The sequence below is a fragment of the Ranitomeya variabilis genome, chromosome 3, assembly GCF_051348905.1.
Source record: "Ranitomeya variabilis isolate aRanVar5 chromosome 3, aRanVar5.hap1, whole genome shotgun sequence".
Lineage (NCBI taxonomy): Eukaryota > Metazoa > Chordata > Amphibia > Anura > Dendrobatidae > Ranitomeya > Ranitomeya variabilis.
The window spans coordinates 228,913,734-228,968,782 of record NC_135234.1 but is presented as its reverse complement, the minus strand read 5'-3'; the positions used below and the strand labels follow the sequence as shown (position 1 = coordinate 228,968,782).

At 44.1% G+C, this 55,049-nt stretch overlaps 2 protein-coding genes across 2 annotated transcripts; one reads left to right on the top strand and one right to left on the bottom strand.

The window, feature by feature from the left end:
• The first annotated feature begins 2,327 nt into the window (after nucleotides 1-2,327).
• GPR37L1 (G protein-coupled receptor 37 like 1) lies at nucleotides 2,328-8,391 on the top strand. The gene is made up of 2 exons (XM_077295211.1): nucleotides 2,328-3,037; nucleotides 5,884-8,391. The coding sequence occupies exons 1-2, from the start codon at nucleotides 2,474-2,476 to the stop codon at nucleotides 6,655-6,657; spliced, it is 1,338 nt and encodes a 445-aa protein (XP_077151326.1). The 5' UTR covers nucleotides 2,328-2,473; the 3' UTR covers nucleotides 6,658-8,391.
• A 6,471-nt stretch (nucleotides 8,392-14,862) lies between these two features.
• Nucleotides 14,863-41,574, bottom strand: LOC143815693 (ADP-ribosylation factor-like protein 8A). The gene is made up of 7 exons (XM_077295210.1): nucleotides 41,260-41,574; nucleotides 37,911-37,991; nucleotides 35,647-35,720; nucleotides 29,096-29,189; nucleotides 19,126-19,193; nucleotides 18,466-18,536; nucleotides 14,863-15,964 (listed from the first exon to the last, which is right to left on the bottom strand). The coding sequence occupies exons 1-7, from the start codon at nucleotides 41,512-41,514 to the stop codon at nucleotides 15,915-15,917; spliced, it is 693 nt and encodes a 230-aa protein (XP_077151325.1). The 5' UTR covers nucleotides 41,515-41,574; the 3' UTR covers nucleotides 14,863-15,914.
• Between the last annotated feature and the right edge of the window lie 13,475 nt (nucleotides 41,575-55,049).

Below are 55,049 nucleotides of genomic sequence, written 5' to 3'. Positions count from 1 at the left end.
ATAGGGACACATACGGCAGCAGCCGCTCAGTATTGGGGTATCAGGTGCAGTAATAGGGACACATACGGTAGCGGCTCAGTATTGGGGTATCAGGTGCAGTAATAGGGACACATACGGCAGCAGCGGCTCAGTATTGGGGTATCAAGTGCAGTAATAAGGACACATACGGCAGCAGCCGCTCAGTATTGGGGTATCAGGTGCAGTAATAGGGACACATATGGCAGCAGCCGCTCAGTATTAGGGTATCAGGTGCAGTAATAGGGACACATATGGCAGAAGCAGCTCAGCATTGGGGTATCAGGTGCAGTAATAGGGACACATACAGCAGCGGCTCAGTATTGGGGTATCAGGTGCAGTAATAGGGACACATACAGCAGAAGCAGCTCAGTATTGGGGTATCAGGTGCAGTAATAGGGACACATACGGCAGCAGCGGCTCAGTATTGGGGTATCAGGGGCAGTAATAGGGACACATATGGCAGCAGCGGCTCTATATTGGGGTATCAGCAGGATGAGGAGTTTGTGCAGGTTGGGAATAGATGGTGATGGGGCTGGAATGTGAGAAGTGAAACGTGTCTTTGTTGTATTCTCTGCAGGTGAGTCGTTGCTGGAAGAACTGGTCATGTCGGTCTGGGCCAGATGGAAAAGACGGGAAAAGTGACGACTCCATCAGAGAACATCAGTGGTAAGACATTATCTGTAACTGTGCAGTGATCTCTTATATGTTCTGTAGGACTGGTATCTACCTCTGACCATACGGCAGTAATATCCATGTTGGTCTTTATATAGAGATTATCTTGAGTAATAGTGCGGTCATCTGCTGAGGTTCTCCTCCACTATTAGGGTGCGTCATCGAGTTGTAATCAAGGCTACCTGGTTAGGGGCCCACTCAGACGCTTCGCCCCCCTGAGCCAAAACCCTAGCTACGCCTCTGAGCAGAGTGTATCTTCATTTTGTTTCTATTTAAGTTTTTGTCTATATATAGAGTATAATAGAATAAAGGAAAAAAGTCGTATCTCTGTTTCTTATCTAAAATGCTCTATTTTTCCATTACTCCCACAACCCCTTCTCAATACTCATGTTTCTCCCCAGTAAAATAACAACACAATATTCTCCTCTGGTGCCGGCGCCGTCCCAATGGTGTCAGCACTGGCTCTCCCAGGGCTCGCGTGACATCAGGGGTGTAACTACTGCGGTTGCAGCAGTTGCCTCTATGACCAGGCCCAGCGGATGAGGGTCCCACCGATGCCAGCCAATACTTCAGCTGGATGTGTCCGTCGGGTCTGTTCTCAGCAATACATGCTGCCGACCAGTCAGAGGCCAGCAGCTAATGTTGTTGTGCATGTGACTGGATGCTCACCTGCATGCTGAAGTCAGCTGTCAGCTTCAGAAAAGAACACCGCTTGGAGGAGGAGCGGGGAGAACGTGAGTATAATAGTTTCTTCTTTTTTTTTAATCAGTGAGTACACAGTGCCAGTAGCCATACTACTACATGGATGACTGTGCATTATACTATATGAAGGACTATGGACTGTGCATTATATATAGGGGTGCATTATACTATATGGAGGATGCATTATATTATATGGAGGATTATGTGGTACATTTTACTATGTGGAGGACTATGGGCTGTCCATTATACAGCTCTGGCAAAAATTAAGAGACCACTGCAAAATGTTCAGATTGTCTGATTTTTCTTTTTATAGGTATATTTTTGAGTAAAATGTAATTTTTTTCCATTTATTCTATAAACTTCTGACAACATGTCTCCAAATTTTCAAGCAATAATTTTGTATTTTTTTTTCTGAAAAGGAGAAATGGTAAAAATAAAAAAACAGTGCTTTCAGACCTCAAATAATGCAAAGAAAACAAGTTCATAATCATTTAGAAACAACAATACTAATGTTTTAGCTCAGGAAGAGTTCAGAAATCAATATTTTGTGGAATAACCATGATTTTTAATGACAGCTTTCATGCGTCTTGGCATACTTTCCACCAGTCTTTCACACTGCAGTTTAAGCAGTTCTTCTTTGTTTGATGGCTTGTGACTATCCATCATCCTCTTGATTACATTCCAGAGGTTTTCAATGGGGTTCAGGCCTGGAGATTGGGCTGCTCATGACAGGGTTTTGATATGGTGGTCTCTTAATTTTTGCCAGAGCTGTATAACTATGATGTCAAGCTTTTCCGCATTAGTAGCTGAAATGCACGGCACTATAGACCTCTAAGTTGCACCACTAGGAGGCGTCAGAGAGCAGAAAGCAGAGGCTGGTACACAATGTATGTAAATGGCGAGTGAGCAAAGTGTCTGGCACAGTATCAGGTCATGTGGGAAAGACATTGTGCAGCATTCACAGAGGGATAAGTGCTCCTTTGTGTTACTCTATAGAGTATCTCGCCACAGTATCACTGCTTGATCTCCGCACTCTCCTCTCTGCTGTAAAGACGGATAGTTTTGTTGTCTTTTTGAAAGTATGAAACTTTCAGGGGTTTTATTGGACTCTCTTCTGTTCCTCCTGTTTCTACATTTGACTAACACCAGGAGCAGCTCTTGTAATGAAGGATCCAGACACACAGGAGCAGTACATGCGGCTGCCAAAACTAGAGTCAGGAGAGGGTCACAGGGAGAAGGATCCAAAAAAGATGCTGGGAATGTAGGCTACCCGAGGCTCATCTATTCCCCAACTACTGGAATACCAGACGTGAATCGGATGCAAAATGGCTCGTCACAGTCACCGACCTGGGGACCAAAGCTGAAAAACGCACTGTATCCCCTGAGCGAGAACTCGCTGAGTGCGTACGGAGTGCTCCTGCTGTCACTGGTGGTGTTTGCTGTGGGCATCGTTGGCAACCTGTCCATCATGTGCATCGTGTGGCACAGCCTGTCTATGAAGAGCGCCTGGGACTCCATTCTGGCCGGTGTCGCCCTCTGGGACTTTCTGCTTCTCTTCTTCTGTTTGCCCGTGGTTGTTTTCCAAGAGATCACACATCGCAGACTTCTGGGGGTCCTGTCCTGCCGCATCGTACCCTTTATGGAGGTAAGATTATTCTTCATTTATGTATTACGCAAACAGAAAAAATGCAAACAAATGAATGTGAAATTCTCAAGAGAAGGGAATATAATTTATTTTACTAGACATAATCAAGTGAAGTAATATTTGCATCACTATTTAATAGATATTCTTATCAATTTTTATATTAAATACAATGATCAGAATAATAACAAGGATAAGGCTGAGTGCCCACGTTGCATTTTTTATGCGTTTCTGTCGTGTATTTTGCCGCATCGGAAACACTTAAAAAACTAATTCCCCTGCAATCCTATGGGATTCCGCAGTTGCTGTGCCCATGCTGCAGATTTTACAGCTGCGGAATTGCATAGCGGTAAAATCTGCAGCATGTTATTTCTGCGGAATCGTGGCGATTCCGCCGCCATAAGATTGCATTGAAATGCTCACTTTACGCATGTGGCTATGCCCACCATGCGTAAAGTGAGCGCTTCATGTGCGGATGGTACCCGGGTCTCGAGGAGAGGAGACTCTCCTCCAGGCTCTGGGTACAATATTTCTGTTAAAAAAAAGAATTAAAATAAAAAATATTGATATACTTACCTTCTGATGACCCCGGAGTCCTCCTGCCTCTCAGCGGTGCATGCGGCGTCTTCCGTTCCCAGGGATGCATTGCACGAATCACCTGAGATGATGTCACGGTCATGCGACCGTGACGTCACAAAGGTCCTTCGCGCAAAGCATCTCTGGGAACGGAATGTACCGGGAGCCCCGCTGAGGAGATCGGGGGCCGTCGGAAGGTGAGAATAACCATATATTTTTTTTTTTTATTATTCTTAACATTCTATCTTTTACTATTGATGCTTCAAATCGCTTGTAAAGCACAAGCATTTTGCAAGCTAAAAACACTTGCAAAACGCTTATGTTTTGCGGGAAAACGCATGCAAATTCCGCATGCATTTTACCCGCGGCAGGGAGTTGCAGAAATGCTGCGGACATTTCCGCAGCATTTCTGCAACGTGGGCACATAGCCTAACACATCCAAATCTAGATTTGTACTGACTGAAAGATATTTGTGCCCACTGGTACTGCTTCTTCTCAGACCAGTTGTATTATTTGTGGTCTCCTTAGGAATTACTATCAAGTCATTTAAAGGGAATCTGTTACCAAGTTTTTGCCACCTAATCTGAGTTCAGCATTATGTAGGGGCAGATACCCTGATTCCAGTGATGTGTCATTTACTGGGCTGCTTCATATAAGTTTGATAAAATAACTATTAATTAAGACCAGTGGACTAGTAGACCTGCTACCATGTAGTCCTCCATATTCATATTCATGTATAACCCTGCCCCCACCACTAATTGGCAGCTTTCTGCCTATGCAGAGGGTACACTCAGTGTCAATCAGTGGTGTGGGCGGGGTTATACAGAGCGCAGCATTCAGAGAACTGCTAGATCTGCATCAGATAATACAATGATTTTATCAAAACTGCAGCAAACAGTCCAGTAAGTGATACAGCGCTGGAATCAGGGTCTCTGCCCCCACATCATGCTGCTTTGAGATGGGGAACTGGGTAACACATTACATTTAAAGGACTGTTTGGTAAAAACAAGGCCTTGTCAGTGATAAGTTTTTGAGCTATGTGTGTTCTTGCCAGAATTAGATAAATAAAGCTTTACCATTGAATAATATGCATTTGCAAATACAATAGAGAAGTACGCCCAGAGGATTAACTCAAAGCTCCTAGGCCCCTATGTAGACTGGACACAAGGCTCCCCAACCCCCACCTTACTATGTGCCATTTAGACAGCATTTGGGGCTGCTCAGACCCATGGCCTGGCTCCGACTGCTACCCCTGCACCCCTAATAGTTATTAAGGCTGTTCCCATTCAAAAATCCCTGTCCCACAGGCTCAGCTACATTTACAGCTTTAGTTCCCCTCCCTGGGTCCTGTGAAGTGTCTCCACCACCGCCATGGTCTATGTTATTTGGTAGCAGCTGTGATATCATGTCGAGAGAGTTACAGTAGGTCACTAAGCTCAATGTAGAACCATTCAGTGTAGTGACTGGCCACAGCGCTGTCGTTGTTATGTCACCGCTGCAGCCGAACAACAGAGGCCGGGTACAGAAGCTGGAGACGCGATGCTGGGCCAGGGAGACGAAATGCAGCTCAGTTTGTGTTTTTTACAGGTAAATGAAATGGGGCGATCATTTTAGGTTCTTCACAAACATAATCAGTGTTTCCATCTTCACACAAATATAGGTTATACTTGTAGAAAATGCTACCAAGGCCACCTTAAAGGGAACCTGTCAGTAGGGTTTTTATGTATTGACCAATACCACCACCAATGTCCTGACCCACCATATATTGTCCCCCAGGAGTAAATCAAACATGTTCTTGGGCCCATACAAGGAAGGAGGGCAGGACATCATATACAACTTTCTGGAATGAAGCACCGGCGCTGAGGAAGGTGGTGATATTGGTTCATACACAAAAAACTGGTGACTGCCACACAACATGCAGGCATTGCCTGACAAACAGTGGCAACCCCCACGTCTTGTGGCTGGCTAACAGCTGGGACACATGGGGCCGCGGGGCTTCTGTGTTATCAGCTCTGCATAGAAGTATTACCTGGAGTTGTAATGCTGCCCTTGATGATAATGAACCTGCTGTAAACGCTTCATGAAAAAAACAGGAAGTGTGAGTCTACAATAGCCCCAGTGGCCAACTTGTGAATTGTCAGATTACTAATTTTAGTTACTAATTACATTTCTATAGCAGCAATTTTGAATCTACTAATGTCTAATCTTATGTCAGTATCGGCATAATTGAATCAAGGCTCGAAAATGTATTTATTTTATTTTTTCTGGTATAGGTTTCTTCCCTTGGAGTTACAACATTCTCCCTATGTGCTCTGGGCATAGATCGCTTTCAGTCAATAACTTCATCCCAGCTCCCTCCACGGCCAGTGGAGCAATGCCAATCCATCCTGGGAAAGGTGGCGGTTATCTGGATTGGTTCCTTAACTCTTGCGCTCCCTGAAATCCTACTGTGGCAGCTGAACCAGGAGCGTTCGCCAGTGTCAGGGTTAATCAGTGATTCCTGTGTGATGCATCCCTCTCCGGATCAGCTACCGATTCTGCACTCCCTAGTGCTGACATACAAGCATGCCCGCATGTGGTGGTTCCTTGGATGCTACTTCTGTCTACCTCTCCTTTTTACAATGACATCACTACTGGTGACTTTGCGAATTGTTGGAAACACAAAGAATATGAAAAATAGCCAGTGTCAGCGTCAGCTGAGCTGGATTGTGGCAGGGTTAGCTATTGTATATGGAGTGTGCATCCTTCCTGAAAACATCACCAATATCTTGGTGGCCTACACCAATCTGGACCTCCCTGAGAACCTCTTGACACTTATCACTCAGTTTTTCTTATTCCTGAAGTCTGCAGTGACACCCGTCCTCCTCTTATGCGTCTCTAAACCACTAGGACAGGCTTTCCTGGACTGTTGCTGCTGTTGCTGCGATGATGAGGAGGCTAAACCAGGAGCAGAACATAATGCTGAGGAGAACAGTGCAAAAATGGAGCCTCTCAATCCTCCGTGCAGTGCAAACGACTCGGCACAACAGCTGGGCACCCCCTGCTAATAGGGCATGAATGCAAACCTTGTAGAAACTGGTAGTGACCCCATCCTCATCACCTAACAAGAGGACAAGGCAAACAGAAGACAACTGGAATAACACAGTCAGGGGATGTCTGAGGTGGACAGGATGGAGAAAAGAGTGATGTGCAATGTTACTGCTGGACAGACTGGACTAAACAACACAAGACAACCCAGTTGACTAGAAAAAACCCCATTAAAAGGATATCCTGGTCTAAACAAGTCTTCATCTATCCACTGATATTGTTAGATTGGTGTCAGTTCCACCACTGTCTCCTCCGTGCTTTCCTGGCTGCAAAAATGAAGTCAGGAAGGGCCTGGTAGCACCATAGGTCATGGGGCTCCATTTAAAGAGGACCTGTCATCAGGTAAAAAGAGCCCAGTTTTTACTCTTAATTTATTCCCTCTGTTCCGATGAGAATTCCATTTTTTTAATCCACCATACTGTCCCAGAGATAGGGCCCTTTTCATTTAGTGCTAATTTTTAGGGTTATTACACAATGTCATGGCTTACGGGGTAATAATGCAGAGCAGCCAAAGACCCGTTAAGGAGAATCTAGTGACCACGTCCCACTTCAAAAGACCACAAAAATTAGCACTAAATAAAAAGTCCGTATCTCTGGGACCATATGGCAAATTTAAAAAAAGAATATTCAGGGGAGCAGCAGTAATAAAGAGCACAAACGGGTCACTTCTGACCTGGTGACAGGTCCCCATAGCACTGAAGAAAGGAAGGGAGAGCAACGCAGCGACATAGGCTTGAATTGAGCAGCATTGTGCATGCACCCAGTCTGGGCATACGTGTGTGTGGGGTACACAAGTTCTGGCATATGGTGGAGGTCCGGTGGTTAGACCCTCACCAGTCTAACAAATGTCACCAATGAATAACCCTTTAAGCTGAATTTTTACAGAAACATCCATGCCTTAAAGGAAACCTGGCAGTAGATTCATGCTGCCCAAACCAGAGATGGCATGAACCAGAGCTTGGCTACCAGGTTCTGGAAGGGGCAGCATGAATCTAATGACAGGTTCCAGGTAAAATCTGCATTATACCTCTGAATGAGTACATAGATTTCTGCAATCCCCTTTTAGATAAATATGAGATAGGCAGAAAGTTCTGCAATAAATTTGCTGCATGTGACTCTATCCTTATAGGAAACTATTTTCACCATTGTACATTTAGCTCTGCCCTGTTGGCCAAAGTTTTTAAATAGCTCTATGGTAAGTGGTAAAACTCTATTCCATTGTATTATACATGTAGATCTTCATAAGAAAAGTGTCCTCCCTGTGTACGGTGGCCAGGCTGCTCCGCGGGATAGTACTGAGATGGCGATAAAGACTAAAGTGTTTAGTAAGAGATATAATATGCAAATTGCCTCTTCTGAGAAAAACAGGACTTAACTCTATAGTGCCACCTGTTGAGCGATCCTACAAGTAACAATCAACCCTTTAACGAGTTGTACAATATGACTTAGGATAAAAGCCAAATCAGTATCTCAATTCGCAGACACGGTGTTTCGGGCTGTTGGCCCTCGTCAGTGCGAAGCATGAGAACTGATTTGGCTAGGTGAGAGGCTCTGGACTGGGGTCTAAGGGGTAACGTTTCTCCTTATGGAGAGTGACATACCAGCTGGCTTGTCAAGGTAAGGAGGCTTATTCGCCGTGCAATGCTCCTCTGGGAAATATAATATGCAAATTGCCTCTTCTGAGAAAAAGAGGACTTAACTCTATAGCGCCACCTGTTGGAAGTAGCGATCCTAGAAAATGTGCATAATTCAGCTCAAGCCAAATCTGGGTATTTTCTACGAGTATTTGTTGTAGAAACTCTAAAAGAAGGCGTCTCCCCAAAAATGAATACAAAACTATAAGAAACGAAGGTTCCCGGGACGCCTGCCTTCATCCCAGGAACAGCTACTAGTTCGGCGGGATCCAGCACACTGACAATATAAAGGCAAGCTCCGCATTTGAGAAGGTCACCAGATGAGATCGATGAGTCTATGACCTGGGAACATTGTAGCCATGGTCCATTTTCAATTATCTGACTGAATGCTGTGACTTATTTTCTTTAAGGTCCGAAATGTTTTCATTATATGTTGCCCCCTAAAAAGCCCCCAAATAATGCCTAACCTATCAAGTCCCTAAAATGTGCATTCCATATAGGAAAGAAAATTGGATTAGCAAACTGAATTTCAATAAAAAAAAATCTTCTTTATTTCATTCTTTTAAAAAAATTATTCCAGACAGATGATAAAGTCATGTAGCATTCTTACGCGTTTCCCTTCGTAGCCCTTAGATATTCTACGACTAAGAAACGCGTAAGAATGCTACATGATTTTATCATCTATCTGGACTAATTTTTTTTTTTTTAAAGAATGAAATGAAGAATTTTTTTATTGAAATTCAGTTTGCTGATCCAATTTTCTTTCCTAACTTATCCAATGGTCAAACGGAATCTGGATCCTGACTGCAGTATCAGAGGCTAGCTACCATATGATACACGTGAGGCACCATTCCCTGTTTTTGGTTTGCTTTTTCTTTTTTGTACATTCCATACAGTCATCATGAATGGTCTGCATCACTGACGTTGTGCTCTGTACTCACTTAAAGGGGCTGTCCAATATTTGGACAAGCCACTCTTAAATGCGGTAGTCCCCCGAGTTAAAACAACCTTATACTCGCCTGCTACTTCCTACTTTACTCACATTTCCCTTGGACTGTGACAAGCGGTGAAGATGGATGTGCTGCAGCCCATCAGTGGCCACTGATGGGCTGCAGCTCTCGCATGACATAATAATGTTGTGTGAGCGTTTGGAGGCGTAGTGCTGACATCGCTGGAACAGCACCGGTGCAGGACGTGACTATAAGTCTATTTTACTCTGGGGCCTACAGCATTGAAGGAGGGGTTTACCATGTTCTGAACAAACCCAACAAAGGGGACCCACCAGCTGTTTATCTCCCATGATATACCAAGGCTGGATACTCTTTACTAAGAACTCTGCATTGTGTTGGCATCTGCTATTCCTCCTGGAATATATGTGAATATATCGATAACTGGATGTTATCATGCCCCTTGTCAAAGGAGCGCGTCCCAACAGAAAGACGCTGATTGGACAGTTTCACATTGCATTGGGACACATAGTTTTATCAAGAAAAATATACTAGAGGGCCCTATTTAATCCCCTCCGTTGTTCTGTACACAAAGCAGTGGGAGGGGAGTGAATTAAGGCAAATGCACAAGGCCATATTTAGGATCGGTGACATACAGACGCCATATAGAGGTAGTGCACTTCAGGCAGACATATATATATACTGTATAATGCATGTGCATATGGACCTGGGTGTCGGGTGGATGTGCAATGCAGGAGAGTTTTACTTCAATATGTTGTGCAATGTATCATGTACATGGCCGTGCTCCTAAACATTGCTTTCAGATGTGGTTGTTTTTCCAGACACAGCAAAATCCACAAATGGTGAAATCCTCAGTCATCATTCCAAACGATTTATTGCTGCCGAATTTACAGTCCTCAGTGAACCAACAATTTGCGGAAATGTTTTCATTGCATGTGGAGGAGTTTTGGAAAACTATCAAAATTAAAAGGCTTATTTCCATCTTGAAAAATTGGTATTGTCAGATTGCGCTTGTAAATACACAGTTTTGAAATGAACTATTTATTCAATTTTTCAGCCGTTCTTGATATATGGTATATAGTTTACAAGCTAAGCAGCTGAGGGGGATGGTGTCCTTGGCAATGAGCTGGAAACAAAAGAGAAGGGTTAATACCTCAAGAATGGCTGCAAATTTTAATAAGCGGTAAATAGCAAAAATGCTTGTCTAATGACAAAAGATAAGGAAAGGGAAAAAGGACACCTGTCAAGACAAGTGAAGGCACAAGCGTAGTTATATGCTAACTTATAAGTATTGTTCATACTATTTGTTATATTAGTTACCTGTTTCTGAACTGATTTTCATCAGTTTGTAGTCTGTGATTTTCAAGGATCCACAGACGTGTATGATTTTCATCCATTACATCGATAGAAAAACGGGCATGTCTCTGTGAATTATTTTGCAGATACACGGCCTGGAAAAAAAACCTGGACGTGGATTTTAAAATGGAATCTGCATCCAAAATTGTACAACTCATCTGCCACGTCTGAACGTCACCAGATTGACCCCACTCATTTAGCTGTAAGATTTCCGGTTAAAAAAAAAAATCCATGAACGATTCTGAATAGAACAAATTTTACTAACGATAGTGTTATATCTGTGGCTGTTTCCTCATTTTGATTTATGTTGTTTTCATAATGTGTAATTATATTTATTTAAGTCCGTCCGACCACTCTACGACCAGAGTTTCTTCTCCCGAGTTCTTGCCTCCTTTCTGAAAAGGCTAAGCTGTGGACCCCAAAAATAAATGAAGAATGAACTTGTATTGTATCTGCCATGTATGTGGGAACAGTTTTGTCCTAATCCTTTCTTCACATCTAATAAAACAAATAATTGATTAGTAACTGAAAGGTTTCCATTTCCTCTCACAGACCCAAGTGTCTTCCTGATATAATGGAGTATGTCTACTAGTGATGCGCGAGTGTACTCGTTGCTCGGGTGACTGTTCGGAGATTTAGTTTTCATCACCTCAGCAGCATGATTTACAGCTATTAGTTATGCTGAGTACATGTGGGGGTTGCCTGGTTGCTAGGGAATCCCCACATGTAACAGTCGCAAATCATCCAGCTTCTGCGAGGAAAACTAAATCTCTGAGCAGTCATAAATACTCGGAGGTCACCCGAGCAACGAGTACACTCGCTCATCACTAATGTCTGCCCTTCAGATTACGCCGATTCCCAGCATGAAGTTTTCTCTTTCCAGCCTTTCTCTCTGCTCACGGATCGTTTGTCTACTTCAGATCGCAGTCCGATTTCCTTGTATTAGCGTTAGATAAAAGGTTATTCTGGAGAATGAAGTCGTCCTGCTGGTCAGAGGCGGCCTCATCTTTTCTTCTTCATTGTGGCTGAGAAAGGTCTCTTTGTTTTCTCCGGCTGTGTGGGAGTGGGGAACAGCTACTGTGGTGAGGAGAGAAAAGCATGGGGACGCTGACGTCTCTATGGAAACCAAACTCGTAACGGCTACAAACAACCATTTACATGTCCTGACTGAGCAGAAAAGAACCAAAACTAATCCAGGACAGTACTAGGACACAGTTGGGGATTCTTTAGGAAAGCAGTTTGGATATGCGTATTGGCCAAAGATGCCCACTTAGGGCCCAAGTGAAGAGGAAAAATGTGCCGCCCATAAAAGCCAATGGGATTGCACCTCTCAAAATTTAGAGGTCAATTAGTAAACAAAAGCTGCAACCTAATTGGTTGTTAAGGCACACTTTGACTATGTAATAATCTTGATAAATCTCTCAAATTTATCCTATATTAACCCCTTCATGACCATGCGATTTTCTATTGTTGCATTTGCGTTTTTTGCTCCCCTGCTTCCCAGAGCCACAACTCTTATTTTTCTGTCAATATGGCTGTGTGGGGGCTTTTTTTTGCAGGACGAGTTGTACTCTTGGACGACAGTATTGATTTTACCATGTAATGTACTGGAAAATGGAAAAAAAATCCAGCCCTGCTATGTGTAGCAGAAATCGTAACCTCCTATGAACGCCGGCCAGGGGCCAGCATTCATAGATCTGCGATGACAAGCATGGGGGTCTTCTGCAGACATCCGGCTTTCATGACAACCCATCGGCGCCCGTGATCATATCACAGGGGAGCCCAGGACGTGTCTTATGATGCGCATCTGGATATCGCGAGTTAAATGCCACTGTCAGAGATCGAAAGTGGCATTTAACATGTTAACAGCCGTGGAAGGATAGCGATTTCACCCGCGGCTGTTAGAGGCATATGTCAGCTGATCAGATCAGTTATGTGCCAAAAAAGATGAGCTGGAGCCTGCATCAATGGCAAGGACATGACCTATGACATACCTATAGATCATAGGTTGTGAAGGGGTTAAAGGGAATCTCTTGCCACCTAATCTGAGACTCTAATTCCAGTGACGTGTCACTTACTGGAGTTTTGATGAAATCACTGTTTTCTCAGCAGGAGATTATCACCAGAGGACTAGTAAACCTGTTGCCAGGTAGTCCTCCATCTTCATGAGCTCTGTATAACCCCACCCCAACTCTGATTGGCATCTTTCTGTGTGTACTCTGTGCATAGGCAAAAAACTGCCAATCAGTGGAGTAGACGGGATTATATAGAGCTCACAGTCAGAGAATTGATTTATCTGCTTCTGAAGAAACAGTAATTTTATAAAGACTGAACCAGGCAGCCCAGTGACTGATACATCACTGGAACCAGGGTCTCTGACCCTACATCATACTGCTCTCAGATGGAGCAGCAAAAACCTGGAGACAGATTCCCTTTAAAATATCTTTTCAGAGTTAGATGTATGTAAAAACCACCCCCTATATTCCTACGAATCAAACTTGATATCTACATTCCCTAATATATACCATTTTTGACCCGGACTTAATTTTTGGCCTCACTGCTGGGAAAAGATCTTCAGCGTTTGATGAAATGCAGAAGCCCATGAGACTACTCTGTACAATGTAATGCTGTTCCTGGTGCTCGCTGTGCAGAGGGAAATGTAAAGAAGTCAATATAGTGGGACACAAAGATTGGACTCCCACCATCAGTATGAGATGACATATTTCAGGGTGGTGCCACCATTTGGTATAGTAAGACTGTTGTGCTGTTTAACCAGTTTGAGCCCAGGTAATTTTCCACCGTTCCTGAACCAATGCAATTTTTTATTTCACCTGCAGATTATAGAGCTGTAAACATGTTTTCTCATTCCGATTCTCAATATTTTTCCATATCGTTTTCATATGATATGTATGGCCTTAATTTGTGTATTCTTTTTCATGCGCTTTTTTTACGCTATTGGACGATATTAGTGGGATAATAAAGGAAATATGGGCCTTTCACATTTTTTGCGACCATGGAAATACATTTTAAAATGTGTTAGTTACAGGGCCCATTCAGCCTTGTTCCTGCATGGCAGAGCTGAGAGGGTTTACTAAGACCCAGCAGCTCCTACACCCAGTGATCCCATGATCGCTGGCCCTGGAGGAGGAAGAACTGCCAGTGCCTCCTATTGCTTTTTCAATGCTCTGTATACAGTGATTGGGATGACAGACATCGTCCCTCCCTTCTCCATGTGGAGTCAGGCTGTGTCTGACAGCCGACTTACTGCTCCTGCTAGACAATGCCATGACATTTTAGAACATCACTGCAAATTATAATTTGCACACCTTGGACTTTAGTTTATAGTAGGTCTGGATTTTTTTTGTTTAAATTGAGTATGTCCTCTAATTGGTGCTGCACCATTAAGTCTGGAATAGTTTTTCTTCATCTTCTGTGACACTTCATTCCAAGTATAATAAATATGTAAATTTTCCCTTCAAACCCAAGTGGGCGTGTACAACACAACTTTGTTTGCCTTTTCTCTTCAATGATGTTGACCAATCAAAATACAGCGATGTAGTAGAAGGGAAAAAGTAAACGCAAATATAGAGGGTTGGCAGTACCAATAGGGGGAGGTGCTCAGTTTAAATGAAAAAATTAACTGACAGGTTACAATATTTTTTCAGCTAATATATTTTTAGTGGCTTTATTATTGTATTGTTTTTAAAATACATGTATAGGGAAATAATGTATGAAAAAATATTTGCAACATTTCAACCATACTCATTCACAGCAATTGCAGTGTTTTCTAGAAGAAGGCTTAGACTACAACTTTGGCTGAATTCAGACTTCCATGTATCACACTCGATGTTTGGACCGTGATGCACAAACTGGCTGCGGATCATCTGACCTATGCCTACGAGGCTGTCAAGTTTGGGTTGTGAGAATAGCAGTTAGCTCGCTATCGCCCATAAACAGGAGCGCTCATTTGACCAAGCACTCCAGTGTTATCTATGAGAATGCCGCTAGCAGACATCTCTGGTGGTGGCTTATCTTTGGGAGAACAAAAGGATCAGCAGTGTGAATTTTGACAAGCCGGATCCCAAATTCCCCAATCAACTGGAGTTCCCATATACATTAGACTGTCTTCACAAACCGTTGATATCTCTGGCCGACATTAATCTAATGTGTATGGTGGGGCTTAAATAATACAGTAAGTCAGAAAAAGTTTCATAGTTGACAAAGTTATTAATTTATTAGACAGCAAAAAAAAAAAAAAATATACACAGACCTCAAAACAGACCTCAAGAAACAAAAAAAAAAAGTCTTTGTAATTAGTAGACTGTATAACAGTGCCAATGTCAGCACTGACCAGGATATGGCAAACGGTTCTGAATATCTAGTAACAAACATTTGCTGTAGTCTTAGACACGAGCGGCACTTTACATACTCATACGTATAGAATGCAGCTCCTCTGTATTTCTACATGAGACAAGTACTTCATTAAAGATGCATTTCCTTCAAACAGGCGGTGAGAACCTGGATTAAAATCATCCAAAATCTTTTGAAACGTAATACCGAGTCGTCCTATAAAATAAATTCATACCCCCCCAAAAAATAATTCAGCCGGTTTTATCCACCTTTTTATTCTGCTCCTTAAGATGGCGGTCACCTCTTCAGGTGATGGACACTGGGTCGAGCCGAGCACAGGCCATTATTGCCTATATACTTGTCTTCTGTAGCAGGTTTATATAAATAGTCTAGAAAATGGCCTGTTCTTTCGGTATAATTTCTGTAGTGAACCATTAGTTTAGGCATACCAGTCTGCGTACAACTATATGATATTTCATACATACATACATATATATATATATTGACAAAGTGGTCTATATAAATTAATGTTGATACGTTATCAGTCAACCAGCAGATAACTAAATTCATACATTTAAATAAAAACAGAGAAAATGAAATTATATACATGTACACGGGAATAGATATATACACACACTCCAACAACAAGAAAGGGCTATCATAGAGATGGCTGAATGAGCTAGGAGGTGGACAATATCTTACAATGGAAGTGAGGAGAGTGTAAAAATACCATTAAAATCGAGACGTAAGGAAATGAGAAGAAGGGAGAGAGAATACCCAAAAGATAAGGAGGAAAAAGAGAGAATTGAGGACTTGGACGCCTTTCCTTTTTCTCAGTATTTGTGGTAAGTCCTAGAAGGAACACATTCTCCAGGATATTTAAAAGTGGTAGCCAGGAATTTGGTGTTTTCAGCTCCTCCGGGACTTGGAGTGCTGAATAAGCCACTGTAGAGTGATGTCTGAAAGAATCGTACAAGATATTACAAAACAGAGTAACATATAATCATCCATGTGCATGTTATATACTTATTATTATTATATACTTATATAGCAACCTCATATTCCGTAGTGTTTTACAGACATCACCACTAATGTCCCCAATTGGGCTCACAATCTAAATTCCCTATTAGTAGGTTTTAGGAGTGTGGAAGGTGATGAAGACAATAATCAATAAAGCTATTATAATTTGCCAATGTTATATGCCCGCTATACAGCAGCTTTTTAAAATCAATTTTTGTTTCACTAAAAAAGATGAACAAAGGATCAATTTCCTATGTAGATCTTTTATATGGGGAAATAACTAGACTACAAGGGGTCTTAACTATCCTGGCATAAATACTCCGAATAATGAGCTACTGGATTCACAAGACCTCCTACTACAGATTGTGAACTGGACCAGCCGTGCTCATCCTCTATTCCCCTGGGGCTATGGGAGAACACTTGATAGCACACTGGTGGGCTTGGAATTTAATCAGAATATTTAAAAGGCTAAATCCCCTCCTGTCCTTACAGAAAACCTTTGGAAACCCACATTTTCAAAAATTGGACGGCTGCACCCTTGCTGCATGTACCTGTATAAAGCAAGGCCGTGCTCACTAGACGGCTTCTGCCAGAGAACATGCATATCGCATACATCACCGCCATTCCCGGCTCAGAAACCGGAGAATCCTCGCAGTGCACAGTGCGTGCACTGGGGGATTTGTAAGTCTGCAGTCACACAGAGTGACTGCAGACTTATTATTTTAGAACGGACAACCCCTTTAAGTTTGGTACTCTGTGCATATGAATATCTACCAACAAAGGCAAAGAAAAATATCTCAAGAGCTCACCCTGTCCAGATATCCTACAAACTAATAATGGTGCGGTGCATGGACACAGGCCGCTGGCTAGCTCCCGGGTGAAAATGATCAGGAAGAAGGCATCCAGCAACTTCAATTGTGGTTGCTGGATGTTTTCTACATGAATATCTGCTCCCTTTATCATAGAATCACACTGTACTTGCCTCCATAAATCCTGGATCTTTCAAATTTTGAGAGCATTAACCACAAAAGACACGGCATTAACCCCGAACATCTGTTTTCTAGTCCTTCTGTATCTCACATTCATCACTATCATCTTCCAGTTTCCCTCTCCCCCTCTTACCTTCTGCCCCACTCCTCTCTCCTCCTTTTCCCAGTCTCTTTTATGCTCCTATTGCTCCCATCCCCCTCCCTCGTTACTTTCTTTTCACCCCTCCTTCTTCTGCTCTCTTGCATTCTCTTCCTTTTCTCTCCTTTGAATTACTATTATAACCAATTAAACTATACTTTGGTTTTCAGACACGATCATACATTTAACCAATCACTATAGCTATGACTGTTCTGATGCAATGTGCTCACTTAATTCTTTCCTCACATCTGTTCTCCACATGTTTCTAGTGTTACCTCATCAATAGGTTATAGCCATTTACGTCTTGTGTAAAAAGTCTTACTCGTGTTTTACCTCCATTTTAGTTTGGATCCCCTCATCTATAGGTAGGGCATAATCTCATGTGCCTTTCCAGTCTATGCAACCTACCTATTTATTATGTCCCCTCCTGTCCATTCATAAAACCTTGGTTGGAAACCCGAATTTTCAAAACCAATGTTGAGCACATTTAAACTGCGTGAGCGGATACTGCCTGGAATACCAAGATTAGTGAGGCTACTACATTTACTTTGCTTCATTGTGCCTGAAGAAAGGACTGTTTGTGAAATTCATTTGCACTGTAGCAAAGCGTTTTTTTGTTTTGAAGCTGTAAAGTTTAAAATGGACAATAAATTATATGCTGTTCTGATATAAAAACCCTGTGCCAATGTGTATCCAATATATTCTGTATATGATGACCCTTATGCTTAATAATATATACAGAAGGTACCGAATATGCTCATTATAAGGCTGTCGTCACACTAGCAGTATTTGGTGAGTATTTTACATCAGTATTTGTAAGCCAAAACCAGGAGTGGGTGATAAATGCAGAAGTGGAGCATATGTTTCTATTATACTTTTCCTCTATTTGTTCCACTCCTGGTTTTGGCTTACAAATACTGATGTAAAATCCTGACCAAATCCTGCTAGTGTGACGGCAGCCTAAAAGTCACTCTGTGTGATTAGAACAGTTTACAATAAGGAAAGTCTCCCGTATAGCGTACAATAGGACTCGCTATACTTTTTCATTGTCCAATATACTATTTTATGGAAACCGGATTAGGTAAGGAGTGAAACTCTTTTAGCATTGCCATTTTTAATCTGCCACAAAGCCCAAGCAATAATATAGTTCGCTATTGCACTTGCTCCACAGCTATGCTTTCTACATACTGATCCAGCTGTTGGGGACTGATGAGATTTATGGTGTAGCGCACACGTCACTTGTCAAGAGTCTCCTAGATCAAACTCATTTTCCCCTATTCCAGCCATACTCCATTGTTTCTTTGTTACCTACCAATGTTATCCTTTTCTTTGCAGGAAATGGAGTAGCAGCAGATCTCCCGATCCTGGATTGCCGATAGGTTCCTAAAGAGGAAAGAGAACTGAGTGAATAGAGCGCAGCTAGGCCTGTCAGGTAGAACCTTTTCTGTCTGGTTACATTATTATTATGGCTGAACATGTTCATCAAGTTCAGCCAAATCAGAAGAAAGGATGCGAAGGACAATAGAGGAAAAGCATACTATATAACATTGAGAGGGGAGAAAGGCTGCTCATGAATGGACACCAATGACTGAGAACTATACAACATCACCAGGACTGGAGAATGATCGGGCCAAGTAGTAGCAGTATGAACTGAAGCACATGAGATCTGGAAAGTTCTGTACAGCACAGATACCATGGATCGGTCGGTCTGTCTGTCTGTCTGTCTGTCTGTCTATCTATCTAATATCAGTACCCAGACACTGGCTCACTGATTGCATAGCCAATAAAATATGCAAAAATTGACAAGCTGTGGATTTCAAATCTGCGCTGCAATTTAGTGTTTCCACAAAGAAAACTGTTCAGGGAAATGAGCAGCGCGTCTGCCCTTATGGATCGCGGTGTTAGCGGGAGCATTGTGAACTTTCTGTAACGTTAGCATTTGTTTTAATAGAGTAGTATACCATATACTCACATTCTTTCAATTAAATCTTTCTCATCGAGAGCGCCAGCAATGTCTCTCTTGTTTCCAAGAACAAGGACCTGAAAAAGAAACATAAAAGCGGCTTAAAAATGAAATTATTGTGTTTGACAGAATGTAAAAAAAAAAGAAAAAACACACAAAAAAACCCCAGAAAATACCTGTAAGGCCACGTTCCCACATAGCGCAAATGCGTTTCTTGCAGCAGAGAACCTTCTGTGTTTAACAGTTTATTAAGGGGGCTGTGATTTCATGAACTCATGCCCTCAGCAAGAACTCAGGTAAAATAACAGTTGTGGTAAAGAAGCGCTCCTCCTCCAATCACAATGTGTGATCCCTTATTATATTGTGATCATATTATACAGCACTGTGCAGGGTAACAGCGTCACTAACCTGTCCGTACCTACACAGCCGAACACTGCGGGGAGGAAATGAGCTTTATATCCCCCGCAGCGCCCAGGTTTCAGTATACAGAGCCGCGGCTGATACCGTGTCCCCAGCCCTGACCGTCACTGGCTCTGCATTGGGGCTCAGCTCTCAGTCAGGGTTGGGGACGGTGACTGAACCCGCGCCGGCACTGCCCCTGTACCTGAAACAGAACATTACGGGGAACATAAAGCACATTTTCTTGCCACAGTTCAACTAAGTGTGGGCACCAGGCAGATAAACCCCATATCTGAGGGTTAACAGCTTTTTTTCTGGTGATGGGTTCCCTTTCAGTGCAGCATCCCAGTGTTTTTACCCTAGAACAGTGTTCCCCAAATTCGGTCCTCAAGAGCAACCAACAGGTCATGTTTTCAGGATTTCCTTAGTATTGCCCAGGTGAGAATTCCATCATCTAGACAGGCAACAATTCCATCACCTGGGCCATACTAAGGAAATCCTGATAACATGACCTGTTGGCGGCTCGAGGACTGGAGTTGGGGAACACTGCCCTAGAACATAATACCCATACTGTCAAATCTGCACCAAATAAGCACCGAAAAGGGTAAATTGCATAAAAAAGATAGGAAAAACGCACTAATCAGAGCAGATTGCTATTGTGTATACAGTTGTGAACGCCTGAAGAAAAAAAATGTAGCAGATAAAAGAAAAATGTGTTTTTGCACTTGGGCACATGGCCTAAATCAAAGGTTTTCCTAAAACATCCTAAGAACGGCTGACATTCATGTTATGTTCCCATAATGAGGTTTTGCTGTGAAAATCCCCACAGTTCTCTTTAAAACATGACATATCAAATAGGCACAAAAACGACAGCGTCAAAAAAGCGCATGTAAAAAATGCAAATACCCTAAGGCTATGTGCCCATGTTGCAGAAATGCTCCGGAAATGTCCACAGCATTTCCGCAACTCCCTGCCGCGGGTAAAACACATGCGGAATTCACATACGTCTTCCCACAAAACACAAGCATTTTTAGCTTGCAGAATGCTTGCGCTTTACAAGCGATTTGAAGCATCGCTTGGAAAAGTGATTGACAGGTTGGTCACACTTGGCAAGCATAGTGCTTGACAAGTGTGACAAACTTTTTACTAATGATGCAGCATCAATAGTAATAGATAGAATGTTAAAAATAATAAAAAATATGGTTATTCTCACCTTCCGACTGCCCCCGATCTCCTCAGCGGCGCTCCCGATACGTTCTGTTCCCAGGGATGCTTTGTGCGAAGGACCTTTGTGACGTCAAGGTCGCATGACCGCGACATCATCTCAGGTGATTCGCGCAATGCATCCCTGGGAACGGAAGCCGCCGCATGCACCGCTGAGAGGAGGGAGGACTCCGGGGGCCATCGGAAGGTAAGTATATCCTTATTTTTTATTTTACGGTCATTCTTTTTTTTTTTTTACAGGAATATTGTACCCAGGGCCTGAAGGAGAGTCTACTCTCCTCAAGACCCAGGTACCATCCGCACATGAAGCGCTCACTTTACGCATGGTGGGCATAGCCACATGCGTAAAGTGAGCGTTTCAATGAAATCCTATGGCAGCGGAATCACTGGGATTCCGCAGAAATAATGAACATGCTGCGGATTTTACTGCTATGCGATTCCGCAGCGGGAAAATCCACAGCATGGGAACAGCAACTGCGGAATCCCATAGGATTGCACGGGAATGAGTTTTTAAGCGTTTCCGCTGCGGCAAAAAACATGGCAGAAACGCATAAAAAATGCAACACGGGCACACAGCCTAAGGGTGCATGTCCACGGTCCGGATTGACGGCGCTTCGGACGGAGCGGAAAACCCGTGCCGCCCCCTTCTGAACGCGCGGTGATTTCCGGATGTGTTCATTGCACACATCCGGAATCGCCGCACCCCATACATGGGACCCTGTTAGTTATTTACCTTGCGGCGAAGGAGCGTCGCTGCAAGGTAAACAAACAGGCTGTGTTCTAAAAAGACGTGCCACATGTCCGTAAGCGCAGGCCGCTGGATGCGTGTTCGCACGCATAGTGGAGACGGGATTTCATTACATCCCCTCCACTATGCTGTAACATCTGGACGCTGCGGGTTGAATGCTGCGGCTGTACGCAGCGTTCAATCCACAGCTAATCCAGATGTAATCTGGCCCGTGGACATATACTCTAATAGGTGCAAAAATACTGCTGAAAATCTGCAACATCAAAAATTGTAAAAAACACGGACGTGTGAACAGCCCTGTAGATTATAATAGGTACTCATGGATGTCTAAATGAAGCCCAAAACCCAGAAATATAAATTGATAAATTCATAATGCAAAACAAATTTCAAAACTGGACATTAACTAGTTAAAGCCATCTCAAAATGCGCCCCCCCCCCCCCAACTCACATGACCAATAGAAAGTAAACTTTAGAATATTTGGCCAAAATAAACAAGAATCCTATAGGTGCTGAAAAAAAAATTGGATCCCATATGGATCAATCGTATCGCATCTGATATTTACAGACACTCTACCGTTATTTTCCTAGGAAACTGAATTTGGTCATGTGCATTTTATCCTGTTCATGCTTAAATATGGGCACTACACGGGCATCAAATAGAGTCACACAGATATCACATGGATGAAAATCAGACAATTTTTAATACGCTGGTCTGAACCTGGCTTTACACCGAATTGTTCTCTGAGATTTATTAAGCGTGGAAACAGCATAGATTAGGAATAGTGATGAGCGAACGTGCTGGGATAAGGTGTTATCTGAGCATGCTCGGGTGCTAACCGGGTATCTTTGGCGTGCTCAAATACTATGTTTAAGTCCCCGCAGCTCCACGTCTCGTGGCTGTTAGACAGCTGCAACACATGCAGGGATTGCCTAACAAACAGGAGAAAGAAGAACGTAAACTAATAGTACAATACTTACCGTATATACTCGAGTATAGTGGTTCCCCGGCAGCTTCTTCCTGTAGTGAGCGGTCACATGGTACCGCTCATTACAGTAATGAATATGGACCCCACTCCACTCCCATAGGGGTGGAGCCGCATATTCATTACTGTAAGGGTACCGTCTCACATAACGATTTACCAACGATCACGACCAGCGATACGACCTGGCCGTGATCGTTGGTAAGTGGTTGTGTGGTCGCTGGGGAGCTGTCACACAGACCGCTCTCCAGCGGCCAACGATGCCGAGGTTCGCTGGTAACCAGGGTAAACATCGGGTTACTAAGCGCAGGGCTGCGCTTAGTAACCCGATGTTTACCGTGGTTACCAGCGTAAAAGTAAAAAAAAAAAAAACCGTACATACTCACCATCTGATGTCCGTCAGGTCCCTTGCCGTCTGCTTCCTGCTCTGACTGAGATCCGGCCGTACAGTGAGAGCAGAGCACAGCGGTGACGTCACCGCTGTGATCTGCTCTCACTTTCCGGCCGGCAGACAGTCAGAGCGGGAAGCAGACGGCAAGGGACCTGACGGACATCAGATGGTGAGTATGTACGGTTTTTTTTTTTTACTTTTACGTTGGTAACCACGGTAAACATCGGGTTACTAAGCGCGGCCCTGCGCTTAGTAACCCGATGTTTACCCTGGTTACAAGCGAACGCATCGCTGGATCGCTGTCACACACAACGATCCAGCGATGACAGCGGGAGATCCAGCGACGAAAGAAAGTTTCAAACGATCTGCTACGACGTACGATTCTCAGCAGGGTCTCTGATCGCTGCTGCGTGTCAGACACTGCGAGATCGTAACTATATCGCTAGAACGTCACGAATCGTGCCGTCGTAGCGATGAAAATGCCACTGTGTGACGGTACCCTAATGAGCAGTACCATGTGACCGCTCAATACACGAAGAAGCTGCCAGCGCCGGGGAAGCAGGGACCACGCCAGGAGCAGGTGAATATAAGCAGTGCTCGATATTCACCTGCTCCTCGTTCCACTGTCGCCAGCCGCCGCCGCGTCTTCTGCATCCTTTGCACCGACGCTCAGGTCAGAGGGCGCGGTGATGCAATTAGTGTGCGCAGCCCTCTGCCTGAACAGTCAGTGCAGAGGAGGGGGAAGACACAGCGGCGCCCGTCGCTGGAACGCGGAGCAGGTGAATATAGCAAGTGCCGGGGGCCTGAGCGACGAGAGGTGAGTATGTGATTTTTTTTTATCGCAGCAACAGTATATGGGGCAAAATGACTGTATAGAGCATCTTATGGGGCCAGGTGCAGCGTTATACGGGGCAAATATCTGTATGGAGCATCTTATGGGGCATAATCAGCATTTATGGAGCATTACATGGGGCAAATTACTGTATGGAGCATCTTATGGGGCCATAATCAGCATTTATGGAGCATTACATGGGGCAAATGACTGTATGGAGCATCTTATGGGGCCATAATCAGCATTTATGGAGCATTACATGGGGCAAATGACTGTATGGAGCATCTTATGGGGCCATAATCAGCATTTGTGCAGCATTATATGGGGCAAATGTCTGTATGGAGCATCTTATGGGGTCATAATCAGCATTTATGGAGCATTACATGGGGCAAATGACTGTATGGAGCATCTTATGGGGCCATAATCAGCATTTGTGGAGCATTACACGGGGCAAATGACTGTATGGAGCATCTTATGGGGCCATAATCAGCATTTGTGGAGCATTATATGGGGCAAGTGTCTCTATGTAGCATCTTATGGGGCCATAATCAGCATTTGTGCAGAATTATATGGGCTGTATTTTGTATGGAGCATCTTATGGGGCCCATCATAAACTGTATGGAGCATTATATGGGGCTCCTGATTTAATATGGATATTCAAAAACACTTAACCTACTGATGTCTCAATCAATTTTACTTTTATTGGTCTCTATTTTTATTTTTGACATTTACCGGTAGCAGCTGCATTTTCCACCCTAGGCTTATACTCGAGTCATTAAGTTTTCCCAGTTTTTTTTGGCAAAATTAGGGGGGTTGGCTTATACTCGGGTCGGCTTATACTCGAGTATATACATTAATTCTGACACATATTTCGGTTTTGATCTGTCCTTTGTGATCTTGGTGTAGTTATGTGTAGAGGTCCCGACCTCCGTTATCACTGCCAATATTCTGGCCTGTGGGGAGTAAGGTTACGGCCAGGCAGATATCATTGCAGATGGATAACGCCTGCACACATCTCTGCCAGGTCTCCGCTCGCACATACATAACTGTCCACATGAGAAATTGTTGGTGATGTGTTGCCGTATGTCTAATTAATCCAACTTCTCATTGTGTCATTAATGGTGAGACGCTGCAGAGAATCTAATGAAATCTAAAAAAAATCACCGAGTCAGATTCCTAGAATAGCAACGGGACATAGGTAATCATCATTTGCAAATTACTTTTATTATTCATTTTTAGGGTTAGTGTGCATATAAAGATGGCCTACCACCTGCTCGAAAAATATCAAGCTATACAACTTTTAAAAATTCATGAGCTTGCCTGATTCTGCGGCTCTTTTGCTTTTGGTTCTGCATCGCTGCACTGCAAAGATATTCATAATTGTTGCTTTTGGAGCACAATATGTGAAATTTTTTACTGCGGTTTTCCTGCGGATTTCACTGCGGTTTTACAACTGCGGTTTTCTATAGGAGCAGCTGTAAAACCGCTGCGGAATCCGCAGAAAGTGACATGCTGCGGAATGTAAACCGCTTGGTTTCCACGCAGTTTTTTCCGCAGCATGTGCACAGCGTTTTTTGTTTCCCATAGGTTTACATTGAACTGTAAACTCATGGGAAACTGCTGCGGACCTGCAGCTGCGGAAACGCTGCGGATCCGCAGCATGTGCACATACCCTTAGAATTAGGCTATGTGCACACGGTGCGGATTTGGCTGCGGATCCCCAGTGGATTGGCCGCTGCGGATTCGTAGCAGTTTTCCATCAGGTTTACAGTACCATGTAAACCTATGGAAAACCAAATCCGCTGTGCCCATGGTGCGGAAAATACTGCTCGGAAACGCTGCGTTGTATTTTCCGCAGCATGTCAATTCTTTGTACAGATTCCGCAGCATTTTACACCTGTTCCTCAATAGGAATCCGCAGGTGAAATCCGCACAAAAAACACTGGAAATACGCGGTAAATCTGCAGGTAAAACGCAGTGCCTTTTACCTGCGGATTTTTCAAAAATGCTGCGGAAAAATCTCACACGAATCCGCAACGTGGGCACATAGCCTTAGGGTTAGGGTTGGAATTAGAGTTAGGGTTGGATTTAGGGCTAGGGTTGGAAATAGGGTTAAGATTAGGCTTGTGGTTAGGGTTATGGGTGTGTTGGGGTTAGGGGTGTGTTGGGGTTAGGGTTGTGGTTAGGGTTGGGATTAGGGTTGTGTTGGGGTTAGGGGTGTGTTGGGGTTAGGGTTGTGATTAGGGTTATGGCTAGAGTTGGGATTAGGGTTAGGGGTGTGTTTGGGTTAGTGTTGGAGTTAGAATTGAGGGGTTTCCACTGTTTAGGCACATCAGGGGTCTCCAAACGCAACATGGCGCCACCATTGATTCCAGCCAATCTTGCGTTCAAAAAGTCAAATGGTGCTCCCTCCCTTCCGAGCCCCGACGTGTACCCAAACAGTGGTTCCCCCTCACATATGGGGTATCAGTGTACTCCGGACAAACTGGACAACAACTTTTGGGGTCCAATTTCTCCAGTTACCCTTGTGAAAATAAAAAATAGTGGACTAAAAAAATCATTTTTGAGGAAAGAAAAATGATTTTTTATTTTCACGGCTCTGCGTTATAAACTTCTGTGAAGCACTTGGGGGTTTAAAGTGGTCACCGCACATCTAGATTAGTTCCACGGGAGGTCTAGTTTCCAAAATGGGGTCACATTTGGGGGAGCTCCAATGTTTAGGCACACAGGGGCTCTCCAAACGCGATATGGTGTCCGCTAACGATTGGAGCTAATTTTTCATTCAAAAATCAAATGGCGCTCCTTCCCTTCCGAGCCCTGCCGTGTGCACAAACAGTGGTTTACCCCCACATGTGAGGTATCGGTGTACTCAGGAGAAATTGCCCAACACATTTTAGGATCCATTTTATCCTTTTGCCCATGTGGAAATGAACAAATTGAGGCTAAAAGAATTTTTTTGTGAAAAAAAAAAGTACTTTTTCATTTTTACAGATCAATTTGTGAAGCACCTGGGGGTTCAAAGTGCTCACTATGCATCTAGATAAGTTCCTTGGGGGGTCTAGTTTACAAAATGGGGTCACTTGTGGGGTAGCTCCAATGTTTAGGCACACAGGGGCTCTCCAAACGCGACCTGGTGTCCACTAAAGATTGGAGCCAATTTATCATTGAAAAAGTCAAATGGCGCTCCTTCCCTTCCAAGCCCTGTCGTGCACCCAAACAGTGGTTTCCCCCCACATATGGGGTATCGGCGTACTCAGGACAAATTGTACAATAACTTTTGGGGTCCAGTTTCTCTTTTTACCCTTGGGAAAATAAAAAAATTGTTGCTAAAAGATCATTTTTGTGACTAAAAAGTTAAATGTTCATTTTTTCCTTCCATGTTGCTTCTGCTGCTGTGAAGCACCTGAAGGGTTAATAAACTTCTTGAATGTGGTTTTGAGCACCTTGAGGGGTGCAGTTTTTAGAATGGTGTCATTTTTGGCTATTTGCAGCCATATAGACCCCTTAAACTGACTTCAAATGTGAGGTGGTCCCTAAAAAAAATGGTTTTGTAAATTTTGTTGAAAAAATGAGAAATCGCTGGTCAAATTTTAACCCTTATAACTTCCTAGCAAAAAAAAATTTTGTTTCCAAAATTGTGCTGATGTAAAGTAGACATGTGGATAATGTTATTTATTAACTATTTTGTGTCACATAACTCTCGTTTAACAGAATAAAAATTCTAAATTTGAAAATTGCTAAATTTTCAAGATTTTTGCCAAATTTCCATTTTTTTTCACAAATAAATGCAAAAATTATCGACCTAAATTTACCACTAACGTGAAGCCCAATATGTCACGAAAAAACTACCTCAGAACCGCTAGGATCCGTTGAAGCGTTCCTGAGTTATTACCTCATAAAGGGACACTGGTCAGAATTGCAAAAAACGGCCAGGTCATTAAGGTCAAAATAGGCTGGGTCATGAAGGGGTTAAACTCTCAAAATGGCCAGAAAAGAACTTTCATTTGAAACTCTAGTCTATTCTTGTTCTTAGAAATGAAGGCTATTCCATGCGAGAAATTACCAAGAAACTTAAGATTTCCTTCAATGGTGTGTACTACTCCCTTCAGAGGAGAGCACAAACAGGCTCTAACCAGAGTAAAAAGAAAAGTGGGAGGCCCCGCTGCACAACTGAGCAACAAGACAAGTACATTAGAGTCTGTAATGTAACAGAAAAAATGCCAATGTCAATGTCTACAGTGAAGAGGCGACTCCGGGATACTGGTCTTCAGGGCAGAGTGGCAAAGAAAAAAAACATATCTGAGACTGGCTAATAAAAGGAAAAGATTAATATGGGTAAAAGAACACAGACATTGGACAGAGGAAGATTGGAAAAAAAGTGTTATGGACAGACGAATCCAAGTTTGAGGTGTTTGGATCACACAGAAGAACATTTGTGAGACGCAGAACAACTGAAAAGATGCTGGAAGAGTGTCTGACACCATCTGTCAAGCATGGTGGAGGGAATGTGATGGTCAGGGGTTGCTTTGGTGCTGGTAAAGTGGGAGATTTGTACAAGGTAAAAGGGATTTTGAATAAGGAAGGCCATCACTCTATTTTGCAACGCCATGCCATACTCTGCCATACTCTGTGGACAGTGCTTGATTGGAGCCAGTTTCATCCTACAACAGGACAATGACCCAAAGCCCACCTCCAAATTACGCAAGAACTATTTAGGGAAGAAGCAGGCAGCTGGTATTCTATCTGTAATGGAGTGGCCAGCGCAGTGACCAGATCTCAACCCCATTGAGCTGATGTGGGAGCAGCTTGACCGTATGGTACTCAAAAAGTGCCCATCAAGCCAAACCAACTTGTGGGAGGGGTTTCTGGAAGCATGGGGTGACATTTCTAAAGATTACCTCAGCAAATTAACTGCTAGAATGCCAAAGGTCTCCAATGCTGTAATTGTTGCAAAGGGAGCATTCTTGGACGAAAGCAAAGTTTGAAGGAGAAAATTATTATTTCAAATAAAAATCTTTTTTTCTAACCTTGTCAATGTCTGGACTAGATTTTCAATTAATTTGGCAACTCATTTGATTAATAAATGTATGAGTTTTGACGGAAAACACAAAATTGTCTGGGTGACCCTAAACTTTTGAACGGTAGTGTAGACACAAAAGTGCTGCAAAGTAAGACAACCACTAGGCTAGATAGTGTCCAAAGATGCACAAAATGTATCATACAGCAAGGACATTTTTTACAACATCTCTAACTTTTCACTGTCTGAGTGACAGACAAAATCAGTAAATCTGCCCAATTAATTTAAAAAACACATGAAAAACCAGAGCGAGAAATGCCAGGAGAATAAACGCTAACAGGAAGTTTGGGTGCAGTAAGCGTTTGCAGACTGGAGGCAGGACACTTACCGGAATACCTTGCAGTTGTGCTTTATCCAGCAAATTATGGAGCTCATTTTTTGAGGCTTCAATTTTGTCTTGATCTGCAGCATCCACCATGTATCTATGGAAAGATAAAGGACACCCGTATACAAGACGGCTTCTCTACTCTGAGTGGTAACAATACTACTTTGTATGGTAGAATGAAAGAAACAGCAAGTTGGCAATTTTGGGGGTTTCATTTTTAGGGTGTGTTTACTATGTAGTAAAAAAAAAAAAAAATTAATTTTATTCTGCGGACCAGTACAGATGTGGCAATGCCACAATTCCAAAATTATAGTTCTTGTTATGTTTCACTACTTTTATAGAAAAAAAATGTGACATTGCTTTATGGCTCAATATTCTGAAGGTGACAACCTATTTTCCTGCGGAAATGAGGGGCAAGCTGTAGTTTGTTATTACCATTTAAAAACCACTTTAAGATTTCTTGTTCAACATTTTTTATTAAAGTGCCCCATAATAAATGTTTCAATTGTATCCAAAATGCAGGATAAGTAATGTGATATTTTAATAGTCAGCGACTCAGCCCTATTATAGAAGTCACATGACTAATTACATTAGCATTTAACGGTTTATATATTTTTGTAACAAAAGGAAAAAGGTTTATTTGAACTTCTATTTTTATTATATTTTTGAATGGCTCAGTACATTTCTTTACATTTTGTGCTGCTTTACTTGCTTGAATATTTACCGTATTTTTCAGATTATAAGACACACCCCATATTTTGAGGAGAAAAATAAGAAAAAAAAATTTTTCTCAATAAAAATTAAGCAGGCTCCCAGGGTCGCTGCTGGAGGAGGCAGGAGTGGGGTGATGCTGCAGGCCACAGGCTGGGATGAGGGGGTGTTCCGATATGCGGTGCTGCTGCAGGAGGGGCGCCTGGCGGTGGTGCTGCTGCTGGTGTCTCCGGTTCTGCGGCGTGGGGGGGCTCTGCCGACATTTTGTGAAAGACCTGAGCCCCCGGCAGTTCCATGATTTCCTATGCGGTGAACTCTGGGAAAATGGCTGCCGAGGGCGGCGCATGCGCAGATGGAGATCTCGGCACCAAGATACGGGAGATGAGATTTCAGCGCCGAGATCTGCCCTGTTGAGGGCAGAGCAAAGTACTGCAGTGCGCAGGGGCCGGGTAAGGTCAGAGAGGCCCGGCGCCTGCGTACTGCAGTACTTTGCTCACAGAATGCTGTTGATAAGCCCCTGATGCTTGTGGGCTTAGCTCACCTTCGATTTTGGGGGTGACAGGTTCCCTTTAAAAGAGGTCTGGATACACATAATGAGAGCATTATACTGCCTCTGTACAAATCTCTAGTTAGACCGCACATAGAGTACTGTGTACAGTTTTGGGCACCGGTGGCTCAGGAAGGATATAACGGAACTAGAGTGAGTACAAAGGAGGGCAACAAAATTAATAAAGGGGATGGGGGAACCACAATACCCAGAGAGATTAGCAAAATTAGGATTAGTCTTGAAAAAAGATGACTGAGGGGCGATCTAATAACCATGTATAAGTATATAAGGGGACCAGGGGCAGACACAGACAGCTTGGGGCCCCTGGGCAGGAAATGTGTCTGGGCCCCCCTCCCTTTAACCCCTGGGCAGGAAATGTGTCTGGGCTCCCCTCCCTTTAACCCCTGGGCAGGAAATGTGTCTCGGCTCCCCTCCCTTTAAGGTGACAAAGATTATATAGAGAGACAAACACACATGTATATATATTACATAGTCTCCTTTATTATGTATATTGCCATCCCTTATTATACAGTGCCCTCTCTCGCTATGTACAGTTCAGTCTCTTACATATTGGATTTTATAGATCCCTGTTTTTTATTCTATATTGTCCTGTCATGTAAGCTGTATAAATGCAATGATGGCTGATGGAGCATGGGAAAGCTTATTTTCTAAAGGAGGAGCTGATGGACTGGTAGTCTGGTCACCGGCTACTCCATCAGTTGTAATTTTATATTTAACAAGAGAGGGGACTATGTAATAAAAGAGGGTGCTGTGAATATCAAAAATACACTGTGTAAGAGACAGCACTGCACATAACAGCAGAGGAAAATATATAATAAGGGAGGGCATAATATATAACTAGAGAGGATGGTACGTAAAAAGGGATGGTGTTATACATAACAAAAGAGGAAACTATGTAACTAAGGATGGTGTTATACATAATAAGTGAGGGACTGCTATACATAAAAAGTGAGTACACTTTATACTAAGGGACTGTGTTAGACATAATAGATAACGTCTTCCTCCACCTCCCCCTGTTCCTAAATCCATTATAAATCTCCCTTCCTCCCATCCCAATCCCCACACCCCTCATTGTCCTCCTCCACCCGCATCCCATTATTGCCCTCTCCCCCATGATTGCCCTCTTCACCACCTCCATCATTTCTTTCTCCCCACTACCCCATTATTGCCCACTCCGCCACCTCCATCATTGCCTCCTCCCCACCACCCTCTTCATCCTTTCCACTGCCACCATCATTGCCTTCTCCCCCACCACCTCATCATTACCCATTCCACCGCCTCCATCATTTCCTCCTCTCCCACCACCCCATCATTGTCTTTTCCACCGCCATCATCATTGTCTTCTCCCCCACCATTAGCCATTCCACGACCTCCATCATTTCCTCTTCCCCACCACCATTACCCATTCCACCACCTCCATCATTGCCTCTTCCCCACCACCCCCATCATTACCCATTCCACGACCCCCATCATTTCCTCTTCCCCACCCCCCCATCATTACCCATTCCACCACCTCCATCATTTCCTCTTCCTCACCACCCCCATCATTACCCATTCCACCACCTCCATCATTGCCTCCTCCCCACCACCCCATCATCGTTCTTTCCACTGTCATGTTTGTCTTCTCCCCCATCATTACCCATTCCACAACCTCAATCATTTCCTCCTCCCCCACCATCCCCATCATTGCACTTTCCCCCACCATCAGTCTTTTCCCCCAGCACCCCCATCATTGCCCATTACACCACCTCCATCATTTCCTCCTCCCCACCACCCCCATTATTGCCCATTCACCACCTCCATCATTTCCTCCTCCCCCACCCCATTACCCTTTCCACCACCCCATCATTGCTTTCTCCCCCACCACCCCTATTACTGCCCTCTCCATCAACCCAATCATTGCCTTCTACCCCAGTGATCCACACTGATCATCTATTATCATAGCCACTCATGTCACCTGGCTTATCCATGGTTTTTTTCCCCTCTCGACTTTTTTTTTTTTTTTTCTATACTATGTTGTGCATAAATATGTGGTTCTTCAGAATTTGTATTAGTCTTTGCCTGATGAAGAGACGTATGTAGTCTCGAAAGCTTGCAATTTGTTACCATCTTTTCAGTTAGCCATTAAAAGGTATCAACCACTGAGGACTCTCAATTCTAAATATTTTTCATAGCCACTTCGGCATGCTCCTATCTATTGTCCCCTGATGAGCCCTGATGGGAGAGGGCGAAACGCGTAGGGACGCCATAAGAAAAAAAACTGGGACAAATGACCAGATATGATCAGACAAGTGACCAGATAAGTGACCCACTATGGTGGCTTTAGCAAGGTATTTTATTGCATTATAAACCATGACTTATACTGTGCGACATCAGGCTGCCTTGTCTTTGCTTGGACACTGAACCTAGAATGATTGGGATACTGTGATTTATCCATTAAGTTATTTGTTTGCAAGAACCTGGTAGCATTACTTTACTAATTCAGGATTGTGATACGTTCAAATGATTTTTGCTGGTATCCTATATTGATGTTGATTCACCTAATATGTGGATAGGTGGAGTATACAATGATCTCACACCTAATGAGACCATAAAGATGCTGGGACAAGTCGTGGTCACTGTGATATAAATGCAGATAGTCTCTATTTCAGTTGGATCCATTTATGCTACTTTACTCGAGCTGTATTGGCCTAAGTATTTAAGGTTACTATACCCTAATGATTATATGAAAAATATCCCTCTTATAGGTCAGTACTGTGGAGTTACGATATTTCACTGATTTACTATCATTTGTGTAACTTTATTACAGAATAGTCCAGCTAGATAGAGTTTTGTGTGTTTGCTGTTGGGTTCGGGCGTGGGTAGTTGGTAGGGACATCTAGGGCTAGGAGGAATAGTCGACGAGGAGAGGGGGCGCCACATTGATTAATAGGGTGCCAACCTCCACTGGTAGGAAGGGCTAGTTTACTAAGAGCCCTCCAGGGTTACTTTAGGAATTTTTCACTACTCTACCCAGCCCGGGTGTTGGTAATTTGTATTGTGTGTTTTTTCAAGCGATGGTTAGCATATTTTAATGCATATCTATTAAAAGTATTTTTAAGGGTTTTTTCAATTTTTGGTTTTTTTCTAAGTATACCCTGTACAAAATTAATCTGGTGTTTTTTTACCCCATCACCCCCCCATCATTGCCCTCTCTGTCAACCCAATGATTGCCTTCTGCCCCATCACCCCCATCATTTCCCTCTCCGTCAACCCAATCATTGCCTTCTGCCCCATCATTGCCCTCTCCTCCCCCTACACACACAGCACCATTCACCTCTCTGCACACACACAGCACCATTCACCTCTCTGCACATACATATACACACACCTCATCTCACCTCTGCGCACGGTATCCTGAAGCTCCACCATCGCCAGCACCTTCCCGTCTCACACAGCCGCGGCGCTGAATGATGATGTCATTCAGCTGCTGCTGGGTGAGACAGGAAGCGCAGGCAGGAAGCACTGCAGTACAGATCCATTCCCTGCAGCTCCGCTGCCATTTTCTCTTGCAGGCAGCAGAGCTGCAGGGATTACACCCTGCCCGCCGCACATGAGGGCAATTTGGCCAAGGGCCCCCAGGAGCCTCGGGGCCGGATAAACTGTCCAGATTGCCCTCATTATTAGCCGCCCTGCAGGGGCCCCCTGGAGCCTCCGGGCCCTGCTGCAGCCGCATCGGTTGAACCGGCGGTATATCCGCCCATGAAGGGGACAATACAAATATCTCTCCGAGGATCTGATTATTCCAAGGAAGGTGACGGTCACAAGGGGGCATTCTCTGCATCTGGGGGAAGCGATTTTTGATGCTCTATTATAAAGGATGAAAGAAGGCCCTGAGATTTATGAAAACTGGAAAAAAATGCTTTGGAACCAATAGTAACCAATCACAGTGTAGCTTTAGCTCTTCAAGAGCACTTTGAGAGATAACAACTGCCCTTTGGCTGAGTTTTACACAGTTCTGATAAATCAACTATTTTTTTTTTTTTTTGCAAAATTGCTGTTAAATAAAACCTATTGTGACGACACTGTGGGAATCTGGATTGAGAGTGATTTCAGAAAATCCCATTTACCAGGGTGTAGTGTCGGCTGCTATGACAATATAGTAAAGTAATAACACCAGCCCAGAATCTGAAGTGGACGGCACTCATCTCTTATTTCATTGTTGCATTCCAGGAGTGATAGCAATTTTGCTTTTTTTTTTTTAATCAAAGTAGTTGTATGAAGACTTTGCTTTTAGGATGGGTTGTATTTGTCGGCGGCAGCATTTTGGGGTACATATCACTTATTTCCAAATAATTTTTAACTCTTCAGAGGGAGAAGTAGTATTTCTGCTGTTGTCTTTTCATGTGTTTTATAGTGTTTGATGCTTTATATTTTCTGCTATTCAAGTGATGCACAAAGAAAGTGACACTTATTCTGTGGGTCAGCACGATTAGAATGATACCAAATTTATAGAGTTTTATTTAAGTATTATTATTACTTTTCTATAATCATTACACTGTTTGAAAACTGTCTGTTTTTCTACTGTCACGCACAAAAATAAATTAGTCTTTTGTGGGTTCACATTCACCATATTTCTACACCTATCATTTTTTTTTTAATTTTTGCGAAGTGTATTTTTTGCAGTACAAGCTGTAGTGTTCACTTGTGCCATTTTTGGATTCATATACGTTTTCAATTACTTTTTATTTAATTTTTTTTGTTAGGCTTGATGAGCAAAATCCAGCAATTCTGGTAATTTTTTTTATATATAAACAATTATATAGAAATCTACAATAATTACTATAACCGGGTAATCATACTAACCACAATAACGTTGTCATTTTTACTGCACAGTGAATGTTGTAAAAATATAACCCCCAAATCCATTGTTGGAATTGCTGTTTTTTTCCTGTTCCAGCTCTGAAGAATTTTATTTAAAGTTTTCGGTAGACTAAAAAGAGAACTTTTATCATCCCATTAAAAATACTATTTGTTCTTCAAAATATAAACCCACATAAGTATTTGGACATGAAAAAAAACAAAAACTATGGTTCTTGGAAGAATGGATGTAAAAATGGAATAAAGAAAAATGGCTGTGACGGGAAGGAGTGAGTGTGCATGGGTATTGGGAGTCAGATGGGATTGCTGGTTATTGGGCAGTTGTCTGATAGGTATGGCTGGGATTTCTCATAAGCCATTGTACGCTGCTTACCAATGAGATAAGGAAATCTTCTGCATGCATTACGATACTCACACAATGGCGCTTACACCTCGGCAATATCTTTCCCACATGCTTCGAAAACGTGGTTGACCGCCAATGTCCCAGAGCTGATAGAAAGAAAAGAGCAAGGAGTGTTATAAATGTCTTGTGTACATTCTTTCGAATGTGTGTACATTCAGATCAAATCTTAGATAGTTTGATATTAAAAAACAAAGAAAAAAGGCAACAAAATACATCCTGATTGCACCGAAACAAAATAGCTCATACTCACCTTACTGATCCACCGCTGCTCACAATCCAACACTGCAGGTCCCACATCGGTCCGTGTACTTACTGTTCAGTCCAGATGGATTGGCTGAAGCGGTCACACTTCCACCTGGACCGAACAGGAAAGGCACAGGCAGGCAGAGGACCTGGCCAGGCATCGCACACGAGCAGTGGGCCATCAGTTACTGCAATCTGGTTTTTTAATTAGAAATATTCTGTTCCTAGAAAAGCTGGCAACAATGAGAAGAGGAATACTTGGGAAAGTCCCTTTGATTGACAGTTGCAGTATCTCTACACCACTCTGTATCCTGTCCTCTGCCCTGCTGTCAGCAGAAAGCCAGACTAGTTTGGTGTCAAAGTAGCGTTGAAAGCCATAAACTCTTTAGCAGCCAGTCTGACTTGGATTCATTAAAGGGTTTGACTACTATAGTATGTTATGTTGTAAAATACCCACAAACAAAAACCCACTCGCTCACCTACAGAACCAAGACCTTGTCCCCCCTCCCCCCATTCTTGCTTCATTTTTTTTTTTAGCAAAAGATGTCATGTGACCACTGGAGTCAATTAGCAATAACTGATTGGCTGCGGCCTTGACAATCTGCAACAGCCTGAATAAAGTCTCTGAGGTCTCATCACTTCTGCAGAAGCTGCTGACTGCCTGCAGCGTTCACGTGACATTGTCTGCTGAAAGAGGAAGTGAGACCCATAAGAACATTGCTAGCGGTGCAGAGAAAATGTGGAGGTGCAGTTAAAAGCCTTCCCCATTTATTGCATTATTTAAACTAGTGATTGGTTTGTGACCAATCGAAGACAAAGAGCTGGCTCGCTACTGGGACCGATGAGAGCCGGCACACCAGTGAGAGCCATTATTTTCATCCTAAATGTGTGTTCAGCTGTGGTCATTTAGGATCCAGAAGAGACGGATCTTTTTGGTTCTCAAAGCCAAGTTATCCAGATTACCAGACTGCCCATCAATAATAAGCCCCCTTGCACATTCGACTAATATTGGCCTACGCTGGAGATCTCAACAGTTCGGCAAACACTCAAATGTGTACAGGAGCGTTGGTCAACTGATCGTTAGTGGAGATGACAATTGGGCATGTCCGATTTCCGACTGCCGATCGCTTTGAGATGTCTTTCTCGTACAGAACGTAAACAACCTATAAGGAAAAAGGTCCTCTGACAACTTTTCAAAATTTAAATTAATTTTATTGATGCTCTCTGATCACCCAGCTCTTGGTAATGGCGATGTGTCAGTATCCGCCACCTACACCGTAGCGTCACATGACACTCAGCACACAACCTCCGGTGTACGCTACGGTGCAGGCGGCGGATACTGACACATCGCCATTACCACGAGGTGGGTGATCAGATAGCATACCCCATATTTAAGACTATTCTGCCTTGTTCCCTACACACCCCTTCTGAGGAAGGCTGGCCGAAACGCGCGTCAAGGGGTGACACTGACTTAATCTGTGGTTCTGGGTAATTGTACTTGCTGCTTGCCATGTTCTGACAATAGACCATGTACTTTGCTGGGTATGACTACCATTACTTCCAGCAATGTTCTTGCTAACAATTTCTCACGTGCATTAGTACAGGGTGGGCCATGTATATGGATACACCTAAATAAAATGGGAATGGTTGGTGATACAACTTCCTGTTTGTTGCAGATCAGTATATGGGAGGGGGAAATTTTTCATGATGGGTGGTGACCATGGCGGCCATTTTGGATGCAACTTTTTAAATGGCCCACCCTGTATATAGATTGATACAGGTAAGATCTGTATGCTATAGTGTTTTATCATCTTGATGTAGTAATAAGCCTCCATGTTATTGCCTAGGGGCATCATAGTCATGTCATACAGAACATAGAAGCGCATGCGTTCCTGTGTATGGGAGAGACAGCTGACATTGCTGTCGGCCAGATGATCGGCCAAATCGTCATTGTTCCATCTAATTTGTATGGGGGTCTTTAGGACTGTAGGAAAAAGCTCTTCCTTCATAAACTGTGCAGTCATAGACTTTACCTTGATGGTTACGTTTCCTTTAGTGATTTTCCGCATATTAAAACCAACCGTCGGAATCATGTCTTCATTAAACTGTCCAGACTGAAAGAAACAGAGGTAAGAAATCTTCATGAGTCATCACATTCAGAGAAGGCAATGTCTGTACTTCTCTCTTTAGTGAGTCACAAATGGATGACTACAAGCAGACAATCATTAGCCGCGTGCCCTACTGGGAAGGCATGATCAATAAGAATCGCTGGCGATGAGGTAACACCACAAATCTAGAGCCCATAGTTATACAGGCAAAGGGATGCCTAAAAGGAGACATTAAAGAGCATATTGTAGGATGTCCGACTGGGAAAGATCCAGCTAACTGCTGCGTCCTGCACCATGCATTTCCCTTCACCAATCAGAGATATCTGTGCTCATGGTTTGTACACTGCATGTACAGGTAGGTGATGGCTTGTAGGTTAGTGGGGTCCGAGCTAACATTTGTATCCGTTAGAATAGGGAGACAGTGTGGATGATCGACTGCAGTGCCATTCATTCCCTATGAGGCTGCTGAGTTTGGCCATTCCGGGCCGCCCCATAGGTAATGAATGCAGCGGCGGTCGGGCATCCCACCTTATAACATAAAAGTCCCCCTTCATGAATGAAAACTCAACATCCTGCTGATTGGTGCACATCCCAGCGGTCGGCCCTCCACGGATCAGCAAGTCACCACCTGTCCTGTCATTAGGTCATAACTTGTTTTAATTGGAGATTGGAGACCCCCTTTAACCCTGAAATACTATTTAAAAGAATACTGAAAAGGACCCTTATATCAGTAGGATATTTTCTCACTGTGATAATCCCTTTCATTTTTCGGCCACTGCAATGGGAATTGTAATATAATATGACGGACATTAAACGGAATCTGTCAGCAGCTTTATGCTATGTAATACAAGAGCAGAATGATGTAAGGGCTGAGTGGCTGATTCCAATGATGTGTCACTTGCTGGCCTGCTTGTTGCCATATTCATACAATCTTTGTTTTCCTTGCTGCAGATCTGGCAGTGCTCAAATGCTGAGCCAAGTATAACCCCGTCCCACACGCCTGATTAGCAACTTTATGTGTACACTCTACATAAGCAGAAAGCTGCTAATCAGTGGTGGATTACACACAGCAGGAGGACTACATGGCACCTAGTCCTGTCGTGATAACCTCCTGCTGAGAAAACACTGATTGTATTGAAACATCAGCACATAGCTTAGTGACTGACATGACTGGAATCAGTCTCTCTGTCCCTATTTTATTATTCTCTCAGATTATATAGTGAAAACCTGCTGACGGATTCCCTTTAAAAGTGAATGGATGTCTTAATACAAGGACGTGCAGGAGGCCAGCGCTGATTCTGAGAGGTCCAAGCAATCAGTGTCAGGTTGCAGCGGCCAAAGCTCTTGAGATCATTAGTCCATCAAAAAAGCACAGTTGTACCTTACAGGGTATGTGTTTTTTAAGGAGTTTTTGGAGCAGAAAAGTTGAGCGGAAAGTCTCCAAGTCCTCCTCAAAAACTTGTTTTTTTTCAGTTTCCATTCTAAAAACATAACAAAAAGACTCGGTGTGCACACATAGACTTAAGAGGACTTAAGAGGAAACACACATCAATAGCCATCTCTACTCCATCACTCTGATATGGAACCTGATCAGGTGATCTTACGCTCAGCCATATTGGGAATGAGGATAGGGATTTCTACCCAATTCCTGGAAGACAAACTGATAACCTCCTATATGGGCGACGTTTTCACCATCTTTTGGCTCAATACAAACTGAAAATGCTCATTTCCATCATGTCATGTGTTAGACGTACGAGCCAGACAAGCGTCCTACGACCGCCGTACCTCCGATGTTAGGCTGTGACGTGTACCACTGTACATGGTAAAAAGCCTGTTAGTCTTCCTGTAAACCGAGCTCACGCTTTTGCAGATGTTTGTTGGTGTAAAATTGTGGCAAGGATGGCGCCATGTATAATTCTAGTCAGCCGGCTCAGAGCAGCGCTCCATCTGGGAGAATCAAGGGGGCTCCGATGTGTTTACCCCATCATTGGCGGGGAGCTGGGGTGACAAATTTCTTCTAGGCCAAGTAACATTAGTAAGGTAGCCATCGCTATGAGTGTGCCCCTATGATGGACATTAACAGGGCGCCATTAGCATCATAAAGCGCCAGACATCAAGCACCAGCATCTGTGATGGGGCCATTCAGCCCCTGATACTGAGCCTTAGGCCACATTCACACGGTCAGTATTTTACCTCAGTATTTGGTCAGTATTACAATTACAATTAGAGGAAAGGTATAATAGAAACATATGCACCACTTCTGTATGTATCACCCACTCCTGGTTTGGGCTTACAAATACTGAGGTAAAATACTGACCAAATACTGAATGTGTGAACGTGGCCTAATGGACATAGTAGTGGGACAGGCCGGCCTCACATGGAGCTCGGATATGGGGGCAGTGACCAAATATAGGGGAGAGAAAAGGGGCAAAGTCTGTGCAGTTGGTGGCAATGGGCAACTTCATGTAAGGGGACAGGTATGTGACTGCACTGCAGGACGGACAGATGGGTAGATACATAGACAGATATGGGATAGATACATAATGGACGGATAGCTACATAGACTGACAGATACATAATGGATGGGATAGACATGTGACAGACAGACAGATATGGGATAGATACATAATGGATAGATCCATAGACAGACAGGCAGATCCGTAGACGGACAGGCAGATCCGTAGACGGACAGGCAGATCCGTAGATGGACAGGCAGATCCGTAGACGGACAGGCAGATCCGTAGACGGACAGGCAGATCCGTAGATGGACAGGCAGATCCGTAGACGGACAGGCAGATCCGTAGACAGACAGGCAGATCCATAGATGGACAGGCAGATCCGTAGACAGACAGGCAGATCCGTAGACGGACAGGCAGATCCGTAGACGGACAGGCAGATCCGTAGATGGACAGGCAGATCCGTAGACGGACAGGCAGATCCGTAGACAGACAGGCAGATCCGTAGACGGACAGGCATGTGACAGGCGGATGTGTGATGGACACTATGCAGCCAGCTGTGGCCCGGACACTACAGGTGACATGCCTGCCCGCCCCGGCCTCCGGCCTACTACCCCCATCATCCCCGTGTGCGAGTCACGTCCTGCGGCGCCTGTGCGGGGGGCTGCGGGCCTAGCATCACACATCAGTGTGGTACACAACAAGATGGCTGCAGCCCGTGCAGTGATGTGATTCCCCCGGCACAGTGTTCCCAGCCACCCGCAGGGCCGGGGTCCGTGCGCCCCCTCTGCCCACGCCAGCTCGCTGCCATCGCTCACCGCTATCACGTTGACAAAGGTGGTCTTCCCGGAGTACTGCAGGCCCACCAGGGTGAGCTCCATCTCCTCCTTCCAGAATAAAGCCTTGAACCAGTCCAAGAGCTTGTTAAATAGCGCCAGCATGATTGTAGCAGAGCGGGGAGGGCAGGACACGATCCAGAGCCCGCGGCCGGCCGCAGCTTGTACGGTGCGGGCAGTGATGGGTGCAGCAATCCCCGGAGTGGCTGGGTGGGTGGGGCGAGGAGCGGTACCCATCCCTGCCCCTCCTCCGCACAGACAAAGGAGGACGAGAGGGCGGCTGGCACCGCCTCCTGCTGCCGGAGGGTGGAGCGCACTGACTGCCGGTGCCGGGGCACAGCTCGGGCGCTGCCGGTCCTCTGCTCGGGCGCTGCCGGTCCTCTGCTCGGGCGCTGCCGGTCCTCATCGGCTACAGCTCGTAGGAAATGGCTGATTTGATCGTAATGAACGCTCGTCTGCGGGTTCAGTGATTCTGACCTACGCATCATTTCAGGGACCGGTAACGGTTACGGTCGGCGGACTGTCTCCATGTGGGCCCAGTCTCCTATAGGAAGACGTAGGCAGTCCATACACGGGGGATACAACTGGAATGTGAAGGCCGATCTCGACCCCTACGGACGATCGTGCAGAAACGCCATGGTTTTTGCAGCAAATATCACTTCTCGTAATTTTGTGTCATTTCCTCTGGAGAGAATTTGCAGTTCTCGTTCTGGCTGTCAGGCTGTGTGTTACCAGCGGGATGAATCTGCCATAAAGTAGAACCATCAGTTTTCATCTCTGCTATATTGTTGGGAGAATCAGTGTTCTCAAGACCGGCATATACTGCAAGTAACCTAATTTACATAATAGGGGCAGAAACTGTACATCGAAAGCTCATTGTGGGAACGGAGGCTGAAGACCAAGTGTTTTCCTCATTCATCATGTGGTGATCTTTTCTTCTGCACAAAAGACCATACTTTTTTTTCATTATCTTGAGACCAAAAATTGACTAAAAAGCAATAAAAAAACATTTGTAATGGAACATGATGTTAATGAAAATTCAACTTGTCCTGCCAAAAAAAAGCCATCATGCTGCTCTGTTGGTGAAAAATGTAAAAGTTATCGTTCTTAGACTATGGAGATACAAAATATATCTTTTTAATACTGAAAAACAATAAATGAATTGCTGCTTTTTATTTATTCAGCATCTGAAAAATCAGAATAAAAAGCGATCAAAGAATGATGCATATTCCAAAATGGTACCAATAAAAACGTTAACCCATCCCACAAAAAGCTGCTATATAGGTCCCTTGATCAAAAAATAAAAATATTAATATGGCGAAGAAAATATATATTTTAAAAAAGCATTTTTAGTATTTATTAAAAAAATTACAACTGATATTGCTGTGATTGCACTAATCCAAGGAATAAAGACGTCTTATCAGTAATACTGCAAGGTAACGGTGAAAAAAAACCAGTTCTTGAACTTTTTTGATTCTTGTCACAGGTAACTGCCTGGAAATCCAGAAAGATGATCACAAACCAGCACTCCGCTACCTCCATTAGTTAGGACAATTACACAATTGGCTGACGAGTGATGGACGATGCCATGGCTCTTTTCACTACTAGGCCAGATATTGGTGAACTCACTGTGAATGTATATTATAATACTAAACACTAAAACCACACATCCTAGATATCACTGAATGAAATATTCCAGCTGCAAATCTTTATTCATTACATAGTGGAATGGGTTGAGAATAGTGATGAGCGAGTATACTCGTGGCTTGGGTGGTCTCCGAGTATTTGTTAGTGCTCGGAGACTCAGTTTTTGTCCACGTAATTGCATGATTTACAGCTGCTAGACAGGCTGAATACATGTGGGTGTTGCCTGTTAGGGAATTCCCACATGTATTCAGGCTGTCCAGCAGCCGTAAATCATGGAGCTGAGGCGGATGAAAGCTAAATCTCCGAGCACTAACAAATACTTGGAGACCACCCGAGGTGCTCGGGAAGAGTATACTCGCTCATCAATAGTTGAGAACAATAAAACATAAAAATGATCAATGTAAATCACAACTAATATCCCATGGAGGTCTGGAGATGGAATGATGCTCAAAATCAAAGTGGAAAATCAAATTACAGGCTGATCCAACGTCAGTGGAAATGCCTCAAGGCAAGGAAATGATGCTCAGTAGTGTGTGTGGGCTCCACGTGCCTGCATGACCTCCCTACAACGCCTGGGCATGCTCCCAATGAGGCGACAGATGGTCTCCTGAGGGATCTCCTCTCAGACCTGGACTAAAGCATCCGCCAACTCCTGGACAGTCTGTGGTGCAACGTGACTTTGGTGGATGATGTGAGACATGATGTCCCGAGACATGATGTCCCAGATGTGTTCAATCGGATTCAGGTGTGGGGAACGGGCGGGCCAGCCCATAGCTTCAATGCCTTCATCTTGCAGGAACTGCTGACACACTCCAGCCACATGAGGTCTGGCATTGTCCTGCATTAGGAGGAACCCAGGGCCAACCGCAACAGCATATGGTCTCACAAGGGGTCTGAGGATCTCATCTCGGTACCTAATGGCAGTCAGGGTACATCTGGATAGCACATGGAGGGCTGTGCGGCCCTCCAAAGAAATGCCACCCCACACCATTACTGACCCACTGCCAAACCGGTCATGCTGAAGGATGTTGCAGGCTGGCAGAACGTTCTCCATGGCGTCTCCAGACTGTCACGTACGCAGTATGAACCTGTTCTCATCCGTGAAGAGCACAGGGCTCCAATGTCGAATCTGCCAATCTTGGTGTTCTCTGGCAAATGCTAATCACCCTGCATGGTGTTGGCTGTAAGCACGGAGACATAAACTGAGGAGCAAAAGGGTAACAATTTTTTGAACCTTGGACTTCCAGGCTACTTATCCCCCCTAAAGTCAGTACTTTGTAGAGCCTTCTTTTACAGCAATTACTAGTGATGAGCGAATATACTCATTACTCGAGATTTCTCGAGCACGCTCGGGGGTTCTCCAAGTATTTTTTAGTGCTCGGAGTTTTAGTTTTTCTTGCCGCAGCTGAATGATTTACATCTGTTAGCCAGCATAAGTACATGTGGGGATTCCCTAGCAACCAGGCAACCCCCACATGTACTTATGCTGGCTAACAGATGTAAATCATTCAGCTGCGCAAAGAAAAACTAAATCTCCGAGCACTAAAAAATACTTGGAGAACCCCCGAGCGTGCTCGAGAAATCTCGAGTAACGAGTATATTCGCTCATCACTAGCAATTACAGCTGCAAGTCGCTTTGGATGAGAATCTATGAGCTTTCTACAGCTTGCCACTGGGAGTTTGCCCATTCCTCAAGGCAAAACTGCTCCAGCAACAGCAATCTTCAAGTCTGACCACAGATTCTCAATTGGCTTAAGGTCTGGGCCACTTCAAAACATTAAACGTTTCCCCTAAAAAACACATTTGAGCGTTGCTTTAGCAGTATGATTTGGGTCATTGTCTTGTTGGAAGGTGAACTTCCATCCAAGTCTCAAATCACTGACCGACTGTATTTTGCACCATCTTCCCCTCAGCCTGGGCTATTTTCCCTGCCCCTGCTGCCATAAAACATCCCCACAGCATGGCCTATATTTTTCTCACTTCACCAAGTTAGACTATTTAGTGCTGATGCATCACACACAAAATATTACAAAAATATTTCAACACAGGTAACAAAATAGTAAAAATCAAGGGAAGGGGGGGCGGGGGGGCCCTGAATACTTTTGCGAGTCACTGTATACCAGAATTGGGAACACATACACTCACCGGCCACTTTATTAGGTACACCTGTCCAACTTCTTGTTAACACTTAATTTCTAATCAGCCAATCACATGGCGGCAACTCAGTGCATTTAGGCATGTAGACATGGTCAAGACAATCTCCTGCAGTTCAAACCGAGCATCAGTATGGGGAAGAAAGGTGATTTGAGTGCCTTTGAACGTGGCATGGTTGTTGGTGCCAGAAGGGCTGGTCTGAGTATTTCAGAAACTGCTGATCTACTGGGATTTTCACGCACAACCATCTCTAGGGTTTACAGAGAATGGTCCGAAAAAGAAAAAAAATCCAGTGAGCGGCAGTTCTGTGGGCGGAAATGCCTTGTTGATGCCAGAGGTCAGAGGAGAATGGGCAGACTGGTTCGAGCTGATAGAAAGGCAACAGTGACTCAAATCGCCACCCGTTACAACCAAGGTAGGCCTAAGAGCATCTCTGAACGCACAGTGCGTCGAACTTTGAGGCAGATGGGCTACAGCAGCAGAAGACCACACCGGGTACCACTCCTTTCAGCTAAGAACAGGAAACTGAGGCTACAATTTGTACAAGCTCATCAAAATTGGACAGTAGAAGATTGGAAAAACGTTGCTTGGTCTGATGAGTCTCGATTTCTGCTGCGACATTCGGATGGTAGGGTCAGAATTTGGCGTAAACAACATGAAAGCATGGATCCATCCTGCCTTGTATGGAGCATCTTTGGGATGTGCAGCCGACAAATCTGCGGCAACTGTGTGATGCCATCATATCAATATGGACCAAAATCTCTGAGGAATGCTTCCAGCACCTTGTTGAATCTATGCCACGAAGAATTGAGGCAGTTCTGAAGGCAAAAGGGGTCCAACCCGTTACTAGCATGGTGTACCTAATAAAGTGGCCGGTGAGTGTATATCACAATGGGCTCAGGATGGAGGACATATACAGTATATCAGGATGGGTAACATATACAGGTGCTTCTCACAAAATTAGAATATCATCAAAAAGTTACAGTTAGGTCCATATATATTTGGACAGAGACAACATTTTTCTAATTTTGGTTACAGACATTACCACAATGAATTTTAAACAAAACAATTCAGATGCAGTTGAAGTTCAGACTTTCAGCTTTCATTTGAGGGTATCCACATTAAAATCAGATGAAGGGTTTAGGAGTTTCAACTCCTTAACATGTGCCACCCTGTTTTTAAAGGGACCAAAAGTAATTGGACAATTGACTCCAAGGCTATTTCATAGGCAGGTGTGGGCAATCCCTTCGTTATGTCATTCTCAATTAAGCAGATAAAGGGCCTGGAGTTGATTTGAGGTGTGGTGTTTGCATTTGGAAGGTTTTGCTGTGAAGTAAACATGCGGTCAAAGGAGCTTTCCTTGCAGGTGAATCAAGCCATCCTTAAGCTGCGAAAACAGAAAAAACCCATCCGAGAAACTGCTACAATATTAGGAGTGACAAAATATACAGTTTGGTACATCCTGAGAAAGAAAGAAAGAAAGCACTGGTGAACTCATCAATGCAAAAAGACCTGGGTGCCCACGGAAGACAACAGTGGTGGATGATCGCAGAATAATCTCCATGGTGAGGAGAAATCCATTCACAACAGCCAACCAAGTGACCAACACTCTCCAGGAGGTAGGCGTATCAATATCCAAATCTACCATAAAGAGAAGACTGCATGAAAGTAAATACAGAGGGTTCACTGCACGGTGCAAGCCACTCGTAAGCATCAAGAATAAAAAGGCTAGACTGGACTTTGCTAAAAAACATCTAAAAAAGCCAGCACAGTTCTGGAAGAACATTCTTTGGACAGATTTGAAACCAAGATCAACCTCTACCAGAATGATGGAAAGAGAAAAGCATGGCAAAGGCGTGGTACAGCTCATGATCCAAAGCATACCACATCATATGTAAAACACAGCGGAGGCAGTGTGATGGCTTGGGCATGCATGGCTGCCAGTGGCACTGGGTCACTAGTGTTTATTGATCATGTCACACAGGACAGGAGCAGCCGAATGAATTCTGAGGTATTCCGAGACATACTGTGTGCTCAGATCCAGCCAAATGCAGCCAAACTGATTGGTCGTCGTTTCATACTACAGATGGACAATGACCCAAAACATAAAGCCAAAGCAACCCAGGAGTTTATTAAATCAAAGAAGTGGAATATTCTTGAATGGCCAAGTCAGTCACCTGATCTCAACCCAATTGAGCATGCATTTCACTTGTTAAAGACTAAACTTCAGACAGAAAGGCCCACAAACAAACAGCAACTGAAAACCACCGCAGTGAAGGCCTGGCAGAGCATCAAAAAGGAGGAAACACAGCGTCTGGTGATGTCCATGAGTTCAAGACTTCAGGCAGTCATTGCCAACAGAGGGTTTTCAACCAAGTACTAGAAATGAACATTTTATTTAAAATTATTGAATCTGTCCAATTACTTTTGGTCCCTTTAAAAACAGGGTGGCACATGTTAAGGAGTTGAAACTCCTAAACTCTTCATCCAATTTTAATGTGGATACCCTCAAATGAAAGCTGAAAGTCTGAACTTCAACTGCATCTGAATTGTTTTGTTTAAAATTCATTGTGGTAATGTTTATAACCAAAATTGGAAAAATGTTGTCTCTGTCCAAATATATATGGACCTAACTGTATTTCAGTTCTTCAATACAAAAAGTGAAACTCATATTATATAGAGTCATTACAAGCAGAGTGATCTATTTCTAGTGTTTATTTCTGTTAATGTTGATGATTATGGCTTACAGCCAATGAAAATCCAAAAGTAATTATCTCAGTAAATTAGAATACTTTATAACACCAGCTTGAAAAATGATTTTAAAATCCGAAATGTATGTTCAGTAAATGCACTCAATACTTGGTCGGGGCTCCTCTTGCATCAATTACTGCATCAACGCAGTGTGGCATGGAGGTGATCAGCCTGTGGCACTGCTGAGATGTTATGGAAGCCCAGGTTGCTTTGATAGCTGCCTTCAGCACATCTGCAGTGTTGGGACTGGTGTCTCTCATCTTCCTCTTGATAATACCCCATAGATTCTGTATGGGGTTAAGATCAGGTGAGTTTGCTGGCCAATCAAGCACAGTGATACTGTTGTTTTTAAACCAGGTACTGGTACTTTTGGGAGTGTGGACAGGTGCCAAGTCATGCTGGAGAATGACATTTCCATCTCCAAATTGCTTGTTGGCAGAGGGAAGCATGGAGTGATCTAAAATTTCCTGGCAGATGGCCGCGCTGACTTTGGTCTTGATAAAACACAGTGGACCTACACCAGCAGATGACATGGCTCCCAAAACCATCACTGATTGTAGAAACTTCATGCTAGGAATGCATTGGTACGCAAGGACATGAGTACGCATGCGTTCGATACGCATGTGTGGCACCCCAGGAGTTCGGGTACCACAGTAGTGCTGCCTTCCTTTCGGGGAGGGTAGTGCTATGCCTGGAAACAAGAGGGATCTCTTTGGCAGGTAAATCACACACACAACACCTTCTGAATCCAGGCCAGGAGGGGGAGCTCAAACCCTGTTTTAGGGCAGCTTCCCTGAAAAAAGATCCTGGTTTGGAGGAGGAGTTAGACAGTCTAAGAGAGACAGTTGGTCCCAAGAGACCAGTGAGTATGGACAGCCTGTGAGAGAGGAAAGACAGGAAAGGAGCAGAAGAGAGGAACAGGGCTCAGAGGGGAACTGTGACCAGGCACCCTCAGAGCTGAAGCGCAGAAACCGGGTACCGGGAGCCCGAGGCTAGAGTGAAACTGTAGGACACTCAGCAGAACCAGAGGGCACAGGATTACACGGATATTGCCCAAATTATGCCTGTGGCACAGCAGCATCCTGGAGTCACCGTGTAGAGACCCCAGAAAGTACGGCTGAAGCTGCCTGCCATACAGGTACCTGTCCCAGGACAGGAGAAAGAACTGAAAGAATTAGGACCTTGTTTGGAACACTTCAGGCAGCAAGGGACTTTAGCAAGCACAGAGTGGACTGACTTGCCAAGGGGATTCCGCTTGTTTCCGGGCTGCTATGTACCTGTTGCCGGTGGCCTGCCAACTACAGTAAACCAGGTAAAGACAACTGGTGTCCTTTACTCATTTACCAGCAACCGTCATCACCACCATACACCTTAGGACCCCTGGGGACCCCGCTTCACCTGTGGGAAGTGTACCATCAGTGCTGCAATAACATCCCCCAGAGGACCCCTTTAACGCAGCGTCGGTCCCACTATTGACTGAACACCACAGGTGGCGTCACGACAGACTTATAAACACTTTTCCCTTAAAAGACCTTCCCCTTAGCCCAGGGCCACAGACCGGGTCGCAGCCACCGTGACTTCCCCTTTAAGACCGAACCCGGTACCAAGTACCCCCCTGCCCTGGTGGGCGATCCACATGCGTACTTCAGACTAATCATGTCCAAGAAATGATTTCACCACCTGCAAAATCCCAGGTGTATAAAAGGGGATCTGGAGACAGGAAGTCCATTACTCTCAAGACTCTGGATGCAAGCACAAGACTCTGGATGTAAGTATAGAAGCTTTAAAAATGTCTGTTTCTCACTGCATTCTGTACTCTGTACTTATGTTTTGCTTTCTGTTCCTTCTAGACTGTGACTCTTCCTTGCCTGGATTGCTCCTGTCTGTCCTGGATTACCTGTCGTGGATTCATAGCTCCCAACCATCCCTCATTGTGCGGGACTGTCCCGGTTTTGAGCCTTTGCCCCGCACTCCCGCAGGGGATGCTCTGATCCCGCAGACAGCAGGAGATTAGAAGCAGCCGACACGCCCCCTTGTGTTAAGCCATGCCCCGGGCCCTTACCCTTCCGTATGGCTGCCTGCTTTCTGCGCACAGGACCTGTGATGAGGTCACAGGAGGGGAGGAGTCAGAGGTCACATGATCGGGACCTCCGTGGATTGCAGGACTCGGCAGTGCTGGTTGCCACATGGTGCTGCACGATGAGGACCATAAGTAATGCCTTGTGTGGGGTCAGGAGGTGTACAGTGTGGATGTAGCAGAGCCGTGTGTGTGTGTGCGAGGTGTATGGAGCGGAGCCGTGTGTGTACGAGGTGTATGGAGCGGAGCCGTGTGTGCGAGGTGTATGGAGCGGAGCAATATGTGTATGAGGTGGATGTAGCAGAGCCGTGTGTACGAGGTGTATGGAGTGGAGCCGTGTGTGTACGAGGTGTATGGAGCGGAGCCGTGTGTGTACGAGGTGTATGGAGCGGAGCCGTGTGTGTACGAGGTGTATGGAGCGGAGCCATGTGTGTACGAGGTGTATGGAGCGGAGCCGTGTGTGTATGAGGTGTATGGAGCGGAGCCGTGTGTGTACGAGGTGTACGGAGCGGAGCCGTGTGTGTACGAGGTGTACGGAGCTGAGCCATGTGTATGAGGTGTGTGAAGCGGAGCCGTGTATGTGCGAGGTGTATGGAGCGGAGCCGTGTGTGTGCGAGGTGTACGGAGCGGAGCCGTGTGTGCTCGGTGTACGGAGCAGAGCCGTGTGTGTACGAGGTGTACGGAGCGGAGCCGTGTGTGTACGAGGTGTACGGAGCGGAGCTGAATGTGTACGGAGCGGAACTGAATGTGTACGGAGCGGAGCTGAATGTGTACGAGGTGTATGAAGCGGAGCTGAATGTGTATGAGGTGTATGGAGCAGAGCGCGTGTGTACGGAGCGGAGCCGTGTGTGCAAAGTGTACGGAGCGCAGCCGCGTGTGTAGGAGTAGCTATGTGTGGCCATTATATGGTATAGAGCATCATGTGCGGTCATTATACAGTATGGAGCATCATGTGTGGCCATTATACAGTATGGAGCATCATGTGCAGTCATTATACAGTATGGAGCATCATGTGCAGTCATTATACAGTATGGAGCATCATGTGCAGCCAGTATACAGTATGGAGCATCATGTGCAGCCAGTATACAGTATGGAGCATCATGTGCGGCCAATATACAGTATGGAGCATCATGTGTGGCCATTATACAGTATGGAGCATCATGTGTGGCCATTATACAGTATGGAGCACTGTGTGGCCATATTTTTTTGTTTAGAATTATTGTATATGAAACAGTGTGATCAGCAGTGCTAAATGGGTGTGGTTGGGACGTGGATATGGGTGTGACTAATTATGAATGGGTGTGGTCAGAGGCGTGGCCTAACATTTGACGCGTTGCGCGCCGCAAACTTTGTCCCTCTTTCCCATCTTCAAAAGTTGGGAGGTATGCTCCTGTGGCCCTGTGTAAGTATGAATGTGTGTACTTTTCAATTACTATGTTGCTCTGTCCAGTCTCACACTTTTTTTCCCCCCTTTTTTGTCTTGTAGACTGTGCGGTGCTGCTGTCCCAGAATTATTATTATTATTTATTTATATAGCACCATTAATTCCATGGTGCTGTACATGAGACGGGGTTACATCAAAATACAAATATCAGTTACAGTAAACAAAACTAACAACGATAGACTGATACAGAGTGAAGAGGACGCTGCCCTTGCAGGCTTACATTCTACAGGATTATGGGGAAGGAGACAGTAGGTCAGCGTTAGCGGTAGCTTCGATGGTGTTGAGGTGGTTGTGTGGTCATTACAGGTTGTAAGCTTCTTTGAAGAGATGGATTTTCAGGTCCGTTTGAAGGATCCAAGTGTGGGGGATAACACTGTGTTCGGGCACAGAATTCCAGATGATGGGAGATATTCGGGAGAAGTCTTGGAGGCGATTGGGTGAGGAGCAAATAAGTGTGGAGGAGAGAAGGAGGTCTTGGGAGGACGGGAGATTACGTGAGGAAAGATATTGAGAGATTAGTATGGATGGCTTTGTAGGTCAGTGTTAGTAGTTTAAACAGGATACACAGGGAAATTGGAAGCCAGTGAAGGGATTTGCAAAGAGGGGAAGCAGGAGAGTAGCGAGGAGAGAGATTAAATAGTCGGGCAGCAGAGTTAAGGATGGACTGGAGGGGTGTGACAGTTTTAGAGAGTAGGCCACAAAGGAGGATGTTGCAGTAGTCGAGGCGAGAGTTGTGCTGCTGTCCCGGTGTTGTGGTGCTGTGCTGCTGTCCAGGTGCTGCCTGCTGTCCTGGTGGACTGCTGCCTGTAATGTAAGTATTGGCCTTCAAAAATTTTTTTTTCTTTGCTTTGGCTTTTTTAACAAGTTCAATTTTTCTTATCTGCTCTTTTCTGTAGTGTTTCACTTGACTGCTGCCTGCTGTTCCAACAAGTCCTCCAATGAAGACTCTGCTTCCAAGAGTGGACATGACACTGTTTATGTAATCACATTTGATATACTGATACTGATGGTATGTATTGACTGGCAATACTACACATGTGGTAAATTATATATTTTCTTTACAGGAACCTTCCAGTGCGGAAGAGCAGGAGCAGTCAAGTGGAAATGAATCTTCCCAGGGTCGTCGGGTTCATATTCCTGAGGAGGAAAGACTGGGTATAAGTATTCTTTTCAGTATCAGACTTGACTTTTTTTTCAGTTTTGTATCTTTAAAACTATATTACTTATTCATTTTTGTTTTATTGTTTTATTTGATCTATAGGTTCGACAATGTGAAGAAGGCCAACCTGTCATTAACATTGACATACTCATTACACTGGTGCAAGAGCAAGTAGCGTTGTGGGACTCCCGTGATCATAATCATTCCGACTCAGTATTGTTTTGATGACTCTGGGAAGAAGTGGCCAGATCACTGATGGATTATTGGGACCATGCAAGGCTACAAGTCAGAAAGGATTTTCGTAAGTATTGCAATGTGGTCTGAAGGGTCTGTTTTGCTCTAAATGTTGGGGTCTTTTATTACAACTATTTTTTTTTCTTCCCCCTTCACAGTGAAGAGAGTAAAAGTCCGTTGGCGTTTGATGAAGGATCATTTCAACAAGGATATCAGAGAGGAGATTCGGGTTAGATATGGTGCTGCTCCAAAGCTCTCGAAATATAAATACAACTGTATGGTGTCTTTTCTGAGGCCTCCGATTGCTCAGCGAACCTGAGTGTATTTTCTGTTGTCCTTACTATTATATAAACTATAAACTTTTTTTAAAAAATGTTTTTCTTTTATTTTCCACATAGAACCTGATGCAGCACAACTCAACCTGTATCTCCCTCTGTTGGAGCGGCCCCTCATCGATCAGCCAGCGAACTGTCCCAATCATCCACCAGCGATGGAGCAACCAGGCAGGCTTCACAGGCTGGGGAACAAGCAGCCGGTCCATTAGGTTTTCCCCTCTCCCAGCCCTCTGCCACTGGTTTTGTTGGGACTTCTTGTCGGTGGCAGAGGGCCTGGGAGAGGTCAGTCATGCCTGAGTTTATTCACTTAAAAGGAAGGTGCCATCAAAAATTTTTTTTACAGCAATTGTAAAAATGTAAATAATTAATGTTTACATTTTCTTAAAAAATATTATCATTTGTTTATAATTTAGTAAAATATGAAAAATAATTTGAAAAGTTTTGGAATTTCCACTTTTAAACACTAGGGGGAGCAGCTGCTGAAATTTCAGAAAAACCTAGTGTACAACTAGCTCACATTACTGCACTGCAGTAATTATGGGCGGAGTCTGCTGATGTGTGTGTGATGTCTCCTCTCCTTCCATGTGTTTGCTAAGGGATGAGAGGATTCAGGAACCCAGTGAGCAGCCATTTTGTTGGTGACTGCAGAGTAAGGCTGCCGTCACACTAGCAGTATTTGGTCAGTATTTTACATCAGTATTTGTAAGCCAAAACCAGGAGTGGAACAATAGAGGAAAAGTATAATAGAAATATATGCACCACTTCTGTATTTATCACCCACTCCTGGTTTTGGCTTACAAATACTGAGGTAAAATACTGACCAAATACTGCTAGTGTGACGGCAGCCTTATACTGACAAGTAGACAGTCACCGAGGATGGCAGGCAGCAAGGATTCTGGGAGATATGTGGTGAAGGGAGCTGGGTGACAGCAGCACAGAGTATTTCAGGAGAGCAGTGTGCTGGTCTATCGGGGGCACCCCGTTTGGTGCGCGGAGCAGCCAGGGATTGTACATAGAGCGCTGTCTTTTATACACATGGATGGACCGTCTGCTCCACAGAAATCCAGGAAACATTTCTGCGGATTGATGACCTGTTCTGATCCAGACATTGCATGCAAAGACCCCATTACCCTTCTCAGATCCTGTCTTCTCCATCCTGTCCTGGCGATGTATGAAAGTGAGACAACAGGCGCAGTCTGGGGTGACGCTGGGAAGGAAATATAGCCATATAGTAAGGATAAAAATGAGACCCCTCTCTTCAGCTGCCTCACCAGCCCTGACTGCACCTAACTGGAGGTCATGCTGCCCCCTCTATTACCCCAAACCCGCGTGCAGGTGCTCAGCCAGAACCACCATAGAATGGGTCCACTTTCTGAAGATAATACTGCCATAGTGTTCTCACATAATACCGCCATATAGATCACACATAATACCGCCATATAGATCACACACAATACTATCAAATAGATCACACAATACTGTCATACAGTTCTCACATAATACCGCCATATAGATCACACATAATACCGCCATATAATTCTCACCTAGTACTGCCACATAGATCACACATAATCCCACAATATAGTTCTCATATACCACCGTCATATAGTTTTTACATCATTCCACAACACTGATCAAACATAATACCGCCATATAGATCACATATAATACCGTCACATAGATCACACAATACTTGGCGGCATAATGTGTGATATATATATATATATATATATATATATATTATAATATCTCGGCATAATGTGTGGTCTTTATGGGAGTATTATGTGATAAATATATATAGCGGCATTATACGTGATCCATATGGTATTGTGCTGCTCTAGGGATGTCACAGAGATGTATGGTGGAAGGAGCAGAGTGACAGGAGCACAGAGTATTTCAGGAGAGCACTGTACTGGTCTATAGGGGGGGAGGGTGTGCTCACACTCACACGCTCCCAAATGTATACTTAGC

Bases quoted from the DNA above. Each gene is read 5' to 3' on its own strand.
- LOC143815693 (XM_077295210.1), bottom strand. From the start codon at position 41,514: ATGGGTACCGCTCCTCGCCCCACCCACCCAGCCACTCCGGGGATTGCT. The intron at 29,190-35,646 runs GTGAGTATCGTA...ATCTTTCCATAG, and splicing joins CGAGGTGTAAGCGCCATTGT to ATACATGGTGGATGCTGCAG. The intron at 19,194-29,095 runs GTAAGTGTCCTG...TTTCTTTTTCAG, and splicing joins CACAACTGCAAGGTATTCCG to GTCCTTGTTCTTGGAAACAA.
- GPR37L1 (XM_077295211.1), top strand. From the start codon at position 2,474: ATGAAACTTTCAGGGGTTTTATTGGACTCTCTTCTGTTCCTCCTGTTT. The intron at 3,038-5,883 runs GTAAGATTATTC...TTTCTGGTATAG, and splicing joins GCATCGTACCCTTTATGGAG to GTTTCTTCCCTTGGAGTTAC.